Here is a 72,089-nt window from a genome sequence, read left to right as displayed (position 1 = left end):
GAAATACAAGCAGTTACTCCCACAAAGATGCCTAGCCCTGATGGGTATATGAAAATTTCCCAAACTTTCAAAGAACAACAACAAAATAAATCCCTATGTTACATAAACTTTAAATGTATGTGTTTATGTGTGTTGCATGTTACCCAATTTATTTTATGAAGTGAAAAATGATTGATTTCAAAATCTGAATAGGAATCAAATCAAATTATAGGCCAATCTCATTTATGAACATAAATGTTAAGATTTTGTGTTAGCAAAAGAAGAGAAAAACACTTTACATGTACTAGTCACTATGCTTAATTTTAGGAACACAAAACTGCTACAAAGAAATAAAAGTAATATAGGATATCACATTAACAGGAAAATAGAAATTAATATAATATATTATATAATCCAAAGAGACTTTAACAAGTTTTTGGCTATAATTCTCATCTCTTCCTGATGAAAACTTTTTTTTAAAGATTATTTATTATTTTATTTGTTTATTTTATTGGAGTATAGTTGCTTTACAATGTTGTGTTAGTTTCTGCTGTACAACAAAGTGAATCAGCTATTTGTATATATATATCCCCTCCCTCTTGACCTCCCTCCCATCCCCCGCATCCCGCTGATGTAGGTCATCACAGGGCACGGAGCTGAGCTCCCTGTGCTATACCACAGGTTGCCACTAGCTATCCATTGCTGATGAAAACTTTTAAAATCAGGTGTTGGTAATTTAGGGTTGCTTTTTTTTGTCGTATGGAATTTAGTTCAGTAATTCACCAGAAAGGCAGATTCCTGCTCTGCACTGTTTAAACTCATCTCTCTTATATGAGAATATATCCTTTACTTCTGGGGAAGGAATGTGGAAGAAGGGGTACTGGTAACAAGAAAAATATCAGCGTCTTAGGGCAGGGACCCTCATAACTACAGACTGTAGCACTGGGGATCTAGGGTCCAAGGAGAGACGAACTCAAGAGACTCATAGGTATGAAATACACCAGCAATGCCCAGAAAAAGGAGTAGGAACAATTGCTTCTGGATGTCCTGATAATATACCTTTTTTTTTTTTTGGCTTATTTTGATTTGAGCTGCTGCCAAATTATTTTTATCTTCAGCCCTTCCAAACAGGAAACTAAGGCAACATTAGCTAAACATAATGGGGTGTGTATTGAAAACAAAGAGTCGATTTTATTCTTAAAGAAGAAACACATATTGGTTTCTCAAATCAGATCTATTGTTCCAGAAATGTTGTCAATAGCTATTCAAGAAGAAAGAAAATACTATGTATATATATCAGAAAGGAAGAAACAAAAGTATCTATTTTACAGATAGCATGATTACAGACCTAGAAATCTAAGGAAATTAACTAAAAATTTATGGAAATAATGAGTTTAGTTGCAGGACTGACTCCAAAAGATTTGTAGGTATCTGTGTATATCATGTATATATGTGTGTATTGTATTATATATGTATCAGTATATGTACTAATATATAACAAGGAAATAAAATTAAAATGGATTCTATTGCTGGTATTACAACAAAAAAGGATTAAATACATGGGAATGGATTTAACTTGTGGCAAGGTTTATTCAGAGAAATTATAGAGAGGGCTGTTAATAAATTGAGTGCTATACTTGCTGATTAAGAAAGTAAATATAATAGTATTTCCAAGTTTAAAATGTAGATTTATCAATTAAAGCCTCAACAAGTTAAAGTCCCTAACAAATGAAGAGAACAATTCCTCTGGTATAATAACAAGAATAATGCCACAGAATTTTATTTTAAACGTAATGATTACTGACTCACCCTACTGTATATTTTGCTTTACTAAATTTTAAAACATATTATAAAGTGGTAATTATAAAAGCAATAGAGCACTAAGTTAAAAAACATAATAAAGTTGTTGAATCAGAAAAAATAGAAATGTTAACAGATTAACTCAAACTCTGAGTTAATACGCGACAAATCAGAACTAGGACAGTGAGGGAAGGAATCGCTAATAAATACCATTAAGATAATTAGATATTAGTATAAAAAAGCATTTACTTATGCATACAGTAATTAAAAACAAAAATGGAATCAGATCAACTTTGGTGGATTTCTAAAATTCCTAAGTCTCCTTTGCTTGCTTGGTAAAATGGAACTCATAATACCTAGCTTGAAGGTACTTTTGAGGAGTAATTTAGATAATGTATGTAGAGTACTTACCATAGTGCCAGAACATAGTAAATAGTGTTATCATGAGTCAGAGCATTAAGTACATACTAGAACAAACAAACTAGTTAAATGACCTAGAAATACAAACAGGAAAACATGTTTATCCAAGTGGTGGAGAAGGAATAAATTTCTGACCATAGAGGCATGAAGGACATTATCAGAGACAAGATGGATGTACCAAAATTTTAAAAAGAAACAACTTTCAAACAAAATATATTATTGAGAATAAACATATATTATTGAGCTCCTGAGTGAGGTAGCTTTGGAAAGAGTATTGCCAAGCCAGAGAGGGGAGGGACTGAATTTCAGGATGGCCTGAAGACTCACTCTGTATTTGTCAAAAAGCCCTTCCAGGTTGAGCCAAGAGCCTTCCCGTGAGTTCAAAGGAACTCAAACCCAGCAAAGGTGGTCCCCCTCCCTATTCTGTCACCCCCTTTGGCTAGTTTGTCCAGAGCCCTGTGGTCCCTCCTTCTCCAGCTTGGGGTCCAAAGGAGCTTCATGTGGTCATGCTGGCACTGAGCCATTTCCCTCTCTTCACAGGGGCTGCTCACCTGGCTCAGCTCTGGTCAGTCCAGCTGCCCTTGCTAGCCGCCCCCAGCCTGCCGAATGGTCCAGCGTCCTCTATACCTTCTCACCCACCTGTTTAATTCTCATTTTCTCACTTTTCCCCCCTCTAGTAATCCCAAATTGCACGTCATTCCCATACTCCCACCCCAACCAATATACATTCTGTATTAGTCAGGGTTCTCCAGAGAAACAGAACCAATATTTAAAAGGGACTTTTAAATAAGGAATTAGCTCACACGATTATGGAGGCTGAGAAGTCCAGACCCAGAAGAATCCATGGCATAGTTCCAGTCCAAGTTCAAGCCTGAAGGCAGGGGAAGACCCATATCCCAGTTCCAAGACAGTAAGGTAGAGAGAGAGGATCCTTTCTCACTCAGTCTTTTATTCTATTCAGGCCTTCAGTGGACTGGATGAGGCCCACTCACATTGGAGAAGGCGATCTGTTTTACTCGGTCTACCAATTCAGTGTTAATCCCATCGAGAAAACCCCTCACAGACATACCCAGAAATAATACTTAATCAAATATCTGGGTACCCCATGGCCCAGTCAAGTTCATACATGAAATTAACCATCGCACCTTTGAAATGTAGCTCATATTTCTAAGCCTTTGTGCAGGGACTGTTCCCCTTGTCTGGACCACTCTCCCCTTTTCCCTTCTTCATCTGTATAATTACTTTATCCTTTATGACTCAGGTAACTCCTCCAGGAAGTCTTCCTTGACACATCCTCGCCGAAACAAAAGCCTCTCTTCCAAGCATCGTAGCAGCCTGTGTGCTTCTCCCTGAGTAGGTTGCAAATTCTTTGTGGCCCAGAGACAGTCAAAGCTCTTAGCCGTCTCGGTTCCTAGCACAGTGCCTACCTCACAGCAGTCCTAAGAAAGTTCTGTACCATCTGCTGCTGTCTACCCCGCTGAAGACTACTAGTTATTGTTTTTTTTAATAAATTTATTTATTTATTTTTGGCTGCATTGGATCTTCGTTGTTACATGCAGGCTTTTCTCTAGTTGTGGCAAGCAGGGGCTACTCTTTGTTGTGGTGCATGGGCTTCTCATTGTGGTGGCGTCTCTTGTTGTGGAGCACAGGCTCTAGGCGCGTGGTCTTCAGTAGTTGTGGCACGGGGCTCCTCCTCGCGGGCTCTAGAGAGCAGGCTCAGTAGTCGTGGCACACGGGCTTAGTTGTTCCGTGGCATGTGGAATCTTCCCGGACCAGGGCCCGAACCCATGTCCCCTGCATTGGCAGGCGGATTCTTAACCACTGCACCACCACGGAAGTCCAAGACTACTAATTTTGACATCACTGTTTGTCTCACTGAAGCTGCTCATACTAATTTCAATATGGCTCTCAGCCCTGACTACATGCTGGGATGTCCTGGGGAACTTGTAAAAAGACCAGGGTCCAGGCCCCACCCAAGGCTGAATGAATGGGAATCTCTGGGCTGGGCCCAATTATCAGGATTTTTTCAAAGCTCCCCAGATTGATTTGCCTGTGCAACCAGGATTGAGAACCATCAACTTAGGACAGTGTTCAGACCCCAACTAAGGGATGATCTTAATTCTGTGTCTGACTAGGCAGATGGGGACGTGAAACCCTGCTGATATGGTGCTATCCAGAGCTTAGGGGAGACAGGAAGCATCTCTGCTGCCTCTCAGGGAATCCCCACCACATACACCCCTCCCCACTCTCCACACCCCCATCACCATGAGGCTGAGTACTCAGCGTTCTCACTTTCACATCTTCTTGGAGGGTAGCTGTTGAAGCCCTCTCTCTGGGAACTGCCTTAGCAATTCCCATGCACCCACATCACTCGTTTGCCTTAAGCCTAATTGGAGGGCTGGAGCTTCATTGGGCATTACAGCACTTTGATCCTCAGGTGCTCCCTTTAGAGTCGAAGGGTGGCAGGATATTAATGGGACAATCCAACGTAAGCCTGACTTATGTACAATTTTAGGGGCCCTCTTTAAGAAAAAGAATACAAAATTACAAATCACAAAATTGCGAGGGGTTTCCCAAAGTTTTGGAAAGGGCCAGTGCAAGTACCACACCCTGAATTTAAGCTTCAGAGGAGATCTGCTTCTGAGAAGCATAACTACCACTTACTGTGTCAATACGTACCAGAGACTTTCCTATGGAGCTCTCCTTACAACAAACAAGCAAGGATGTGTTATCCTTATTTTACAAGTGAGGAAACTCTGGTTCAAAAAGTTTTGTTACTCATCCCAGGTCACACACGTGGCACTAGAATTCCATCCGGTTCTGGCTGGTTCTGGAACCTAGAGTCTTTCCACTACACCTGCAGATCTCAACATCTACAAAAGCTGGGTGCCTTCTGGGGGGCCTGGGTTTATTATAAAAGGCAGGCAAATCTACCACAGGCAAATCTTTTAAAATGTCCATGCATGTCTATGTTTCATAAACTACATATGATCACAGTAGCATATGTGTGGGATTAAAATAAGTGTATATTGCATGGAATACTAGTTAAAGAGCATAGATTCCAGAGAAGACTGCCTGGGTTAAAATCTTAGGTTTGCCTCTGTGTGTCCTTGGGTAAGAATCCTTTTTGTGTATCAGTTTCCTCATCTGTAAAACAGAGATAATAATACCTACCGCACAGGGCTGTTGTGAGAACTAAATACATGAGGAATATTTATTTATTATTAAATTTATTTATTTGTTTATTTATTTTATTTTTGGCTGCATTGGGTCTTCACTGCAGCATGCAGGTTTCTCACTGCGGCGGCCTCCCCCACTGCGGAGCACGGGCTCCAGGAGCACAGGCCTCAGCAGCTGTGGCACGCGGGCTCAGCAGTTGTGGCTCGCGGGCTCCAGAGCGCAGGCTCAACAGCTGTGGCCCCCCGGGCTCAGCTGCTCCACAGAGCATGAGATCCTCCCGGACCAGGGATCAAACCCGTGTCCCCTGCATTGGCAGGCGGACCCCCAACCACTGCGCCATCAGGGAAGTCCCTATATGAGGAATATTTAGAACAGTGCCCTGCAAAAGTAAGGGCTGTGCAAGTTTTCTCTATGATAAACACAAAGGTAATTATCATGCATATATTAAGTGACACTAAGGGCACATTCTCTCCCTCACTCTCTTGCTCTCTCCTTACTCTTTTAACCAAAAGAGGTGTGATCTTAAAAGTTTGGCAACTACTGCTTTATTTTACTCTTTTGGAGGCAAAGAAACAAATGACTCTGGGCATCAGAGTAAAATCCCTCCCGAACTGTCTCCTCCGACTGAAGTCGGCCTCCAGCCTTGGGATCCGCCAAATTGCCTAACTCCTCAAGCGTTAAAAGAGGGCGCTAATATGCTAGGATTATTTCTCTTGTGCTGTCCTCTGGCCCAGCCCTGTCCAGGAGTTGGAGGCAAACTGCTACACAGTGGTTCACCCTCTGATAACTGGGGGATGGAGAGACCAAGAAACAAGGCTCCACTGACAGCGGCTTCCCACTCCCTCCAAGGAAGAAGAAAGGGGTCTGTGTGCTGAGGCAGCTCTCTTGCCAGGAGCCCGGCAGAACAGCTGCTGAGCCCTGGCCCTGAGCTCCCGCTTCCCCCATCTTCAGGCTGAGGTGCCAGGGAGCGGGAACATCAGCTGCAGTGAAAAGAAGAAAGAAGTGCATTGAGTTGTGCTCCTGCTGCCTGCTTTCCTTTCCTCTTTCACTCTTTCCAGTGACAATCGCATAGTCTGTATCCCCTCGCAGCCTCAATGCCCTCAAGCCCAGGGGTCGGCTCCTCTATCTCTCCTGTCTCCCTGGATGTTGCCATCCCAGATTCCTGTCTTCCTAAAGGGAAGTCCCAGAAGACCTTTCTGAAGTTCCAACCCCCACTCCAGGCTCCTCTCCCTTCCCCTCCCATCTGCCTCTCACGTGCTCAGATAGACTTATAATTTATGCAAATAAACGTAGATGATTATGTAAATGATGCCTTCCCTTTTCTCATCCCAATTCTGGTAACACTAGAAGAAAGTAACGATAATGATTAAATCCTGCCATTTGCAACAACATGGATAGAAATTGAGGGCATTATGCTAAGTGAAATAAATCAGGCGCAGAAATACTATATATATGATCTCACTTATATGTGGAGTCTAAACAAACCAAACTCGTAGATACAGTAGATTGGTGGTCACTGGAGGCTGCGGGGGAAGGAGGGTGATGAGTGAAGGTGGTCAAAGGGTACAAACTTAGAGTTGAATACATTCTGGGCATCTAATGTATAGCATGGTAACTAAAGTTAACAATACTATTTTGTTTTGCTGAGAGAGTACCTCTTATCTGTTCTCAACCCACACACACTCACACACACACACAAAGTAACTAGGTGAGGTGACGGTTGTGTGAATTAACCTTATGGTAGCCATTTCCCAGTATGTACTTATATCAAGTCATCCCGTACACCTCAAACTTACACACTGTTGTATGCCAATTATATCTCAATAAACCTGGGAAGACAACAGTAATTAAAAGATAGAAAATAGAATCAATGTGTAAAAGGTAAAGAGGCTGAAATTTAATCTAGAAAAGAAAATGCAATGGCTTTTTCACAGCAAGATTCAATTTCCACAGAGGATAAAATAAAAGAAGACTTTGACCCTCAAATTTCCATTAAAGCTTCAAATCTATAGCAGATTGTAGAGTCTGACTCCCTATATCCATTAGGTTTTCCCATTGAAATTAGGGGCTCTTAGGAAGTGGTCAAAAGGGCTAATTGCTATATTATACCAATAGCTCATGCTACTATATTGGAATACAGCTTATATTACACACTGGAAAAAAACACTGATTTTTCTGTCTTATAGACCAAATCTCTTCACAGAAAGAACCATAAATCCAACTGTTGAATTACTATTTTTAACACTCTTCTCATATGTGTAAGAATTAATAAAGCTGGCTTTTCATGAACCACATAAGAATAAGCAACTGGGTTTTTTAATTGAAAGGGTATTACAATACTCATTTTGGTAGACTGAACGAGATCTACAAGAAAATTATGTACATCTTATGTAATTTTTTTAAGTTTGAGAAAGGTAATTGGAAGCCAACTACATGACGATCGCTGGAAATCTAATAATATCAAATGCTGTTATGGCTGAAATTCTCTCTCCAATTTCCACCTACTCAGATTGCCTATTATTTATAAAACTGACCCACATCACATCTACACACAAGCTCTAGGAGCCCACAGAACATTTTGTTGAAAGTTTTAAAAACACATCTTATGACAGAACTATCGTTAAACATATGAATGATATTCTATTGCTTGGTTAAAATTGTATGTCTAAATTGGAATTTTTAAGAAAACTTCTTAGCAGCACCATCTAGTGGGGAGTATAGCAAAAATCCTACTCTGAATATATCCAGTTCATGGAATGATTTATTTAAAGTTTAACTCATTAATTTTGTTCCATTTTCTGACATAGAGTCTAAATTATGAGATATTACTGAGGACCAGTTGAATAACTGAAAATACAGAAGTAGATCAAAACTTAGATTTTCTGCAACAGTTCAGATTTCAAATTTTCATACATTCTAATAACAAATATTTTTGAATTTTATAATTATGTAATGTTATTATCTTAAATAAAAGTTTAAATTGTACAAAGTGTCATTTTATTTTTAGTTCTCTGTAAGTATTTTTTAATGCAAATCACAAATTTGGAAAAATTTTATTGGATCATGCATTCTGTAGTTACAGGTGGGTAGACAAGTCATAAGTCAGGTTACCAATGGAAATTTAGTTTTTATACCACCTTACATTAAACCGTGCTAGACAGTTTTAAACAGACAATCATTAGATGAGCAATCGTTCTACAACTTTCCTTTAGTGTTCCTAGGATAGCCTGGGCTAATCTCCAGCATGCAGAGCATGAGGTATAATATTTCAGAATGGCAAGCCTCAGACAAGGGGTAAATTAAGATTTTTACTTCTTCAATAATTACAGTTGACCCTTGAACAACACACTTTTCAACTGTGCGGGTCCAATAAACATATTGGAAAAATTTTTGGAGATTTGCGACAATTTGAAACCATTCACAAACGAACCACGTACCTAGAAATATTGAACAATTTAAGAAAAAGGTATATAAGAAATACATAAAATATATGTAGATACTAGTCTAGCCTAACATAGGCATAAGGTGAGTGATATTTAATATAAAATTAATAATGTGTTAGTTTTCTGTTATATAACTTTGCTTTCAAAGAATTACATTACTGTACAGTATGCATCTCTCTGGTAATTGGGTAAACTGTGTATCACCCTACCGTCACAGGTAAGTGGATTCTCTTAATGCAACAATGTTTCCAATACTGTATTATGAATATGACTGTAACACTCTATGCCATAAAAATTTCATAACAATTCATTCATTAACATATAGGCTAGGCTACCATAAAGCAATAATACTGCTGCTGCTTTGTTATTGATGCATGAATCGTTATACCTGTAAATAAATACAAATTTCTTTTTCACATTATCTTTTCATTTTTGACATCTAGTGTTAGTAATAAGGATAACAGCTACCATGTTCTGTATTGTATAAGACAATATTGATGTAGGTACTGACAGACAGATGATTCATCTTGTAAACAGACAACATAAACTAACTGTATTCATAAATACAGTACAGCCTGTAAATGTATTTTCTCCTCCTTATGATTTTCTTAATAACATTTTCTTTTCTCTAGCTCACTTTACTGTAAGAACACAGAATGTAATACATATAACATACAAAGCATGTGTTAATTGATGGTTTCTGTTTAGGGCTTCCTGTCAACAGTAGGCTATCAGTTGCTAAGTTTTGGAGGACACAAAAGTTATACATGGATTTCAGCTGCACAGGGGGTCAGCACCCCTAACCCCCACATTGTTCAAGGGTCAACTGGTATATTGAGCATCACCTATGTACCAGGCACTGGTCTAGGTTCCAATTAGAACAACGAACAAAACACCCCAAATGTCTACTTTCAAGAAACTTACATCAGGGGAAGGGCCATAGAAAATAAGCAAATAAACAAACATATAATATGTCAGACAGTAATTGTGCTATGGAGAAAATGCAGGATCAAGGAGATAGGGAGTAACAAGGAAGGGGATGGTTGCTCTTGTATGTGGGATAGTCAGAAGGACCTTCTAACAAGGTGACATTGAAACAGAAGGTAAAAAAGGGAGAAAGCAAGCTATGCAGATAGCTGAGGGCCATGAGTTTCAGGTAGACAGAACAGGACTTGCAAAGGCCCTGGGGTGAGAGATTACTTGGCATATTCAGAGAACACCAAGGAGGTTGGCTGGGGCAGAATGATCTAAACAGAGAAATAGGGGCTGAAGTCAGAGAGGTAGTGGGACTACATAATGTAGGGCCTCGTGGCATTGTAAAGAATCTCGTTTTTATTCTAGATGATGTGGGAAGCCATGGAGCTTTTGAATAGAAGAGCTGTTCTTGGTGTTGTGTGGATAAGGCCACAGTAAAACAAGGAGGGAAGCAGGGAGTCCCATTAGGATGCTTTTGCCTCGAGTGAGAGAGAACTTAGACCCAGTCGATAGCAGAGGAGGCAGTGATGAGTAGTAGGATTCTGGATTCATTTGCAGGTAGAACCACCAAGATTTGCTGATGGATTAGATGTGGAGAGTGAGATAAAGAGTCAAGGATGATGCTAAGATTTATGTCCTGAACAACTGGCAGGAAGGAATGGGGTAGGCTGCAGGAGAAGCCTGTATTTGTGGGGCTGGAAAATATTAAGAGCTTGATTTTGAACATGTTAAGATTCAGATCTCCATTAAACATCCAAATGTAGATGTCAAGTAGACAGTCAAACAGGGGAGAGGTGCAGGCTGAAGGTGTGACTTTAGGAGTTTTCAGTGTGTAGAGAATATTTAAAGCCTTGAAGCTAAATGAGGTCACCAAGAGAGTAGGTGTACATAGACAAAAGAAGAGGTTTAAAGACTATGTCCTGGGACTTTCCAACATTTATTGGTGAGGGAGAAAGAGAACCAGCAGTGGAAATTAAGAAGGAGGCTAGTGAGGCGGAGGAAATCAACAGAGGTGGTACCCTTGGATCAGATGAAGCAAGCTTTTTAAGGAAGAGGGAATGATTGATGAATCAAGTAGGATGAGAATCAGGAATTGACCATCAGATTCAGCAATAAAATAGCCACTGGTGACCTTGACAAAGGCATTATTGGTGGGGTGGTGGGGATACAAGTCCGATTGAAATAGGTTCAAGAGAGAATGAGAGGGAAGCAATGGGAAACAGTGAGAATAATCAGTATAGATGTTTGCTATGAAGGAAAGAAGTGAAAAGCGCTGGTAGCTGGAAGGGGAGACAGGATCAAGACTTTCTGAGAGAGAAGTTTTTTCTTTTTTTAATTTATTTTTGGCTACGTTGTGTCTTCGTTGCTGCCCTCGGGCTTTCTCTAGTTGTGGCGAGCAGGGGCTACTCTTCTTTGCAGTGCCTGGGCTTCTCATTGTGGTGGGTTCTCTTGTCGTGGAGCACGGGCTCTAGGCATGGGGCTTCAGTAGTTGCGGCATGTGGGCTCAGTAGTCATGGCTCGCGGGCTCTAGAGCGCAGGCTCAGTAGTTGTGGTGCATGGGCTTAGTTGCTCCGAGGCATGTGGGAGCTTCCCGGACCAGGGCTCGAACCCGTGTCCCCTGCATTGGCAGGCGGATTCTTAACCACTGCGCCACCAGGGAAGCCCAGAAATTTTTTCTAAACAAGAATTTTTTTAAGATGGAAGACATTACACAGTGTTTACATGCTGGTTGGAAAGAAGCCATACAAAGAGGGGAGTTGATGAAGCAGAAGGAAGAGGAGAGGCTCGCTGGGGTGGTGCATTTGAGTAGGTGAAAGGGGATGGTATAAGAGCATAGTGGGGGAGTTGGGGGTTGAAAGGCACACAGAGAGTTGGTTCACAGAAATAGGAGGGACAGCAGTATATATGAGCTCAGATGCAGGGGAGTGGATAGATGTGTTGGTGGGTACTTGTGGCAGGTCTCTTCTGATTGCTTCCATTTTTTTCTGTAAAGGAAGCAAGGGCATCAGCAGAGAAGGGGGACAGAGAAGGAGGCGATGGAATTCAGGAAAAGAGGGGGTATGAAACAGTCATGTAGAAGAGTGGGGAAACGAATGGCCGGGGGAAGTGTTTTGTATAATAATAATATAGCCTCCTTGAGGTTAGTGGGCTTTAATTGTTTAGTGACCATTTCCTTCACAGAATTCCAGTAGTAATATTATACATTATTCATTTGGCACATAACACATGTTACATCCTGTTTTCATTTATCTGTTTTTGAGAGTCCTACCTCTCTTTTTCTTCTAATTATACCTCACATGTTTCCAAAAAGGGGCTGAGACAATTTACATACAATAAAGAATTATTTTAAATGACATAAATAAACACATAAAGTGTGGGCCAGTGCTGCTGACTGTGTGGGGTGGTCTATTTCTCAGGTGCAAAGTTATCAAGTCCACAGGGTTAATATACTAAACCCACATCTTCCAATCTGGCCTCTACCAATAAGAAAGGTGGTATTTGGCCCCCACAATTACTTTTTATTTTATTTCTTGATTATTCAGAAGCTGGCTGGTGAAGCCACTCATTGGAGACTCCCTTTAAGACTTTAAGAATTTAGGCCACAAAGACGAAGGAATGTTCAGAGAACATTTAAGAATAGAGGATATTTTGCTGATGGAAACCGTGAATTCTAGAGGACTCAAGGGAAGAATTTAGAAAGCTGAGGAAGACAAGGCATCAGATTAGGAGATATACAGAGCTGCATAGGGATGAGAGTCCAGGTGATGAGGGGTGGCTGGGAGTTTGGGGCTTCTTGTAGTGAATGACCAAAGCAGGGACAAGGTGTGAGGAGAGTGATATGGAAGGTCTACAAGGCAGAAGCTGTGTACTGGATGCTGTGGTGCACGGTCCAGGTTCCCCCTTTCAGTACCAAGGCACTTATTCCCTCAGCTGTTGGGAGAAGCCAAGGACCGGAGTTCCCCCAAGGATATTCACCTTGGCTGAAGGTAGATGCCTTGTCCAAGGCCATGCCTCCCTCCCTGGGGGCAACCCACACCCAAAAAGGTGAAAGTACAAAGGCCAAACACCCCTGCCTCAATTCAGGACATCTCTGAAGGGCTGTCTGAGCCTCAGAGCTCCCCAAAGATCTGCTGAAGCTTCTGCTACATCTACCTCACAGTTCAACTCCTCCTTTTGCTCCTTCTTGCTTTCTCCACTCCCTTACAGGTGTTATACCCAGGAGCACTCACCAGTAGACTTCCTGCATGGAAATCTCTATTTCAGAATCTCTTTCCTGGGAAACTTGCTCTATGCCAATTGCTAACAGAAGTGGTCCTAGGAAGCAAAATCTGAAATGGGATTTTAGAGCTGGATTATAAACCAGCCAACTGGCAATGAAAATGTCATCTGGTGGTAAGTGGAGTATTGAAAGCGCCTAGCATGCTGTAACTGCACAAAAGTTAAAACTTTCATCAGTGGAGAAGTTGGGATGGGATATCCATAGAAGGTAATGAGGGCATTTTTCAGGCCTTTAAGAGATTACAGAAAGTTGTAATGGATTCAGAGGGCTGTTGCTGGGGACTATTCCTGTCCTGGAGAAATACAATAAAAGGTGTGAAGGTGATTAACTACCAATCTAAGACAAACTGTGATTTTCAGAGGGCTTCCCTGGAAGCATATAAGACAGATTTATCTCCTGTAGTCACAGGATAGAAAAAGCAGAGGTCAGGCCCAGGATTTAATTATGAGGGAAATGGAGTTTCAGAGAAGGGTGAATTCTCATGGCAATTCTGCTTTGCCAAAGTTAAGGCCTTGATTGAGAAGAAATGGGACCCTGCGACTGGCAATGGGGACATCTGGGTCAGTGAATTTGAAAATATCAAATTCTGAGTTCCCCTGAATACTTTGCGCCTGCAGAGGAGGCCGGCCCCTCCTTCCTAAAGACTTGTGTTTCACCCTTGCTCAAAGACAATTCAGGGGCTTCTGTTATGCAAGACACACACTCAGCTCGTGAAATAACTCCCCTCCTGGGCATCAGAACAATAACTAGAGTTAAGTCACAAAATAACCCATTTAGGGGAATGTTAAGACTAAGGGAAGAAAGGGTTTATATCCTCAAGGAGGTATAGAATCCAGCCAAAAGTTGTTGGCAGAAGCTGGGAGACTACGTTTGGGAGTGGATCCTGAGGGCGCTGGATCAAGAGGGGCAGAACATGAACTTTGGTAGAGTGAGTTTATTGATGTGGAAACCTTTTCCATGATACAGGATTTAATGCCCAGGCAGGCTCTAGGACACACATTGCTAACACAGTGCTATGTTGGCTCTTGGAGGCTTGGAGAAAGTGATGGCACACACGTAGTGAAGTAGATATACTGAACTGCCATGGCAGGTGGTAGAAGAAGGGAAAAAAAAGACTCAGAGAGGTGGCTTAAGTGGGCAGTGGCAATGGCTTGGGTGGTTGGTCAGGGACCAAAAGGAGAAATATTGGAAGATAGGAGACAGCAAAAACTGGGGAATTGAGGGATGCACTGATGGGAGTGGGCACAAAGTGTGAAGAGCTGTGCATGACATGTTAATTCCATCCAGGAAACATCTACCACAGAAGATGAATTAAACAACCAAGTAGACAGAGTGACCAGGCTAGCAGACATCAACCGGCCACTATCATTACCCACATTAGTGCTGCTGGTATAAGTGGCCCACGACAGAGAAGGCTTGGTTGTAGGGATGAAGCTATGCATGAGCCCAACAGAATGGACGCCCACTCATCAGGGCTGATCTAATTGCTGAATGTACAACTTGCCCCAGTTGCAAGTTGCCATGGCGAGACCAACCAACCACTTGGTGGTAAGCCAACTACATCAATATTCTTTAGTCAGCAGGTCAGTGATTCATCTTGACTGGAATTGACACATATTCCAGGGTTTTCCTTTCCTGACTGCAGGGCTTCCTTTTCCAAGGACTTCAAGAGGATCTGAGCCAGTAAAGTAAGAACTCACATAATATTGCATCAGACCAAAGGACATGCTTTAAAACAAATGTGGTACAGAGGTAGGCATATGACCATGGATTCCCTGTTCTGATCAGATACTACACCACCCAGAAGCTACTAGCCTTCCTTATAGAATAATGGAATATCTCTTAGAAGGTATTACTGAGGTTCCAGCTTGGAGATTATATCCTGTGAGGATGGAGTACCATCCTCCAGGATGCAGTTCACATCCTGAATCAATAACTGTTATATGGTGCTATGTCCCTAACACGTAAAATACAAGGTTATAGGAACCAAAGACTGAAAGTAGAAGTGGTCCCATTTATCATCACGGCCAGTGACCCACTTGGAGAGTTTTGTTTCCTGTACCAGAAATTAACACCCTGAGATCTAGAAGACATGGTTCCTAGAAGGGAAATGCTTCTGCCAGAAACACAGTGAGATCATTTTAAATCTATATGTGCCCATTCAGTCACTCCTGGCTTTTTGTGTCAAGGAAAGGAGTCCCCCCACTGGCTGGGTATTTGACCCCAATCACAGGAGGAGGCAGGACTATAGATAAAACGTGAGCAGGGCTACAGAGAAAACTTGACCAACATAATTAGCAAGCTCGACCTTAGAATAGCATCCTAGATTCATCAAACAGAGAATGCACATTCTTTTCTAGCACACACAGCTGTTCATAAAAACTGATAACATGTGAAATCAGAAGAAGTCTGTTACACATATACAAAAGAGTTGATAGCATATGGATCAATGGTTTCCAAACATCTTTGATCATGTACCTGCAGTGTTGCAGTTTCCCTGGGAAGCCCACTCTGAGACGGAGATGAGTGTGCAGATTGTTTAGGGAGGGCTCTTGGGACTAACACCTGTGAAGGAGAAGGGAGGAAGCAGGAATGAGCAGAGAAGTTCAGCTGCAATTGGATACCAACGAAGGCCCCAGCTCAATGTCCTTGGGAGCTCGAGAGCTATGTCAGCCCTTCAGAGTTGGGGCAAGAAGATCAGGTGCTTACACTCCTGAGTTGAGCAATCATTGAATACCAGCTGTAGGGCGCGGTCAGCTAACTGCTACGCGGCAGGAAGCTGAAATAAGCTGAGTCATCCTTCCTGTGGCCACTGCGCTTGCGCTAAGAATACTAATGAGGTTTTAAAGCAGCGACCTATCCGATGCTGGCTCACAAATCGCACCATCGGCGAAAGCCAATCACAGAGCGACACATGTTCTTAATCCCTATATAAGCAGACTGCTATAGGATTGCGGTGTCTTCCTTCCATCTTTCTTCAACCAAGCTGTGCTCCAATAAAGTGTGATACGAGAAGAATCTTGCGTGTGGCGGCTCGTTATTCTGCCGGTCAGAAACGGCTCGCCGCAACCAGCTATTTTTTAAAATTCATTTTTATTGGAGTATAGTTGCTTTACAATGTTGTGTGAGTTTCTACTGCACAGGAAAGTGAATCAGCTATATGGATACATATATTCCCCTCTTTTTTGGATTTCCTTCCCACTTAGGTCACCGCAGAGCACTGAGTAAAGTTTCCTGTGCTATACAGTAGGTTCTCATTAGTTATCTATTTTATACATAGTATCAATAGTGTATACATGTCAATCCCAGTCTCTCAATTCATCCCCCACAACAAGCTATTTTTGGAAAAAGTTGTGACCTTGAGCAAGGCAATCCCAAAAGAAGACCATTTTCTGGTAACACTCCTACCAACTCGGAGAATAAAATTTTCATTCCTAAAAGAGGATCTGGGTAGCACATCACATAAATTTTGAGTATACATCTCTAATACATAATAATAGGATGTTTATAAATTATATACTTTTACTATTATATTGACATATATGACATTTTAAACACAATAACATAGAAGTTTATAAAGAGTGAGATAGTGATGAACTAAACAGTGTATTAAAACATTTTGCATAAGTGATGGTTTCATACTGCTATTCACTAAGATAAGACACAATACACACTTAGGACAGGCAGACTTCATCATGAATGGTAGGTTGTAAGTCAATATTTCTAATAATCTTCTTGATAATTTCAATTTTTTGGCCAACTTCTTACCTGATCTGACTCTTTTGCTTGCATTATTTGTGTTATCTTCAACTGTTCTTTCTTTCAAAGATTATTTTTAAGGGTGCTTTCTTTGAAGGAATCTTTTGTGAGGGTTAATTTAGTTAAATTAAATAATTTAGTCTAAATATCCACTTAGCCCAGCATACATAATTTGCAATATTTCTCAATATGCTGAAAGCAAATGTAAGAGGGAGGATGCCACTGTCAACCTCTCTACATTTTGGAACTCGCCCTCTTCCCTCACGACACTCCATTCCTGACATGTGGCTGTCTGAGACACAACCTGGTGAGGACAGCAGTGTTCTTATCTACATGAAATATTTATAAAGATTAATCTCTCTCTCTTTTTTTTTTTTTTGGTGGTACGCGGGCCTCTCACTGCTGTGGCCTCTCCCGACACGGAGCACAGGCTCCGGATGCACAGGCCCAGCGGCCATGGCTCATGGGCCTAGTTGCTCCACGGCATGTGGGATCTTCCCGGACCGGGGCATGAACCCGTGTCCCCTGCATCGGCAGGCGGACTCTCAACCACTGCGCCACCAGGGAAGCCCAGGGGCACCCCATTTTAGAGATCTCTGATCTAGTGAGCAGGTTTGTGCACCCCAGATCCAGCACCTCCCTTTTGGTCAGTGCTGAGAGATATTGCTTCTTGAATTACTCCTCTTTCCATCTTTCCTTCTGATAGCACATACTTTGTTAGTGTTTTTATCTCTAATCAGGTAGGAGTCAATTTGAGGTTTAAGTAGGCCTGTGAGACTGTTTCCTACTAAGTCGATTTAATCCTTTCTGCTATCCCTTTGTCCTTGTGGTCTAGTTTTTAAATTATGTTCAGGTTCTTGGTGGTGTCTCCATGAATTGCCTACAACAATTATATGTGAAACATAACATACAAGTTTATTAGCAATTCAACATCAAGTTGAAAAAGACATCACACTGGCAAAAAAATGTTTTTCTTAAAACAAGAAATCCTGTTTAATGAGATTAGATTCTCAAAGCTGCCTGTGTGTCAGAATGACCTATGGCACTGAGGAAAACAGAAACAAAACAAAACAAAACCCACTCATTCTTGGACCCCACCTGCATTACTTAGGGTCAGCTGTGAGGAATTAAAGAACTACAAAAACAGGGTCTTACCCATAATGGGAGTTGATTTCTCTCTCACACAAATGACTGTTGGAAGGCAGAGTAGCAACTCTGCTCCATGAGGTCTTGGGGGACCAAGCTCTTTGCAGCCTTCCTTTCTGCTAATCCCTAGGGAATTTTGTCCTTGTGGTCCAGTATAGTGGGTTGACCTCCAGCCTTCACATCTATGTTCCAGGCAGCAAGATGGAGGAAGGGGAAAAAAAAGAAACTGGAAAAGGATGCATATCATCTGATCCTTAAGGTAGTTTCCCAAAATCTGCCATGTGACACTGCCACTTACATCCTATTGTCTGGATCTCAGTCACATGTTCACAACTGGATGCAAGAGAAGCTGACAATAATACTATTTATTCTGAACAACCAAATACTCAGCTAAAAATTGAGAAGTTTATTGCTAGAGAAGAGAAACTTTGGGAGACAGCCAACAGTCTCTGCCAAAACTTACAAATCAGCGATTCTTTAGGCCTTGGCGGTCTTCAGGAATCCAAGTGCACTTATGATTTGGTTGGAGAAGGTTTTGCTGTACCCCATCCTAAGGATTTCATATTATGTCCAGAATTAGCAACTGCTTCTGTGCTCTCTTAGAGAAGGTGGAAAGATGGACACAAGGTCGATTGCATCAGCTCTGTGCCTATCATTTTATCAGATGCTTTCAGGCATCACTCAGCTAGGCTATTTCAGGTTTGGTGAAAGAGAACAAATAAATATTACAATTAAAATACCCTGGAATTCTTTTGACAAGAATTAAAAGCCTTGTTCATCTCTCTCACGTTCCTCTTTCTCAGGGTGCTAGAAAAAAAAATACTAAGAAGAACAGACAAGACGTACAGTTGAACCTTGAACAAGGCTGGGGTTAGGGGTATTGACCCTTCTCCCAGTCTAAAAATCCATCTATAATTTATAGTGGGCCCTCCATATACATGGTTCCTCAGTATCTATGGTTCCCCTGTAACAGCAGATTCAATCAACTGTGAATGGTGTAGTACAAAAGTATTTACCATTGAAAAAATGGAATTTTTCAAACCTGAGCTGTTCAAGGGTCAAATGTAATCTTTTCTAAAAATTTGGTCCACTGGAGACACCAATCTAAATGGAGACTTTCCCTCTACTTTTGTCAACTTTGTTTAGAGAGATACTTACAGCAATAAAGAGAAGAAACTGTTTTGGGGCTTGAAACCTCTACACGGCGTGCCCTGGAAACAATACTGGGTGTTGCACAACTCTACAGGGTACTGTTCACATTATTTCTATGTGAACGGCAGTCCCTTGGAGCAGGGTATAAATGGTGTCCCTCAGAGTTGTGTAAGGTTGCTGTCCTGCAGGGAAGCAGTGTAACTTGTCTGTTAATATCGAAATACACGTAAACTGGCAAAATAACCATGTGGCATTGACAGTCCCAAGAAGAGTCAAAAACTATTCTGTTCTTGAAGAAAGCTGTTTCTAAACATAGTCCAGAGAACTTGATTTATATTAATTTCATCAATGACTACCAAGAGGGTTCAGCTAATCTAGTGAATCTGCAACATTTCTGAATTTCTAGGTGTCTATTCTAAAGACAAGTGTAAGACCCTAGAAATTTCAGGTTTCTACAGTGCTGTGGAATATGATTTGCGTGCACATTTCTGTCACATCATTAATCAGGGGAGTTTAGGATCCCTCACTTTCTTTCTTGCGAGCACACCTGTTCCTGCTGGAAATGAATAAGTAGATAGCAACCGCAGCTGCACGGTGGCTTTCCTGATTTAAGGAACATAATTAGTCTCATCTTTAAAGCTGGAGTATTATGTCAAAGCTTCAAGGGTGCCTCTAATATGTAGCTCTTGTCAGAGTCAATTACCATTAGAACATATTTTTAACATGTCATTTAGAATGTGTTTTTTTAAAAAAAGATAGTTTTAAAATTATTAACAAAAACAAAATAAATCTTTAAGCAAGTGCATTTTCAATAATGGGATGGGATATCCTGGAAAGGTTTCTTCATATTAGCCACTGCTGTTTATGGGACCCAACAGTTTGAATCAGTCTTGCCTCCTTTGACACAAAATAAGGATAATTGAACTCATGCTTCTTCTTCCCATTTTATATCAATATATAAAGTATTGGTCCTTAACATTTATTGGGTCATAGACATGTCAGAGAATACAATGTAAGATATGGCACGTTTTCTAAGCAATGCACTCAGATACATATACACAAATGTTAGCACAAAGTTTCAGGGATTATTGACTCAAAATCTATTCATAGACACTCTAGTTTCAAAACCCCAATCTAAAGGAGAATGTAGGATGAAAATAAGTTTTAAGAACTCAAAAAAAAAGAGAACTCAAAATTGAAATCTACTCAAGGTCTAAAGAAGAAAAAGTTGATGTGTGTATGAATTTGAAATAAGTTTACATTAATTTGAAACTAAGACACTTTGGAGACAGAGTTACTATTTTCAGGAATTTTTTTCTATTGATGTCTTTAATTTCAAGGACCAATTTATATAAAATCCAGCAATACACATCTCAAAAATTATTCTAAATTGAACTACAACTCAAAGCACACTCTAGAAGTTTTTTTGGTTTGTTTTGTACAATGGAAAACTTATGCTATATTCCTTCAAGATTTCTCTATCAGAACTTTTGGTAATTTTGTTTGGGTTCACTGGTGAAAATATTGTAAAAAAAAACCAGTTCATTTACATCATCCTGAAGGACAATAACCTAAGCCCATTTGTTTGTTTGTTTACTTATTTATTAACTGTATTAAGATATAATTCACATACCATACAGTTCACACATTTAAGGTATACAAGTCAATGGTTTTTAGCAGATTTACAGAGTTATACAACCATCACCACAATAATTTCAGAACATTTTCATCAACCCAGAAAGAAACCTTGTACCCATTAACAACCACTCCCTATTCCCCACCCCCAATCATTCCAGCCTTAGGCAAGCTGTAATCTGCTTTCTATCTCAATAGATTTGCCTATTTTTTCACTTAGCATAATATTTTCAAGGTTCATCATGTTGTAGCATGTATTAGCACTTCATTTCTTTTTATGACTAAATAATATCCTATTGTACGGCTATTCTACATTTTATTTATCCATTCATCAGTTGATGGACATTTGGGTTGTTTCCAATGTGGGGCTATTATGAATAATTCTGCTATAAACATTTGTGTACAAGTTTTTGTGTTGACTAGCCCCTCAACATTTAACCATACAAGGCAAAAAGTAAAAAGAGTTCTTATAACAAAATTAAACAAAATTTGTTTTACAATAATTTTAGACTTGCTAAGATTTCATACCCAACATCACAAAGGCATATCATGACCGGGAAATGCATCATGACTTTATCACAGAATTAGAGGAGGTTAGATCCCTGAGATCTCTTCTTACACTAAGTCAACAACTTAACTACTTTCCATTACTTCTGTCTGACTAGAAGAGTAAATAAAGACCAGGTTGTGGACATCCAGTGGTCTTGAGGAAATTATCATAAAATGTTACTGAGCCTCTTGCAAGCAGCAAGGACAACTGTGCACATGGGCCTTGGACAGAAGTGTTATATTGAGCATGACTTGCCAAGCTATCCTGACCTCCCTATTCTGGTCTGAAGTATGTGGTTTCCTCACCAACTCTCAATTGTGTTTTGCCTAAACTTCAACACTGTTCTGCCATTGATACTCTGCCTCTGACTACTGCCTCTGCCTCTCCCTTGGCAGCTTTCCAAGCTCACTCATAGAGACCCTCACTGCTGACTCTACCCTGCCAACCACCTTCACTCCACCTCTGAGACTGAAGTGAAATGTATCATAGGCTTCCTTGCTGGATTAATGCCCCTCTGGACTCTAGGTCTGTCAAGTGCTGTGCAAGATGCTCAGGGGTGCATGGTGAGTGTCTGTTGAATGAAGGGTCCATAAGATTTCCTATCAGTGCTACGTGTGTGAGGTTGAAAGGGCTCAAATGAATTTATACACGTATCAGTGAATAATTAATGACATATTTCTCCAATGATCAAAGAACTTGGGAACCTCAACTTATTCCTGAGGCTCTTTCCTTAGTGATTATGGTGTTAACATAAGTTTATTCACTGAGATTGAAATAATTTATCTGATAGGGACAGATTCCCAGGCATAGGAAGCACATTCCTAAAGATCTGACCCATTAGAATCTTCATCAGACAAAGACCCAAAGAAGAGTTTTAGCTGGCCAATTACTTCTTTTGCTTTGCATTTCAGAGCAATCTTACTTTGGATCTTTGGATTTAGTTTCACTGAAATTCAGTGAGCACTACCTGATGCCAGCATGTGAGGCAAAACCTGAAAGGCTGAATCACAATTTACTGCTGGGGGGTCCTGCCAAGCTTTGCCACTCTTTCAGAGGAGGGTTTCCCTGGGAAGCCAGTTTTTTCAGATAGTCACAAGGCTCCAGTTGGGGAATATCAAGATTCTGCCTGTGATATTTCTGCAACTTCTCTACCACTGTGGGCAACCCAACTGTGGAAGCATAGAACATGGGCCCACCCCTGTGCCTTGGCCATCCATACCCGTGTAAATAGACCACATCAATGTGCTCTGGGGTAGCCGCCATCCCTTCTCCCAAGATGCGGAATGCTTCATTGATGAGTGAATATAAGCAGCGCTCGAGGATCTCATCCCGGCTAATGATACGTGGTTCAATGTTATAGGTTTCTCTGTACTGTGTCAGAAATTTGGAAAGCCAGGGATTAGGTTTGTGAATCCTACCCAACGGCTTATCATAAAGGTACCAACCCTCACCTGTCTTCTGGCCAAATCGTCCTGATTCACAGAGCATATCAGGAATTGGGCAATATCTCCAGCTGCCTCGCTTTCGGGAGGGAGTTCCTGGAGGCAATGTAGGTCCAGTAAGACCTTGCCCTTTTCGGGATTTCCAACCTACATCCAATCCAGCAAGATCAGACACTCTAAAAGGTCCCATTTTGAAACCAAACTCTTCCAGCACCTGATCTATCTCCTCTGGTTTACTGCCTTCTTCCAATAAGAAATATGTCTGATTATAATAAGGCTTCAACATTCGATTCCCAACAAATCCAAAACAGTTGCCTACCACTACTCCAATTTTGTTAATCTTTTTTGATAAATTCATAATAGTGGCAATGGTAGTGGGGGAAGAGTATCGGCTGGGAATAACCTCTAACAACTTCATGACGTGAGCTGGTGAGAAGAAGTGGGTGCCAATGACCAAGTGAGGACGATCACTGGAAGAAGCAATCTCATCAATGTCCAGGGCTGAAGTGTTGGTGCACAGAAATGCTTCTGGCTTGCACACGGCTGACAGTTCAGCAAAGACCTGTTTCTTCAGGTTCCTTTCCTCAAATACTGCTTCAATAACTAAATCTACACCACTAAGCTCTTTTATAGATGTAGTTAACCTGGGTTTTGGTCCTGACCAAGAGTGGCCACTCTGCTGCATTTTGGACACTTCCTTTTCTAAGATGGAGGTTATTATCTTGTTTGCAGTCTCTAGCTGCTTCTTGTCTGATTCTACAGCAATCACAGGGATTTTGGCCATTGCAAAAGATATGGCAATGCCTCGGCCCATTGTTCCCAAGCCTGCAGATAAGAGTGAAGGAGAAAAAGAATGATTCAATGGTATTGGCAACTGAGAAATTACTCAGTGAATGGAAGGCTTCTGTGGAAACGTGGCATTCAAAGATACAAATTCAAGGACTACAAATGGATTGAATACTAGTTAAGGCTAGGCACTGTATTAAGTGATTCAGAAGGTATAACAGTAAGTAGGATTCACACACAAACACACACATGCTATTAGAAATAATAAACAAGTTCAGCAAGGTTGCAGGATACAAGATCAATATACAAAAATCAGTTTTATTTATATATACTAGCAATGAATAATCTGAATATGAAATTAAGAAAACAATTCCACTTATAATAGCATTAAAAAGAATACTTCAGAATAAATTTAAGGAAGAATTGTAAGACTTGTACACTAATAACAAAAGAACATTGTTGAAAGAAATTAAATAAAACCTAAATAAATGGAAAGACATCCCATGGTCGTGGATCAGAAGACTTAATATTGTTAAGATGGCAATATTTCCCAAATCAATCTGCAGATCCAGTGCAATCACTATGAAAAATCCAACTGTTTTTTTGGCAGAAATTAACAAGCTGATCCTACAAGTCATATAGAAATACAAGAAATCCAGAATAACCAAAACAATATAGAAAAAAAAAAAAGAACAAACTCTTTCCAATTTCAAAACTTTTGACAAATCTACACTATTCAAGACGGTGTGATACTGGAATAAGGATAGACATATAGATCAATGAGATAGAATTGAGAGTCCTGAAATAAACTCATACATTTATGGAAAATCAATTTTTGACAAGGGTGCCAATATGGGGGGAAAGAATAGTCTTTTTCAACAAAGGTGCTGGGACAACTGATATCCACATGCAAAAGAATTTTGTTGAACTTCTACCTCACACCATATACAAAAGTAGATCAAAGTGGATCACTCAAAGTGGATCAAAGGCCAAAGTAAGAGCTAAAACTGTAAAACTCTTATGAATAAATCTTCATGACCTTGGATTAGGCAACAGTTTCTTAGAAATGACACCAAGAGCATAAGCAATAAAAGAAAAAAATAGATAAATTGGACACTATCAAAATTAAAAACTTCTGTGCTTTGAAGGACACAATAAAGAAAGTGAAAAAACCCCCATAGAATAGGAGAAAATATTTGCAAATCATATATCTGATAAGGTACTTGTATCAGAATATATAAAGAACTCAAACTCGACAATAAAAAGACAGCTCAATTTAAAATTAGGCAAAGGAATCTGCAGCAACATCAATGGACCTAGATATTCTCATACTGAGTGAAGTAAGTCAGACAGAGAAAGACAAATATCATATGATATCGCTTACATGTGGAATCTAAAAAAAGGGTACAAATGAACTTATCTACAAAACAGAAATAGAGTTACAGATATAAAAAACAAACATGGTTACCAGGGGGTAAGTGGGGGGAGGGATAAATTGAAAGATTAGGATTGATATAAACACACTACTATATATAAAAGAGATAACTAATAAGGACCTACTGTATAGCACAGGGAGCTCTACTCAATACTCTATAATGGTCTATATGGGAAAAGAATCTAAAAAAGAGTGGATATATGTATATGTATAACACTCACTTTGCTGTACACCTGAAACTAACACAACATTGTAAATCAACTATACTCCAATAAAATTTTTTTTTTTTTTTTTTTTTGCGGTACGCGGGCCTCTCACTGCTGTGGCCTCACCCCTTGCAGAGCACAGGCTCCGGACGCTCAGGCTCAGCGGCCATGGCTCACGGGCCCAGCCGCTCCGCGGCATGTGGGATCTTCCCGGGCCGGGGCACAAACCCGTGTTCCCCGCACTGGCAGGCGGACTCTCAACCACTGTGCCACCAGGGAAGCCCTCCAATAAAAATTTTTAAAAAATAAAATAAAATTAGGCAAAGGATCAATTAAACATTTCTCCAAAGAAGATATACAAATGGCCAATAAGCATATGAAGAGATGCCTAACATCATTAGTCACTATGGAAATGCAGAACAAAACCACAATGAGCTACCACTTCATACCCACTAGGATAGCTATAATTTAAAAAGACAGACAATAACAATTCTGGTGAGGATGTGATACCCTGATTCACTGCTGGCAAATTGTAAAATGGTGCTGTTGCAGTAGGAAACAAGCTGGAAGTTCCTCAAAATGTTAAACGTGCAGTTACCATACGATCCAGCAATTCCATTCCTAGGTAGGTAGGTAGGTAGGTATATACATAACCCAAGAGAAATGAAGACATACATCCACACAAAACTTGTACATAGATGTTCATAGCAGCATTATTCAAAATAGCCAAAAAGAAGAAACAAGCCAAATGTCATCAACATGGATAAACAAAAGGTGGTATGTCTCTCCAGTGGAATATTACTCAGCCGTAAAACTAAATGGTACATCCTATAACATGGATGAGCCTTAAAAAACATTATGCTAAGTTAAAGTTGGATGCAAAAGTTTACTTGTTATATGATTCCATTTATATGACATGTCCAGAATAGGAACATCCACAGAGACAGAAAGTAGATTAGTAGTTGCCAGGAGCTGGGAGGATGGGCAATGAGGAATAACTGCAAATGGGTACAGGGTTTCTTTTTAAAGTGATGGAAATGTTCTAAAATTTTTTGTGGCAATGGCTACACAACTTTATGAATATCTAAAAACCACTTAAGTGTACTCTCTTTTTGGTGACATTGTTACTATGTCTTTTAAAAATGTTGTAATTGCAGTAAAATACATATAACATAAAACTTAACATCATAACCATTTCTAAGTGTACAGTTCAGGGGCATTAAGTACATTCACAGAGTTGTGCAACCAGCACCACCACCCATCTCATCTCCAGAACGCTTTTCATCTTGCAAAACTGAAACTCTGGGCTTCCCTGGTGGCGCAGTGGTTGAGAGTCCGCCTGCCGATGTGGGGAACACGGGTTCGTGCCCCAGTCCAGGAAGATCCCACATGCCGCGGAGCGGCTGGGCCCGTGAGCCGTGGCCACTGAGCCTGCGCATCCGGAGCCTGTGCTCCGCAACGGGAGAGGCCACAACAGTGAGAGGCCCGCGTACCACAAAAAAAAAAAAACAAAAAAACCCGAAACTCTGTACTCATTAAACAATAACTCCCCATTTTGCCCTCTCCCCAGCCCCTGGCAACCATCATTCTACTTTCTATCTTTATAATTTTGACTACTCTAGTCTTTTTCAACAAAGACTACTCTAGGTGCCTCATATAAGTGGAATCAAATAGTATTTGTCCTTTTGTGACTAGCTCATTTCTCTTAGTAGAATAGCCTCCAGGTTTATTCATGTTGTAGCGTGTATCAGAATTTCCCACCTTTTAGGACTGAATAATAGCCCTTTGAATATATATATGTACCACATTTTGTTTATTCATTCATCTGTTAATGGACATTTGGGTTTCTTCCACCATTAGTCCACTATTGTGAATAATTCTGCTATGGACATGATTATACAAATACCCGTTTGAGTCCCTGCCTTCAATTCTTTTTGATATACCCAGAAGTGGAATTGCTGAATCATATGGTAATTCTATTTTTAATTTTTGGAGGGATTGCCATACTTTTTTTCAGCAGCTGCAGCATTTTATGTTGAATTGTACTCTTTAAATGGGTGAATTTTATGACATATGTTTCACCTCAATAAAACTGTTATTAAAAATATGAGTAGTACCAACCCTCAAGGAACTTATAATCTAGTGGTGGGAAAGGAAAAAGTTCATAAATATCCACCCTTAAAGGTAAAGTAAGTGATGAGAGAAGTTCAAATTTCTTTGGTGATTCAAAGGAAAGAGATTATTTTTGGTTGGATGAGTCAAGAAAAACTTCAAGATAAAGATATTTGAAGAAATATTTAAAGAAAGATCAAACTAAAACAGTGAAATTGGAGAAGTTGAACCACCCAGCTGGGGAAGGGAAAAGAAAAGTGAGAAATATTTTTTAAAAAGGCAAGAAGGGGGCTTCCCTGGTGGGGCAGTGGTTGAGAATCTGCCTGCCAATGCAGGGGACACGGGTTCGAGCCCTGGTCTGGGAAGATCCCACATGCCGCAGAGCAACTAGGCCTGTGAGCCACAAGTACTGAGCCTGCACGTCTGGAGCTTGTGCTCCGCAACAAGAGAGGCCGCGACAGTGAGAGACCCGCGCACCGCGATGAAGAATGGCCCCCGCTCGCTGCAACTAGAGAAAGCCCTCACACAGAAACGAAGACCCAACACAGCCAAAAATAAATAAATAAATAAACTAATTATTTAAAAAAAAAAAGGCAAGAAGGATGGAAAATGTAGAAAAATTATTCGATGGCAAAGAGGTTGCTATTTCTTTCCCACACCATTTCATTTTCTTCCTGGGCACATAGAAGCCTGTACTTTCTAGACCTCTGGTATCCTGGTAGGGCCTGTAACTAATTCTGGTCAAGGGAATGGGGAAGAGGGTGGTGTGGGATCACGACTGGCCCCTAAAATCACCCACAAAATCCTTCATTACCACCTGGGTATAGAGGATGCAGAGAACAACTCTGAGGCTTTGGAGGAGACCCTAGAGCAGATGCTGGCCTGCAGGTTGCATCCAGCCCACTGCCTGTTTGTGTACTGCTGGTGAGCTAAGAATATTTTTACATTTTAAATAGCTGAAAATGAAAGAATAAGAATATTTTGTGACACAGGAAAATTATATCAAATTCAAATTTTAGTGTCCATAAATAAAGTTTTACTGGAATCAATCACACTGATTTGTTTTTGTATTGTCTATGGCCGTGTTTTTTCTTCAGCTACTTTAATTATAAAAATCTTTCATGTTCTCAAAAAAAAAAAAAAAAAGGAAAACCAGAAGGCAACAGTCTAGTACAGAAATATACAACCAGAAGATATTACCACCAACCAGGTCCGACAACTAAATCATGTTGGGGATTCTGAAAATAAAAGCACACTAATACAAAGTAGTAAACCAGTGGTTCTTATATAATCAGGGATGGAAAAATGAGTCAGTAGGCCTGGAAAACACCATTCCTGAAAAAGAAACACTGTAAGAATATAAACCATAACTCTACAGTAAAAAGCGACCAGGACTTTCCATTCAGACATGGGTGAATCTAAAAAGGTGGTGATGCCATCTACTGATCACATGACCTTTTAAGGAACTGTAAAAAAGCATAGAAACAGTAGGTAAAATGTATCTACATCTCATAAAATTAAAATTTCTCTGGCTAATTTATCTTTGTATTTACCTTTCTGCTTAAGACATGGAGGTCAGAAGTAACCCACAATGAACAGAGAACCATAGAATATTAACTATTCTTGAAAGCATAAAAACCAACTATAATCCTTACATATGTTCCTTAAATTATCACCAAGTATTATTAATAGTGACCTCTAGTGAACACCTGTAATCATTACACCACAAGTCAAAGTCTCTGTGACTGCTTTCAGTATCATACTCAACTGAGAATGCAAGACAAAACTGGCCAAAAGGACTTTGTTAATTTCAGAAATCAAAGTAACTAAACTTTTTAATAGCCACAATTTAAATGTAGAATGTAAGGTTTTAACGATTTCTATCTTCCATATTTTTAACAAGCCATAAAATTGTGCTAGGTTTTCTGGTTAAAGTGATTGCAAATTTGGACCCTAAGTTTAAATCCTGGAGGTTAATTTTATATCAGGTCTGTATTAGCCACATTATAGCTATAATCCACTATCCTTTTTACAGAAACCCTTCCAATTTAAGACTCTGCAAGTTGTATACTGCCAAAAATGCCCATGTAGATTTATAAGAGCAGTGTAATATTGATGTACCATATTACTTCCATGAATTCTTAGCTATCTTGCCTTGCTTGATCCTAACAAAGGTTGTAAGCTATGAAATGCCAAAAGACAAAAGGCCCAAAGCCCGAGCTCCCAGTAAATCAATAGGCCGTCTTAAAAGTGTCTTCTGTAACAAGGCTCATACTGAACTCCACTGACACCAGATCTCCCCCTGTGACACCCAGGACTCTCCTCCCTTGATATGTGCATGAAAGGTGAAGAAGGACCACTGGAAATAATTTGTTTAGGATCTGTATCTTATAAAACATCCTTATAGATTAATAAATGACATCTTTTATATTAAAGAAAGTCAGTACAGCATAATCCAAAACTATCTTTAAATAGTACATTTAAGGAAACTAAGGAAAAGACTGTTGCATTATGATTTAATCTAATCGCACAAAAATTTGAAATTACAACTCCTCTAGATTTCTAAGAAGAAGGTTATGCATGCCTCCATATTCAATTCTGCATTGTTACATTTAAACCAGGTAGTGAATTTCACAACATGATGGATCAATTTAGAATTTCCATGCAACACCTCAAATTATATAAAATGGAAGCAATTTTTAAAGCTTTGTGGAATGTTTAAAGTTCTACTTTGTGCTAAAGTTTTTTGGGTTTTTTTTGTTTGTTTTTTTACCAGCAACTTTGGATTATAATGTATCAGGTGGCTATACTTTAAAATGCTGGTCACTGAATATCATGGACTTTGAACTGGCTTCTACTCCTAAAAATGTATCATCACTTAAGTAGACAACCAAAAATTCCCTTCACTTCAAAAGCCTCAAATTGTGTTTCTTACAAAATAAGATTTGTGTAACAAACTGCCTTCTATGGGACCAGAACTATGGTAATAGTGGGTTCAACTATTACACAATTATGTTAATATTTTATTTTCAAAAGCACTTTACAAGAAAATGTAAGTATGGCTTCCAATAGGAATGTTATACCTGGACTTGATTGGTACCAAGCTCAGATTTTAGTTTTGCAAGGAAAAACAGGCTTTCAGGTTAAACAACAATTTGTAACCAAAACTTTAATCCCAAGGATTCTCACAAAACATATTACAAATGACAGCATGAAAAAAAAATCTTGCACAGTAACTCAAAGTTCAGCTCTACAATGTACCCTTAAACTAGCAGGACATTGGTATATTGAATAGTCTCAAATTTCCAAATAATATTACAAAGAGCTATGTATTCATATACAGCAATCACAGAAGGAACTTATGACCTAAAGCAAAGGTAAACTAACTTTCTTGAAACTTCTTAGATTCTAAACCCACCGGACAACCTCTTGTCCAGGGTGAAGACTAGTGGAATTTTTAAACCTCTAATCTAGTTTAAGGGTGCAGCTTTTATTTTTACCTGCTGGCTTGTGTTCACAGCAGCTTTTAAAGACTGCTTGCTTAACTACAGCTGCATAGCCCAGCTACAGAAAGTCTTTTCAATTTTTGCCAGTTTTGTTTCCATAATATTAAACATCACACTTTAGCTGGACAGGAGTTAGAGGTTTATTATCAGTCTATGCAAGACTAAAAATTCAAAGCAAATTCAATTTTGCATAAGGGAACATTGTAAAGTAACAATTCTTGATATTACATGCCTCATATAATCCATTTCAAACCATAGAGAATTACATCTTTATGTGTCACTGTTCCAAGAGACAAACAAATGTGAACAGCTAAAACATTTTTAAAATGCACCAAACTTACGAAGTCTCAAACAAAACTTGAATTTTCTGTACATACTCCTGTCAAATGAAGTTATTTCCTGTGCACCACTTCTCTTGCAAACTGGTCTTCTATTTCCTTTCATTTGACCTGGATCGGCTAGGAGACCCAGAGAAAGATCAGGACGGCTTGTGATTTCTCTCCTGGGAAAGTGATATCTCTCTTCTCCTATATCTAGAAAGGGACCTGCTCCGGCTGCGGGAGAAGCTTCTCCGTCTTGGAGATGTGTGGTGAGGTGGAGGACTCCTCCTCCGACAATCATCTCGAGGGCGACGACCCCAAGAACGAGGCGGCCCACGATTTCAACTTCTCTTTTCCCCATTCGACAGTTCTACTCTTACTCGGCGGCCACATAGTGTTCTCTCATCTAGCTCTTGGACAGCATCGGCTGCATCTCGGGATCTTCAAATTCAACAAAAGCGAAGCCGGGAGGGTTTCTAGCAACCCACACACTTCAGAGTGGTCCACAATAGCCAAAAGCTTGTTCCAATTCAGCCTGTTACCATTGTTTCCAAGATTACCTACATAAACTTTACAGTCCGACAGACAGGAATCACGATGCATTTCAAGATCTCGGGTTAGAAACGCGAAGGCTCAAATCCACACACCCTCAGCTGGGTCTTCCCGGTCCCCTCCCGCCTGGCACCCGCAGATGCTCTCGCACACCCGTCGTCCACGAAATTGCTCTATGGCTGTTTTTGTCCTCAATAGCAGAGTTGAGTAGTTGCAACAGAGACCATATGGGCCCAAAAGTCTAAAACATTTACTATCTGGAACTTTACAGAAAAAATTTGCTGACCCTTATTATCCAGGAGGATGGCAGAGCCACTACTTGGAAAGAACCTGGTTCTAGAATTACTGTGGAGTGAGGAGGAAAATGATCTTTATTGTGCTAAGCCACTGAGATGGTTATTTGTTACAGCAGCAGGTTACCTGTTACCTAACCAACCCACTGTGGATGTTTTGTGAAAGACATGTATATATAACTCTTCTACACTTTACAATGACTAGCTTTGGGATTGTTTTTTTTTTCAATTGAGGTTTAGTTGATTTACAATATTCTTTAGTTTTAGGTGTACAACATAGTGATTCAAAATTTTTATAGATTATACTGGATTTAAAGTTATTATAAAATATTGGCTATATTACCTGTGCTGTACAATATATCCTTGTAGCTTATTTATTTTATACATAGTAATTTGTGCCTCTTAATCCACTGTGGCAATTGGTTTTGAATAAAGAATGTTATCAATAATAAGAAATCACTGATTTAGTTTCTCTGGAATATATTTAATTTTTAAATTGTATTAAATTATTTAATATAATATATATATTAAATTATTTAAAACATTTAGGTTTCCAAATTTACTAAGCATCTGCATTTCACTCAGTAACAAGAGGGCTGGATAGCTCTCACTGTTGTAGCAGCTTGTATCCTAAACTTTGGCCTGGGTAAACAGGAGGTAGAGTTGGGGGTTCAAAACCCTGGCCTCCTAGCTTTCAGTCCCAAGCTGAAAATTCCTACCATGTAGAGATTATAAACTCACAGGGACAATAAGGACTAATGAGAAGTTTACGTGAAAGTGCTTTGTAAAGTATAATGTCATGCAGGTGATATCTCAGAACTGAACACAGCGGGGAAGGAAGGCCACCTGGTGAAGATGGAGCAGAGCTCCTCGGCGCTCACCTCTCAGAGCAGGTCTGCTGAAGGACCGCTGGGGCTCCAAACAGCTCATAATCCAAACCACAAAGTGGGCCAGACTAATGCTTTTTAGAAGTGTCTTAGCTATAACTTTAGATCTTCTTCAGTTCTATAAACTGATACTTTTCATTTAATCACTGAAACAAAATATACATGAAAACAATATCTATTTCTTTCAAAAAGTTCTTAGCTACTAACTTCTATTTTTCACAACCTTGTGGTCTCAAAGTTCTCAAGAACAAAGGGCTGAAAGACCAAACTTTTCACTGTTGGTAATTATGTTTTCATAGGTATATATTGCATTTACATTGAATTTAGTTTCTTAATTTTTCCTCATTAAACACACACAGACAGGGACCAGGAGTCCTGCTCCTGTACCAAATCACTGCCTTTAACTGCCATGGAATTAAATCTAGTCAAGAACCTCTTCTACTCAGAGAAGTAAATAAAGGATAAGGGATGCTTTGACTACTGGTTCTGCAGTGTTTGGTCAACTGCAGTCTTCTCCCCTTCTGACAGCCCTGAGAGTCCAGGTGAGGTGGGAGAATGTGAACTTGCAGTTTGTGCCGACCTGATCTGAGAACATAGGCTCGTGGAAGTGCAAAGTTGGGCTCATCAGGGCTGGGGTTTTGCCAGGGGGCATAATGAAAGGATGAGTCGTGGCATTTGAGGACATTGGTAAGAGAGTAGTTGAAGTGATGACTGGAAATGAAAACTGAATAGAGAAGAAAGTAAAGATAGGAGGAGCTGATCAAGTAACACATGTACTAGTTAGAATAACCGAGAAAGGGATGTGGGAAAATACAAGGTTGTGGTGAAAAAGTGAGATTTTCACATTTCAGAGGTGGAGAAATGTTCAGGGTAAAGACAAGACCTACGGTGAAGCCATAAGTATGGGTCACAGAAGTGAAGTGAGGTGAGCGTCGCTGGATCTGAGGAGGTGAAGGAACCCAGAAGCAACAGGGCTGGGTTATTCAGGGCTGAATTATTCACACAGAGGATGAAGACAACCAGATGGCAGCAGGATTTGGGCCACAGAGAATAACTGTGAGCCAGGTACTAAAATGAGGGCAAAGCAGGGGAGCACTGACAGTAATGAGGAGGGATAAAGTGATACGACTGGATGGCAGGACCACAGAGGAGAGTGTCCTGAAAGGGGTAATGGTCTGAGAGGGGAACTGGGAAGTGACAGTGAGGTCCATGGAGTGTGGGAGAAGCAACAGCATTCTCTTGACAGGGCTGCAGGAGAAGCAGGTGCCCAGGGTAAGCCAGGTTTCAGGCAGGAGACAGAGGGGGAGCCATTAGTAAACCAGATGAGGCTGTGGGCGTGTTCCAGAGGACACAGGGTGCAGAGGGAGGCTGTGTCACAAAGAAGAAGTGCAGAGTGGGATGTGGATAAACATGAAGAAGGGGGAAATGACAAACTCTCTCACTTTATTTTTATCCACGTTGTCTTCTATACAGTTTAAATGCTTTTTCAAATATTTTTCAGAACAATGTGGGGTATACTTAAAAAAAAACAACCTTAAACTTTTAAACATTCCATGCTAGACACAAACCTGAAGTATTTTTAAAAAGCTCACAATAAGGAAATAGGGAAATTCTCAAATGATGGTTGACAAACAAAATACTGATAAACTTAAAACTTTTACTATTATTTTGCATTAATTATTCTTGGCTTGAAGGAATACAAGGAAGAAGAAAGGGGTAAGTACATAACTGGGAACAAATATTGGTGTTGCTGAAAGAGTATAAAAAAGGGATACTCATAGTTCTTTGTCACACTATTTATGCATCTCCTTAAAAAGTCACAAGTGAACAGAGTCGCTAGAGGAGCACAATGTGTTTGCGTTAAAGACACACTATTTTATTCGCAAACTTGACTGAAACCACCACAGACTAAGAAGATGTAGAGAGGGCTCTTCCCCTCCAAGCTGGGTTGGTGTTAGAGAGCTGGGTGAGGGTTAAGAAAGTTGATGCTTTTAGTAAACTTTGGACCTCCTTCCCCAGAAGACTGTATATAAGCTAATACATATAACATTTCACTTACTATTTCAGGAGGTTTGGAATCTACCCAAGACCATTCTTGGGCCAAGACTAAGAGAAAGTGAAGTTTAGGAAAGTGGCCTGAAGAAGGCAATCAGAGAGCTAGCTTCTGAGGAAAGAAGACATTTTGTTTGAGAAATTTTCTAGGGGAAGAAGTAGGGAAGCCACTATTTCAGAGTTCAGATGAATTTGAGGATAGTGGTTTTGAACCAGGAGAAGCGAATGGATGCAAGGACCAGAAAGACATAGCCTTCATTCCAAATCCCTAGCTATAGGAGTGACAGCACACACTTTGAAATGTGCAAGATATTAATAATCATTGTTGGGAAATCCAGGAATGAGAGACATGGAAGAGGTAGAAATGAGTTAAAAAATGCCCAGAGTCTGGAATCAGACAGACCTACATTAGACGACTTGGGTTTCATTAGCTCACTGTTGAGAAGGTTAGTGTTTCTAGGCCTCACATATAAAGTAAAGATAGTTCATGGGCTGGAGTGAAAATTAAGTTAGCTAAAACAAGTGATACGTTTGGCAAACAGCCTGGCACCTGGTGGCCCTAAGCAAATGGTAATACTTTACGTGTGCAGATTTGGGGAGTGACATTACCCATGTCCTTACCGAGAATGCCAACAGAAGAGATGGGCCGTGCCAGTGCTGTTTTCCAGGATGCTCCAGAGGGAGTGGACCACTTATTTGTGGTCCTCTCCGCCAAGAAACAATATTGCAGGGCTCTAGCCTGCCCTGATCTCTGAAGGTACACATACAGCTCCTTTTCCTTCTTGATGCCCACCTCATAGGGATACTGGACAGCGGCCTGGACTGCACGGATGGAAGTCTCCTGAGAAAGGCACCCAGGGTGCTGCTTCCGCATCTTCCGAAGGGCTTCACTGAAAATGGTGTCCATGTTGGACAAGCTCTGGATCGGCTTGTTGTAGATTCTACGGGATTCTAGAGATTGATCTGAAAGAAATAAGAAAGAAAATTTGGAAATGTTACGTATACCAAGGGAATATGTGTATATAGCAATAGTAATAACTTGTTCAAATTCAAAATATGAAATTAAATACTATTCATCAAGATATTTAATGTAACACTAATACCAAAATCTCCGACATCTTTGCAACTTAGTCCCATTAGACAGAATTTAATAGATTCAAAGCAATTTCCAGTTACCTAATTGAGGCATAAAAGTTACACTTTCTTTTTACTTCAAGGCCAAGATAATATTATGATAGATTAATTATATCAATCTGCCAGTGAGCTTAAGGAAAATCGTTCTGAGTTAATGATATTTTAGGTTCAAAATAATTTTAACTCCATTCTTAACAGTAACAAAAACTTTAAAATACCTAGAAAAGGAGACAGTGTAATATCGGCACAAGGATAGAGATACAAATCAATGAAGAGAATTGAAAGTTCAAACATAAATCCTTATAATCACTGCCAATTGATTTTCAACACAGGTGCCAAAACAATTTAATGAGAGAAAGGAGATGCTGCAGACAACTGGATATCCACATGAAAAAAACAAACTTAGATCCTTACCTAGCACCATATATAAAAATTAATTCAAAATGGATCATAAATCTAAATTGAAGAGCTAAAACTATAAAATTTTCTTAAAAAAAAAGAAAAATCTTTATGACCTTTGGTTAGGCAAAGTATTCTTAGCACAATCCATGAAAGAAAAAAATCAATAAGTTGGACTTCATCAAAATTAAAGACTTTTGTACTTCAGAGAACACCATTAAGCAAATGAAATGAAATGAAATGATAAACCATAGACTGAGAGAAAATATTTGTGTGGTAGGCAAAATAACACCCTCCCCAAATGTCTACTTCCTAATCCCCAGAACCTATGAATATATTACCTTACATGGCAAAGAGACTCTACAGATGTGATTAAGGTTAAAGACCTTGAAATGTGAAGATTACCGTGTATTATCCAGGTGGGCCCAATCTAATTACATGAATGCTTAAAAGAGGAGAGCCTTTCCCAGCTGGAGTGAGAGAGGAAGAGTCAGAGAGATGCAACACAGGAAGGACTGGCTCCATGGATGACAACCTGGCTTTGAACACGGTGGAAGGGGGCCAAGAGCAAAGGACTGCAGTGACCTCTAGAAGCTAGGAATGGCCATCAGTTTACAACCAGCAAAAACATGGAGACCTTGGTCCTACAACACAAGTATGAATTCTGCCAACAACCCGAGTGAGCAGTAAACAGATTCTCCCTTAGAGCCTTCAGAAAGGAGTGCAGCTGCTGACACCTGGGTTTAGTCCAGTGAGACCCCTACCAGACTTCTGACCTATAGATCACTAAGTAATACATTTGTGTTGTTAAAACTGCTGAGCTGGTGGTAATTTGTTATCAAGAAGTAGAAAATGAATACAATTTGCATACAGAATATCTAATTAAGTATTTGTATCCAGAGTATATAAAGACCTCTTATGACTCAATAATAAGAAGGCAAACAACTCAATTTTAAAATGGGTAAAAACTTGAGTGGATATTTCACCAAAGAGCATATACAAACAGCTAATAAGCAGTGAAAAAACATTCAGCATCATTAGTCATTAGGGAAATGCAGATTAAAACCACAATGAATGTGGTAGGCAGCCTCTAAGTAATGGGATGTCGTTTCTGAGATTAAATGACAAAAAGATTCTTGCTCTCGCACTTGCTCGCTCTGAGGGAAACAAGCTACCATGGGTGAGCTGCCCTCCAGTGAAGCCCATGAGGCAAAGAACTGAAGGAGGCTTTCAGCCAACAGCCAGTGAGGAACCGAGGCCTTCAGTTCAACAGACCAAGAGGAACTGAATTCCACTAATAGCCACTTGAGTGAGCTTGGAAGTAGATCGCTCCCCAGTCAAGTCTCCAGGTAGATACAGTCCCCCCTGCAATACCTTGAATGTAGTCTTTTGTGAAACCCTAAACCAGAGGGCCTAGCTAACCACACCCAGATTCCACAGAAACTGTAAGATAGGAATAGTTTGATTTTAAGCAAATAAATTTGGGGATAATTTGTTATGCAACTATAGATAACCAACACAGACCCACTAGAAGGACTATCATCAAAAAGACATGACACAGAATGTTGGCGGTGATGTGGAGTACCTGGAACCCTCGTGCTTTGCTTGTGAGAATGTAAAACAGTACATTCACTTTGAAAACAGTTTGGCAGTTTCTTAAAAAGATAAACATAAACTTACTGTTCGACCCAGCAATTTCACTCCTAGGAATCTACCCAAGAGAAATGAAAACGTGTAAAACTTGTATGTGAATACTCACTGCAGCATTATTTATAGTAGCTCAAAACCAAAAACAATGTGAATATCTGACTGATGAATGGATAAAGAAAATGTAGTATAGCCATACAATGAAATACTATTCAGCAATAAAAAGGATCAAACTGGACTTCCCTGGTGGCGCAGTGGTTAAGAATCCACCTGCCAATGCAGGGGACACAGGTTCCAGCCCTGGTCCAGGAAGATCCCACATGCTGCGGAGCAACTAAGCCCGTGCACCACAACTAATGACCCTGCGCTCTAGAGCCCAAGAGCCACAACTACTGAGCCCACATGCCACAACTACTGAAGCCTGCGTGCCACAACTTCTGAAGCCGGCATGCCTAGAGCCCGTGCTCTGCGACAAGAGAAACCACTGCAGCGAGAAGCCCAAGCACCGCAACAAAGAGTAGTCCCCGCTCACTGCAACTAGTGAAAGACTGCGCACAGCAATGAAGACCCAATGCAGCCAAAACTAAATAAATAAATAAATTAATTAATTAATTAATTATTTTAAAAGGGACTTCCCTGGTGGCACAGTGGTTAAGAATCCACCTGCTGATGCAGGGGACACAGGTTCGAGCCCTCATCCAGGAAGATACCACATGCTGTGGAGCAACTAAGCCCATGTGTCATAACTACTGAGCCTGTGCTCTAGATCCTGCATGCCACAGCTACTGAAGCCCGGGTGCCTAGAGCCCGTGCTCTGCAACAAGAGAAGCCGCCGCAATGAGAAGCCCACACACCACAATGAAGAGCAGCCTGCACTCACCTCAACGAAGACCCAACACAGCCAGGAAAAAAGAAAAAAAGGATCAAACTAATGACACATGCTACAACACAAATGAACCTTAAAAACATTATGCAAGCTGAAAGAAGCCAGACGCAAAAGATTACATATTGATGTGATGTAATTTATTTTAAATGTCCAGAAGAGGCAAATCTATAGAGACAGAAAGATCAGCTGTTGCCTAGGGCTGGGGGTGGGAGTGGGGGTAAGCTGCAAAAGGGCAGAGGGAACTTTTGGGGATAGTGGAGAAGTCCTAAAACTGATTTATGGGGATGGTTGCGCAACTCTAACTCAAAGGCAAATTATGCCTCATCAAGGCTGTTAAAAAATATCTAGCAATGAATTTGTTAAGAAAGGTACAAGACCTTTATGAAGGCCTATATAACATTTTATTGAAGAACATAAAATAATACCTTAATAAAGAATGACCCCATGTCCCTGAATATAAATATTTAATAGCATAAAATAAATATTTTCCATATATTATATATGAATTTCTAATCAGAATCCTTGTGGTCCTATTTTTTTAAATAACTCAAAAGAATTATTTTAAAGTTTACATAAAAGTATAAATGTGTAACAAATTTATTTTTTCTAAAATAGTTTTCTAAAATAGTATTCCAGAAACTGTTTCCTAAAAAGTGCTACTATCTCTTAAAAAATAAAGCAATATATCAAAAATGTACACCTTAGTTAATTAGACCAGAAACCTACCAGAGCTTACAAAGCAGTTTCACTATAAAAAGACAGATGAATGTGAGCCAGTCTGGCATTAGTATGTTACTATGTGTCCAAGGGAGAGTAAGGTTTGGATATAATCATGTGCACAAGGAAGAACTGTATCTGTGAGGCATTGTATAATCTCAACCTTTTTTTTTTTTTTTAACCTAGTTGGCAAGAACATTTCCTTAATGCTTGATTACTATGTAGAATTGAAAAGAATGGATTTTCTTTTTTTTTTTTTTTTTTTTTTGCGGTACGCGGGCCTCTCACTGTTGTGGCCTCTCCCGATGCGGAGCACAGGCTCCGGACGCGCAGGCTCAGCGGCCATGGCTCACTGGCCCAGCCGCTCCGTGGCATGTGGGATCTTCCCAGACTGGAGCACGAACCCGTGTCCCCTGCACCGGCAGGCGGACTCTCAACCACTGCACCACCAGGGAAGCCCAAAAGAATGGATTTTTAAATTAATGCTTTCCCATATGATATAAGAATAAGATTCAGGAAAGGAGGCAAGATGATGAGTAGCAGCATGTGGTCCCTGTTATTGTTGGAAAAACATGAACTCTACCCAACAGGCTACCAATTACTTGCTCAGTTAACCAATGAGTTACCCAATCCTTTATGGGAAGGCAAGCTCAGTGCAGAAGGATGAAGACCTTTCCAGGGCCTACAGCTGATTTAATTCCCTGGTGGCTCAAAAGAGAGACAAGAACAGACAGTGGGGAGAGGACAGTGGGTAGAAGACAAGTGGAAGAGGAAAGGAGGCAGAGCTGTCAGTGTTGTGGCATCTGACAACAAGTGGCTGTTGCAGACTTTCCTGGGACAGAGCATAGTTGGGTTTGGGATATCTTAGAGCTGGATCTCTGTCCTTGTGACACTACCACCAGCCCCACCATGACAGGGGCTGATTCTCAACATCATAGCACACATCAGGGTTATTTGAGGAGTTTAAAAAGTTTGGATGCCCATTCCCCACTGTGAACTCAGTTAAGAATCTTTAAGGGGGCTTCCCTGGTGGCGCAGTGGTTGAGAGTCCACCTGCCGATGCAGGGGACACGGGTTCGTGCCCTGGTCCAGGAAGATCCCACATGCCGCAGAGCGGCTAGGCCCATAAGCCATGGCCGCTGAGCCAGCATGTCCGGAGCCTGTGCTCCGCAACGAGAGAGGCCACGACAGTGAGAGGCCCACATAACGCAAAAAAAAAAAAAAAAAAAAAAAGAATCTTTAAGGGTGGGGCCTGGGCATGAGTATTTTTTTTTAATTCAATAGTTGATTTTGAGGTATAGCCTCTGGGAGGTCCAAGAGCAGAGCATATGTCAGCCACTGTATCAAGGACAGATGCAGCTCCTGGCAACTCTAACCTGGGCCAGAGATTGAAAAGAGATGAGAAAGAAAAAAAGGAAGAAAGTGGTCCAGTGGTTAAGACTTCGCCTTCCAATGCAGGGGGTGTGGATTCAATCCCTGGTTGGGGAGCGAATATCCCACATGCCTTGAGGCCAAAAAACCAAAACATAAAACAGAAGCAATATTGTAACAAATTCAATAAAGACTTTTAAAAAAAATGGTCCATATCAAAAAAAAATCTTTAAAAAAAAATGAAGAAGAAAAAAACTGAATAGTGTGCAGTAATTTTAGCCAATTGGCATATTCCTAGTATTCTGGGGATACTCAGAACCTCTGAGACTACAGATGCACATGCACATAGTTGTGCACTACAGATGCACAACAAGAGCACTTGTTCCGACCAGCCTAGGGCCAAACTAAGCACATCCACTGGAGAGTGCTGGATCAGGGCACAAACATTAGAAGGTTTTTTCCTGTCAATTTCCTATTCCTTTTGTTCTGTGGCTGTAACTGAAGGATGCTATTATCTTAAAACTTCATTTTATTACTACAAAATATATTCAGAATTTCCACTTTGGGTCTACAGGTATGGTGTTTTCAAAGTGTATTTCTTATACAGCTGGTAGTTTTAGAGTCTTGGTAGTTTTAAAGTCACTCAGCTGTAACTACATAATAAGAGAGGCAAGTGTGAGCAGGTCAGCACCAGCATTAGCTGCCAGGAACATGGGAAAGTGAAGAACTAATTAATGATTCAAATATGCTTATAATTGAATTCTTTCCCTGACCCATTCACATTTTTTTCTTAATTCTTTGAAGTTTTCTAAGGCAGAAGTTTTAATTAAAAAAATAAAGGACTCACATGCCCAAAGGAAGAAAAGGAGGTGATTATTTTCCCTCTTTCCTTTCTAGTAAACTAACAGGAAGAGATTTTCTCTGCCTAGGATAAAGAGAAACATAATGTGCAGTTTACAGAAATGGTTTCCTAAGACATAATGGACTCTCTTTTCTCTAACTCTCATAAACAATAAGCTGTCTCTCTCATAGAAGGGCTGCAAAGGACAAACAGAACAACTGCATTTTTCCAGGCTTGAGGGGGGGGTCCCTAAAGAAGTGGGGTACATAAAAAAGAAGCCCAGTTTAGACATGTGCTCAGGCTTCCTAGGTATGGCAGTGTCACTCTGCTTTTGTGAAACATGTTTATATAAATATTCCCAGACAGTAAAAATAAATTACAAAGCGCAAAAGATAAAATGAAGAGAAAGACAGATGTAACCACTAAGATTTTTTTTTAAGCCACAAAATCTAAACAGATCAAGGTCTTTGGGCAGAATAAGAATCGCTAAAAATGGCTAACACAGCCCAGTGCAGTCATAGTAACAGGACCAGAGTTCATTACAGGGACAAAAACAGAGCACTGGGTTCCTGAGTTGAGGCTCCCACTTGGGTGTCCCCTGTGCCCATCTTTGACTAACAGTACACATTTTCAGCTTCATGCCAGAATCATGCACGTGGGAACAAGGAGTTCTTACTCAGTTTGGGAACAAGCAGGCTGCTGGCCAAATGCAAATAAATAGCATTTTACAGGACCCCCCCTCCCCAGTTTAGCCAAAGCAATCTGGTTTGGCCAAGTGATTTTGAATTGCTCTGCTAAATCCATTGCACTGCAGTAGTCTAAGAGGCTTCATGTAACAAAAGCATTAAGATACATGAAGCTAATTAACTTCCACAGTCAACTCTCCAGGATGCGTGTTAAGTTTGTAGAGAAATTTGCAGCTACTTCCCAAATCACATTTTTAGATATATAAGTTAACCTCCTACAATCCCCTCCCACCCATAACTGGCTCCAAAACTGCTGATTGCAACATTGACCATTGGAAATTTCCTTCCTTCTCAACTTCTTTATTGGATGTGGAAACTAAATAAGTGCTCTTAATCTTTTCCTTTTGTTATTTTTTTAAGTCAACATTTCAGCAGTGGGGGTGGGGGTAGTGATGCGGAGTGAGAATAGGCTGAATTAATGGAATATTTTTACAAATGGAAAAAGAGAATTCAAAAATTTTACAGTATTTTTAAAACTGAGATATAAATCACATCAGTAAAAGTCACCATTTTAAAGTTTGTTAATTCAGGAGTTTTTGGTATAATCACAAGGTGTGCAACCATACATGTTTGTTTTTTAACCATGCAGAACTGATTTACTAATATCTTTAAGACAGCAGGTAATGTTTGCATGTAAAAAGTCAAAGCTAGGAAAAGTTATCTCCATTCTCACTCTTGTTCTCTGTACATCAGTGGTTCTCAAAGTGTGGTCCCCAGAATACAGCATCAACATCGCCTAGGAACTTGTTAGAAATGCAAATTGGGCCCCATCCCAGATGTACTAATTCAGAAAGTAATGAGTGGGGTCCTATAATCTATGTTTTAACAGACCCTCCAAGTGATTCTTATGCACAGTAACGTTTGAGAACCGTTCCTCTAGATCAAGACAATTGCACTAGCTTCACTAGCTATAGATTTGTAAATGCACATATATTTAACATCTATATATATATATATGTTTTTGTTTTTGGGTTTTTTTGCGGTACACGGGCCTCTCACTGTTGTGGCCTCTCCCATTGCAGAGCACAGGCTCTGGACGCGCAGGCTCAGCGGCCATGGCTCATGGGCCTTGCCGCTCCACGGCATGTGGGATCTTCCCGGACCGGGGCACGAACCCATGTCCCCTGCATCGGCAGGCGGACTCTCAACCACTGCGCCACCAGGGAAGCCCTACATCAATATATTTTAATAAAAAATATTTTATATTTATACATTCATATTTATAATAAACATCAGTACTATTTATATCATATATTTATAATAAATATCTGTACTATTTATATCATATATTTATTAAAAATATCTATTATAAAACATAAATATACATTTTTATAATAGATTTTTGTGAAGCCTGTCCTTCAAATCAATCCATCAATTTTGTCTGCCAAATAACCACAGTCTAACAGCTATATTTAAAAGCAAACAAAGGAAAAAAAGAAAGGAAAAGCACAAGACCTCAAATGAAAATGAAATGCAAAATATGTAAGCCTAGCTAAGCTACACATTTTGTAAGATAATAAGTGTAAATGTAGATAAGATTCTCTGAGCTAGTCCTTCATTGATCTGCCCGATTTCTCTACCTTGTATCTCTAGCGTTTATCTATTACAGGGCAGCACCAAGAAATCATAGGATTCTAAACAGTGGAACTCATTTTTTTTTTTTTAAGTAAAAGTTCCAGAGTTTTCCTTGGGATTCTAAACCCTAAACCTCAAAAGAAACACAGTAGAGCTGCCCAGGTTGTAGCAAGACAAAAAAAACTGGAGCCCATAGGGTCTCAGAACACAGTTTGAAATCAGCTTATTTTGTTGAAACATTTCCTTTCATTGATGAAGAAAATAAAGCCCCCAAAGCTGATTTGTTAGGGTCCATATAGCTATGGGTTAAAATTAACCATATACCAGGATATACTACAAGCTATTTAATAAGTGCTTATTTAAATTCAATCTGAGCATATTATTTTTTCTATCTTTGCTAATTTGCTTGGAAAAAATTAGTGTCTTTCAAACCATGAATGGTTTTATATTAATCACCAAGTTTAAAAAGCATTTAAGAATTAAGCATATACTTACTATATGATCCAGCAATACTACTCTTAGGTATTTACTCAGGAGAAAGGGAAATATAATGTCTGCAAAGACTTGTGTACACCCATAGTGAAAACAACCTAAATGTTCATCAACTGATAAATGAATAAACATATTGTGGTATATCCATACTATGGATTATTATTCAGTAACAAAAAAAGAATAAAAAATTAATGCATGAAAGAACATCATGAACCTCAAAAACATGCTAAGTGAGAGAAGCCAGACACAAAAGACTACATGCTATATGAAATTCTAGAAAACAAAACTATAGTAACAGAAAACAGGCCAGTGGTTGTCTGCGGCCAAGGGCAGGGGAGAGAATCTACTGAAAGAGGCATGACAATACTATTTAGGGTGATAGAACTATATCTTGATTGTGGCAGTGGTTATACAACTGCAAATGATTACAGAAATTCATCGACCTCTTCATTTAAAATGGGTGAATTTTATTGTGTGTAAATTATACCTCAAGCTGGAAAAATCAAAACAAAAGCAAAAATCATTTAAGAAATTCTGGGGGGAAAACAACTTATTTTCATTTTTGTGTATTTTCTTTAAATTTTTATCTGTCACAGACCTACTAGAGAATGGACTTGAGGACACGGGGAGGGGGAAGGGTAAGGCTGGGACAAAGTGAGAGAGTGGCATGGACATATATACACTACCAAACGTAAAATAGATAGCTAGTGGGAAGCAGCCGCATAGCACAGGGAGATCAGCTCAGTGCTTTGTGACAACCTAGAGGGGTGGGATAGGGAAGGTGGCCGGGAGGGAGACACAAGAGGGAAGAGATATGGGGACATATGTATATGTATAACTGATTCACTTTGTTATAAAGCAGAAACTAACACACCATTGTAAAGCAATTATACTCCAATAAAGATGTTTAAAAAACAACAACAACAAAATTTTTGTCTGTATTCATAATACTCTATGTAACTATAAGTATAGACTATATGTAAGTTTGTATTTAGACATTTTTATATCACAATTTGACATTTCTACAAAGTTTTCATGATTATCATTTAAAATAGTTATACATAATTGTCCAAAACCCAGAACCATTCTCCTATCGCTAACAGGTAAATTACCAAATTTTAAAGCAAATGATTCCTCCTCAATATTTGGATGCCACCAAGTGGACAAACTGTAATATTACTTAGATTGAGTAGACCTTTTTAGAAATTTAAAAAAATAACAATTTAGTGTTTAAAATTTTAATGTAAAATTAATTTTTAAAACTAAATAAATTTTAGTAATTAAAACAGATGCTTTTATAAGTGTACCAGACCATGATGCTCATCTATCTCTTGTAGTAACTTAACTCTCAAATCTGAATCTCTGGAAATCAGTCAAAGAAAAGAACTTCTGTCAAAATCAGGGCCTTTACAAACTAAAACTACAGGTGTAAATGATAGACATGGGTCTCTCTTAAGCCCCAAACCAAAAACCATTTAGGGACCTACAAATGCAAATAGCCTTTGCTGTAGGCCAAATGACTTCCAACAAAACAATAAGTGCTTCCAGGAGGCACAATGAAACCAGTGATGAAACTGTGGTGAAGATTATCTGGAAAGCAGAGAAAGACAGCAAGAAACTCATTCCCCTTTGGGCAAAGCCTTGCTAACTCTCTTTAGAGTCACCAGTATTTTCTCCTTACAGTTCCTGGCCTTTCCAGTTCAAGCTTTTGCTATTGAAATGAAACAGTAACTGGTTAGAGCCACAAAAAGAAAGATTATTTCAGGGAAGTGTTTGGTCCCTGCCAGGGTGGACAAAAGAAGGACTTTTTCAAAAGAAGCCTTTGAATGACACCTAGCCATTACCTACCACCAACCGAGGGAGATGAACACTCTGCCTATAGCCCAATATTCCTCCCAATTATTTTTTCTGATGCACTTTAACCCTCTCCATCTTGCTGCCAACCTCCATAAATCAAAAAGAAACATTTTTTTAAAAAAAGAAATCTAGGAATGCCACTCCAAAGAACTCTTAAAGGAATGTCATGAGTCCATAAAGTGAGAAACCAGTGAGAGAGAGAAAACGTAGCTCACTGAGACAGAACCATGGCTTCATTGTGGTAAATTATAGAGCTTGTCTTCTAATGGCTGAAATGTTTGTTTGCTTGGTTTTTCTTAAATTTTAGTTATGTTTCTTAATAGAAGATACACTCATTCAATAAAAATTCAAAAGGTACAGAAGAATAAAAAGGGACGTCTACTTTTAACTGCTTCTGCTGGCTGGTCAGCCCCATTCCCAGAGGCAACCATCAATCCTCTCTTGTGAATAGTTACAGAAGTATCCTGTACAGAGACAGTTACATATATACACTCTCCCTATATAAACATTCAATCCCATCCCCCCTTTCTTGTTACACAAATGTTGCACCACTGTACACAATGATGCGTTTTTCATTTAACCATACAATACATCATGGCATTCATACCATGTCAATACATAGAGTTTCTCATTCATTTTAAAACTGTATTTGCAAATGAAGCAACGGACAAAGGACTAATCTCCAAAATAGGTCATAGAGCTCAATATCAAAAAAACGACCCGATTAAAAAATGCTCAGAAGACCTAAATAGAGATTTCACTAACGAAGACATGCAGGGCTTCCCTGGTGGTGCAGTGGTTGAGAGTCCGCCTGCTGATGCAGGGGACGCGGGTTCGTGCCCCGGTCTGGGAAGATCCCACATGCCACGGAGCGGCTGGGCCTGTGAGCCACGGCCGCTGAGCCTGCTCGTCCGGAGCCTGTGCTCCGCAACGGGAGAGGCCACAGCAGTGAGGGGCCCGTGTACCACAAAAAAAAAAAAGAAGAAGAAGACATGCAGATGGCCAAGAGGCACATGAAAAGATGCTCAACATCACTGATTATTAGAGAAATGCAAATCAAAACTACAATGAGGTATCACCTCACACCAGTCAGAATGGCCATCATCAAAAAATCTACAAACAATAAATGCTGGAGAGGGTGTAGAGAAAAGGGAACCCTTTTGCACTGTTGGTGGGAATGTAAATTGATACAGCCACTGTATCAACCTCCAGTATGGAAGTTCCTTAAACAACTGAAAATAGAACTACCATATGACCCAGCAATCCCACTCCTGGACATATACCCTGAGAAAACCATAATTCAAAAGGACACATGTTACCAAATGTTCATTGCAGCACTATTTACAATAGCCAGGATATGGAAACAACCTAAATGTCCAACGACAGATGAATGGATAAAGAAGATGTTGTACACATACACAATGGAATATTACTCAGCCATAAAAAGGAACGAAACTGGGTCATTTGTAGAGATGTGGAGTCTTGTCATACAGAGTGAAGTAAGCCAGAAAGAGAAAAACAAATATTGTATACTAACGCATGTATGTGGAATCTAGAAAAATGGTACAGATGAACCTATTTGCAGGGAAGGAATAGAGACGTAGATGTAGAGAATGGACATGTGGACACAGAGAGAGAAGGAGAGGGTGGGACGTATTGGGAGATTAGGGTTGATATATACACTACCATGCATAAAATAGATAGCTAGTGGGAACATGCTATAAAGCACAGGAAGCTCAGCTAGGTGCTCTGTGACGACCTAGATGGGTGGGGTGGTGGGGGGCAGGGAGGGAGGTTCAAGAGGGAGGAGATATAGGTATACATATAGCTGATTCACTTCATTGAACAGCAGAAACTAACACAACATTGTAAAGTAATTATACTCCAATTAAAAAAAACTGTATCATATTCTATTTGGATGTACCATAAAATATTTAAGGAGTTCCTTATTAAGATGGACATTTAACTTGTTTCCAATTTGTGCTAGTTTTATTATTATCTTCTTTACCTGAAACTCTCTGGGCAAATTTGATTGCTTCTTCAACCAGATCCGAGTTCACAATTTTATCTAGAATACCCAGCTTAAGAGCTTCATTTGCTGAAATATGTCTTCCTAAAAGAAAACAAAATAAAACAAATCAAAGAACAATGTGATAGTAAACCAAAAACATCACTCTCTCTAGTAGGAAAATTCACTTGTCCTGGGTATAAACATCTGTTACTAAATAAACAAGCACCACGCTGACTGTTACAGTGGAAAGATTACTGCAGAGGTAATCAGAAAATTTGGATTCAAGTTCCAGCTCTACCTTGCACTATTTGTGTGAACTGTACTAGGACCACAATTTCTTCGTTGGTAAATGGCAAAAATTATGCTTACCTTGGTAATTCTGAGTATTAAGTGAAAATAATACATTTTCCTTCTATTCTATAAATCTCTATTAGAAGCACTTTATGAACTATAAATCTATATAATAATGAGAATTTATTGTTTGATAATAATAGAGATAAAAAAATAACAGAGGTAGTAGCAGCACAGCAATAGCAATACTATCTGTTCTTATACTAGCATACACCATGGGCTGCCATTGATTACGAACTGAGCTCAAACACAAATATAGTTGGATAGACAGGGGAGAAGAATTATTAAGTTGATATCACATAAGTTATAATCAAAATTTCACAGGAAAAGTGGGGTGGACCTCTGCCATTTTTTGGCTACCCAGCATCTCGACCCTCCCTTAGCTTGTGGAATTGCTAATGTGTGAGCTTTGGAGCTAAAAAGGAAGCTAAAAAAGAAACAGAGATGATCAGACAATTGTTCCTTCAGACCTGGCACTACGGTGTGTCCCATGATCCCAAGCTTGGCAAACTGAGGGTTTTTAGCTGGAGTGAGTAACACTAAGGAACAGCAATAGCGTAAATCTCACTGCACAGGTGGTGACATCTAGCGTCTGGTGGCGGTGGTGCCAGGAGCATCTACCATCCACTAGTGACACTTGGCAGCCTCTGGTATAGACTGGAAGCTCTAGGAGGTTACAGAAGTTTGATGAGGGTTTGCATTACTCCCATGTTCTCCAGCAGGCATAGATACGTAATTTGATCTGCACACTCTGAAGCGGGAGGTTAAGGGATATAAGCTTCCCTCACCACAGGGTCAGGAGAGAGACAGCAACACATTGCTTGCTTGTTTACCAGCACCATCTGGGCTTCTGAAGAGCAATCACCAACTCAGTCTTGCTGGCAACAACTCCACGGTCTTTGCTGCTCTTCCAGAGTGTTGGTGGTTGCCATCTCTGAGACAAACCCTCCATTCCCAGTTCTTACTAGTGCTTTGGAGAGCTACCAATGGCTTTTCTTGATCAGATAGATAATTCAATGATTTTGGGCAGGGGTCACTCTGTAACAGCAATATTTGGGCAGTTTTCTGGAAATGCCTTTGAAAACAGGCTTCCAGATCTCCGCCTGGGGTGAGGAGGGCAGTGGGGGGTGGGCAAGTGGCTTCAAGGGTGAAGTCTCCTCTGTACAAAATCACTTGAGTGAGGGGTGAGTGAATCAGACTCTCTAGGTTAAGGGGCCCAAAGGGACACGGAATGGAATATGAAAACCTGGGTACTAAAAGGATCTTTGGGGCAACTGAGCAGGGGAAACATGAGATGTCCACAGGATGAACTGAAAATTCCATTAGCTGTAATGTTTTCTTCTGACCTGGATTTCACAAAAGTTGGAAGGACCACTACTGTTCTTACGGAGTCAATGAGATTTCAGGTACTTTTATTCTGTTTCAAGGACCTGAAGACACAGCTCTGTATATCCAACCCAAATCCTCATGCTGAGATTTAAACTTGTTCTTTCTTGTGCTTTCTTGTTCTTTCTTGTGAGTGTAGATAATAACCACTGTCCAATCTAATAAAAGCCCTCCCTAGATCTACTATAAAGAGACTGGGGCAACTGAAGTTGAGACTTCTGCAAGCCAGGTAATCTCAGTTCTTTCCAATTTTCTTTGTGGCTTTTTTTCCAAGCTTTAGAAAAAAATTTCTACATGGAACTCTTTCCAGATGCCAGTTTAAAGTCCCCTTAAAATTGTACAGACTACTTAAAAAGATAGGTGTCCAAAGTTAAAAAATAAAATAAAAAATAAAAAATAAAATAAAATAAAAAGATAGGTGTATGATTCCAATGTTAGTTTTCTTCTAATTCACTGTGACCTTCTCCATGCAAATCAAAATCTATCATATTCTTACTATTTTTACCTCTTTTCTTCATCATGTTAATAATAGTGATATTTCTATAAGCAGCAGTGCTTTGAAAAAGGTGAATCTTAGTTCACTTTATTTCTTTTTGTCAAAGAAGCCAGATTCCTTCCTGATTTCCTCCAAGATATTCTTGCCTTTCAGGCTTAATACTGAAAGCAGGAACACACAATTCCTCAATATTCCCCCACATGCTTTAATTTCTATAAACCTTAGAATTTACAGACTCATTTCACACTATTATGATTCCCCCCCCCCTCTATATATATATATATTTTTTTTTTTTTGCAGTACGCGGGCCTCTCACTGTTGTGGCCTCTCCCGTTGCAGAGCACAGGCTCCGGACGCGCAGGCTCAGCGGCCATGGCTCACAGGCCCAGCCTATCCGTGGCATGTGGGATCCTCCCGGATCGGGGCACGAACCCGCGTCCCCTGCATCGGCAGGCGGACTCTCAACCACTGCGCCACCAGGGAAGCCCTCCCCCTATATTTTATGCTGCTTTTCTTCCTTTCTATTTTGTCTTTTGCAGAATTAACCCTCTCACGTGCTTTGAATTTCTGTAGTATGTTGGGTTGATTGTAAGCATCCTCTTATGAATTCTGCATTAGGTACTTAAAATAGTTCACATTCTTAAAAGTGTACTTATCATACCACTGTAAATTAAAGCAATTTCTAATCTAATTTATTGAAGAGAAGAAATTTAGTTTTTAACTCCCTTTTCATGCTCTAAAGAATTTATAACAACTCCCCATTTAAAGGGGGAAAAAGCCATTTTAGACTTTAGTCTAATTATATATTAGTAACTGTATAAATTTTACACTAGTAATTATATATTAGTAATAATATAGACTCATTATTTTCTAATTTGGACCATGTGTGCACAGTTTTGTATTGTGGTTTCTGTGTCAAAACATAAGTGTATTGGGGCTTCCCTGGTGGTGCAGTGGATAAGAATCCACCTGCCAATGCAGGGGACAAGGGTTCGAGCCCTGGTCCGGGAAGATCCCACATGCCACAGAGGAACTAAGCCCCTGCGCCACAACTATTGAGCCTGTGCTCTAGAGCCCGAGAGCCACTACTACTGAGCCCGTGAGCCACAACTACTGAGCATGTGTGCCTAGAGCCTGTGCTCTGCAACAACAGAAGCCACCGCAATGAGAAACCCGCACACCACAACTAAGGGTAGCTCCCGCTCGCTGCAACTAGAGAAAATCCCACACATAGCAACGAAGACCCAATGCAGCCAAAAATAAATAAAATAAAATAAATAAATTTATTTTTTAAAAAGTGTATTGATTAGCAGTTCTCATATTTTTTAGTCTTGGGACCCCTTTGCACTCTTAAAAATTATGGAATACGCCAAAGAGCTTTTTTTTATATGGGTTATTTCTATTAATATTTACTATATTAGAAATTATAACTGAGAACTTTAAAAATGTATCTTTATTAAATCACTTTAAAATAACTATGATAAACCTATTACATATTAACATAAATAAATTTTTATGCAAAAAAACTCTATTTTCAAAATTTTAAAAATTTAGTGAGAAGAGTGTTGTTTTATATTTTTGCAAATATCTTTAATGTCTGGCTTAATAGAAGACAGTTGGATTCTCATTTCTGCTTCTGCATTCAATCTGTTTTGATACCACATGGCATACAATAACCTCTGGAAAATTCCACTGTATATTTGTGAGCGAATGAGAGTGGAAAAGGCAAACAATATCTTATTATTATGAAAATAGTTCTGACTCCATGGACCCCACCCCCACCCCCTGCCCCCCCATACACAATAGTCTTAGGTACATCTAGGAGTTCCTGGGCCGCACTTCAAGAACTCCTGATTTAGACCACATTTAAGACTGTATAGCATCTTAGTATACAAATGTTCCATACGTTGAGAATTTATTTGTGGCTGGAGTGATTTTAGCTGTTTCAAGAGTAACCTTTTGTTGTGTTTTGTTTTTATCCTTTGGAAGCTTGCAGGAGTCTATTTCGTGGAAATTTAAAATCTTTATCAAAATACAAGGCATTGACATCTCATCAGTTTTTCCAGGAAAATGAGGTGCTTACTAAAGTACAATCTCTGATTCCTTTATGTATCTGAAGAGATTCTTCTATTTTTTCCTATGGTTATTGCTTCTCCCCTTTTCGCTTTGTGCTCTGGGAGCTTTTATTATTCATAGCAGAGGCCTCTATTATAGACCTCTCATGTCTGCTGCCTTCATTTACATTTTCTGTATTTTTTTAGAAATTCTTCTGAATTCTATAAACGTGTCTCTATCCTCTATGTTGCTGATTCAGTAGTCTGTTCTAGTGCATCTTTTTTTTTTATTGCTTCAAAGTTATTTTGGCTAATGTTTTGATTTTAAACAGGGTGTTCTTGTTTAATAAATAAAATATTTTCTTTTCTAATTTAGAATATTGTGAGTTTTCTAAGATTTTTTGTTGCCTTTAATCTGTTTCAACAGACTCACATTTATGTTTCATTTTTCTAATGACACAGAATATTTTCATAGCTTGTTTTTTTTTTTGGTCTGTTTTATTTGTCTTAGTCATGAAATAATATTTGCTGATATTTATTATTGCTGACTGGGAGCCCCGGGTATTAAAACTCACCCTTAACATCTTGTTCGAGTATAGAGAAAACCCACATGGACCTAACTAAATCTGAAAGACTGGCAGGATAAAGATGCCATTCGCAGCTTCTTCCCCAGTACCCTGGGTGGCAAGAGGTACCTCATCAAAGACTAGAGTCTGAGGGCATCCCTGTCCTGGGAAAGATCATAAAGTAACTATGGGGCTGAGACAAAGCTCTATGAGAATAGAGAAGAGGCTTTCTATGCTGTTCAGTGAAAAAGAAAGATGGGACCTAGAAAATAACAGCAGAAGCAACATCAGGGCACTGTAGTTTTCATCATTTGATTGGACAGAGAACGTCAGGGAATGAACTGCATTGTGCCCAAGCATGTGTTTTGTGGTTCCTGCTAAAGATTCAGTTGTTTTCAGATGGCATTTTAAGGGAATTGTGGAGAAGCGTTGTTGTTGTAATTGTTCCACGTTCCAGAATTATCTCTCTTATGGTTTTCAGAAGAGCAGAAAAGGTTAGCTATTTATTAATTTAATCTAAATTTATTTACTTATTAATTTCCTATGGGGGCAGTGCCTATAGAGCTGGTATTTTTCTTCATTAACATCAGTAGGGAATCTTCAACTTTCAGTAACAATTTTTTAGCATCCCTTCTTAGGAAAAAAAATGTTTTCCAGAAGCAAGAGTCTTAATATCATCATTATTAATGGCTACTGTATTAGTTTCCTATACAGATTACCACAAACATTGCATCTTAAAACAGCACACATTTATTATCTTAGTTTAGGAGTCAGAAATCTAAAATAGGTCAGCAGAATTGTGCTCCTTCTGGAGGCTCTGAGAGAGAATCTGTTCCTGGGCTTTTCTAGCCTCTAGAGGCTGCCTACATTTCTTCTTCTCTTCCTCCACCTTCAAAGCCAGCTGTGTATCATCTTCTCTCCCTCCTGTCTTCCTCTTCTAAGGACGCTTGTGATAAATTGTGCCTACCTAGACAATCTAGAGTAATCTCCCATCTTGAGATCCTTAATTTAATCACACCTGCAAGGTCCCTTTCGAATGTGAGGTAATATATTCACAGGTTCTAGGTATTAGGACGTGGACATCTTGGAGAGAGGCATTATTATGCCTACCACAGTTACCATTTATAAAATGTCTCCTCTGTGACAGGTACTATACCAGAAGCAAGTCATGTAATTTCATTATTCCTTACACAACTATGTGGTTGTTTTACTGATGAGAAAATGAAGACTGAGAGAAGTTCAGACAATCTCCCTTCTAAATTTCAGGCCAGTCTATCCAACTGTCTACCTGACACCTCAAGTTGGATGTCAAACCTTAACATGTCCAAAACTAAGCTCTTGTGATTCCTCCCTACAACCTGCTCTACCAGCAGAATTCCCTTTTTCTCAGTAATGGTGCCATCCTTCCAGCTGCTGAGGCCATTAGAATCATCATTTTCTCTCCCCTTTCCCTCACCTCTCACATTTGGTCTGTCACAAAATCCTGTTGGCTCAAAATATATCCAGAATTTGACCATGTCTCACCATTTACATTGTTACCACTCAGGTCTAACCTCCCATCATGGCTCCCTTGGATTATTAAAGCAGGCTTCTAATCAGTCTTCCTATTTCTGGCCTTACCTCCAATTAATATATTTTCAGTAGCCAGGGTGATCTTTTAAAAAACATAAGTGACAGCATGTTTGTTAGTTTTCTGCTCAAAACACTCTAACGCCTTTCTACCTCTTCAGAAGAAAAGCCAAAGTTCTCTCTATAATCTTCAAGTCCCTACCTGATGTGACTTCACCCCCTACTACTCTTCCCCTTACTCACCTTACTCTAGCTTCATTGACCTTCTTGCTGTTCTTTGAAATTTCCAAGTATGCCCCTACCTCAGGGCTTGGTATTTGCTATTTTCTCTGTGTGGAATATCTTCCTCCAGATATTGGCATAACAAGCTTCCTCCATCCTTCAGGTATTCACTCACATTCATTTTGTAGGAAAGCCTTTCCCAACTATCCTACCTAAAATATTACCCAACCCCCAGCCCTATCATTTTACATTTCCCCTTTCTGCTTTATGTTTTCTCCTTAGCACTGATCTCCATCTAACCTACCATGTATACTACTTACATAATAGGTAGGCATGGAGTTTAAGAAGAGTATACAGTGTGGTAGCTGGTCTCCAAAGTGACCTGCCATGTGTTTGACCTCTAAGTATTCAAGTTCCCCTCCCGAGTTGGATAGGGAAGACTTGTATAATCAATAGAATAGTTCAGAAAAGATGGTACGTGACTCCAAAGCTAGGTCATAAAAGACATTGCAGTCTTTGCCTTGCTCTCTCTTGGATCACTCACTCTAGAGGAAGCCAGCTTCCATGCTGTGAGGATATGCAGGTAGCTCTAGAGAAAGGTCCATGTGGAGAGGAAATGAAGCCTCCTGCCAACAGTCAGCAGCAGCCATCCATGTGAGTGCGCCATCTTGGAAGTAGATCTTGGAAGTAGATCCTCCAGCCCCAGTCCAGTTTTCAGATGACTATGGTCCCAGTCAGTATCTTGACTGCAACTTCATGAGAAACCTTGAGCTAGAACCCAACTAAGCTGTTCCCAAATTCCTGACCCACAGAAACAAGGGAAGAAAAGCACTGCCAATCAAACCACAACTCACAATGAATGTAAGAGGCGTCCTGATTTCAAAGATGTGGAAAACACTGTGCATTTTTGAATTGATAATTATTGTTATTGTTGTTGTTTTCTGTATATAATATCCATAAGGGCAGGAGTTTTTGTAGGTTTGATTTACCTCTATAGTCCCACTGCCTACAACAGGGCCCAGCAAATGAGAAAAAATTAAACAGCTGCTGCATGAGTGAATAAAAATTAATTTGTACAAGGCATATTGTTTATATGTGGTACAGCTGGGATTCAAGCTCAGGTCTTTGATTCTAAAGATTGTGCTCTTTCTATTGCCCATTCTTTGGGATATAGTCTATTACCAAGATCCTCATCTTATTTTTACTCAATCCTCCTCTTTCACTAAAGTCAGATATGGGAATAATAACATATAGCTAACATTTTTTACCATGTCTAGGACTGTTCTAAGCACATTGTATGGATTAAGGTGTCTAATCTTCACCACACCACCATGTGGTAGGTGCTATTGTCATAAACATTTATGAGGAAACTAAGGCACAAAGAGGTAAAGTGTCTGGCCCAAGGCCTCATTAGTTCCACCTGTTTGGAGTAAATAGTTATGTATGTTCTTTCATCCAACCTCACTTCAACTGGCAATATCTTTCTATGTCTTATCATATTTGGTAAATTCAGGGTCTCTAGATGATTTCTAGTGTTACATTGTTCACATTCCCTATTGAAAGAGAAAACTTTTATTTGAAGCTAACACCTTATCACCTGGGAAATGAAAAATGCAGTCATTTCCAAACTAAAATTTGAAATCTTTCCTTGGAAATTCTGGTTTTAATTCTTGTTTATATTATAATTTCTAAATTAGATCTGAATATAATGCACCCTATGTGAAACCAGTGTCTATGAGTAGACATTTAAATGTGATTAGGGCTCTGTATATACTTTCATTTAGAAAGCACTCACATTTGCTCTTCATGGTAACTTTTGAGAAGCTCTCAGAAAAGGCATTCTTTACATTTAAAGATGAGAAAATTGACATCAAAGAAGTTAAAGTATCCTCTTAAAATTACATGGGTAGGGAATGGTCAAGCCAGAATGTTTCTAAATCCTAGTCCAGTTCCTCACATTGAACTAGACAGACATTGGCAGGGTTAGTACTGACCTGAGGTAATTAAGTCAAGTGCAGCAGGAACTCCAATAAGTCTGGGGAGAAGCTGGGTTCCTCTTGCACCAGGAAGGATTCCTAGTGTGACCTCTGGGAAGCCAACTTGAGCCTATCAAAGATTGAAGGCATAAAGGTCATTAGAATGAGATGATATATTCAAAGTCAAGGCAAGCATTCCCCTGGGTTTCTCACACCCTCAAAAACATTGCTGCATAGAATTCAGTGAGAGTTTCTACAGAGAAAATTAGTGCACACCCTCTCCTCTAATTAATAGCATAAATAGAGCTGTGCCATCCCTAAGTCTTCATGTTGAAACACATCCCCAGCTTCTTACACAATTCTTCTCTGACTCTATTATTCACAGAATGGGAAAAAATAGTTGCTAATAACATATGTGGAATATATAAAGAACTTTTATAACTCAATAATAAAAAGACAAATGATCCAATTCAAATGGGCAAAGCATCTGAATAGACATTACTCCAAAAAGATACAAATGGCCAATAAGCACATGAAAAGGTGATCAGTATCATTAGCCATCAGGGAAATGCAAATCAAAACTACAAGATACCACTTCATACCCACTATGATGGCTATAATAAAAAAGACATACAATAACAAGTTTTAGAGGGTATGTGGAGCACACAAAACCCTCATACATTGCTGGTGGGACCGTAAAATGATGCAGTCACTTTGGAAAACAATTTGGCAGTTTCTCAAAGGTTAACCATAGAGTTACCATACGACCCAGCAATTCCACTCCTCTATATATACTCAAAAGAAATGAAAACATGCCCACAAAAAACACTTGTGCAAAAATTTTCATAGCATCATTGTTCATAAATCCAAGAAAGAAGAAACAATCCAAATGTCCATCAAGTAATGAATGAATAAGGAAAATGTGGTATATCCATAAAAAGAAATATTCAGCCATGGAAAGGAATAAAATACTAATGACATGTTACAACACAGGTGAACCTTGAAAACAATGCTAAGTGGAAAAAAACATACACAAAAGACAACAAATTGTATGTTTTCATTTACATGAAGTGTCTAGAATAGGTAAATCCATACAGACAGAAAGTAGATTAGTAATTGCTAGGACTGGGGGAGAGGGAAATGATGGTTTACTCCTAAAAGGTGTGAAGTTTCTTTTGAGGGTGATGAAATATCCTAAAATCAACTGTGGTAATGATTGTATAACTCTGTGAATATACTAATATACTGCTGGACTGTACACTTTAAATGAGTGAATTATATGGTATATGAATTATATCTCAATGAAGCTATTATAAAAAGAGAAAGAAAGAAAGAAAGAAAGAAAGAAAGAAAGAAAGAAAGAAAGAAAGAAAGAAAAGAAAGAAAGAAAGAAAGAAGGAAGGAAGGAAAGGGAGGAACAAAGGAAGCAAGGAAGAAAGGAAGTGAGGAAGAAAGGAAGAAAGTCAGGCAGCAACCTCAGTCCAGATGAAAGGGTGAGATTGAGACCTTAATCACATGTCTCTCTTGGCCTTAAAAGTGGCCAAAGTTCTGTTAGTCATTTTCCAGGTATAAGGATGGGAGGAGGAGGGTACTTAAATACAGACTGCCATTTGCCCAAATTGTGATGCCAACAGCTCCAAAATACCTGGAATGTTTGAGCCTCTCTCACATGAGGCTTTCCTAGCAGTTGATCACCATTTTTCCCACCAGTGGTCATCCCTATCCCCTGACTTACTATTGCTTATAACTTAGATCTGCACTCAGTGTGCAGAAGGTCATGGTATTAGGAACACAGAAAAAGGAACACTTAGGATATGTGTCTTTATTTATAAGTTTTATAAAAAATTAAAACAACATAGGGAAACGGTTAAATAAATTATGATAAATCTATAAGATGAAAAATTATGCAACCATTTAAAATGATATTTTTAAGGAATATTTCCAATAAGATTGACAGCAAATTTCTCATCAGAAACCATGGAGAGGGCTTCCCTTGTGGCACAGTGGTTAAGAATCCACCTGTCAATGCAGGGGACTTGGGTTCGAGCCCTGGTCTGGGAAGATCCCACATGCCACGGAGCAACAAAGCCCATGTGCCATAACTACTGAGTCTGCACTCTAGATCCCGCTAGCCACGACTACTGAGCCCACATGCCACAGCTACTGAACCCCATGCACCTAGAGCCCCTGCTCTGCAACAAGAGAAGCCACCACAATAAGAAGCCTGCGCACCACAAGGAAGAGTAGACCCCACTCACCGCAACTAGATGAAGCCCACACGCAGCAACAAAGACCCAACACAGCCAAAAATAAATTAATTAAAAATAAAAAAAAAGATACCAGGGAGACCAGTGCCAGTGGGATGACACGTTCAAAGTACTGAAAGAAAAGTACTGTCAACCAAGAATTCTACATCCAGCAAAACTAGTCTTTAAAAATGAAGGCAAATTGGGACTTCCCTGGTGGTGCAGTTGTTAAGAATCTGCCTGCCAATGCAGGGGACACAGGTTCGAGCCCTGGTCCGGGAAGATTCCCACATGCCGTGGAGCAATTAAGCCCGTGCACCACAACTACTGAGCCTACACTCTAGAGCCCGTGAGCCACAACTACTGACACCCACGAGCCTAGAGTCCATGCTCCACAACAAGAGAAGCCACCACAATGAGAAGCCTGCGCACCACAGTGAAGAGTAGCCCCCGCTCACTGCAACTAGAGAAAGCCCACATTGCAGCAATGAAGACCCAACACAGCCCAAAATTAAAAAATAAATAAAAATTTATTTTAAAAAATGAAGGCAAATTAAGACATTTTCAGATAAATAAAAATTGAATTTGTTGCTAGCAGATCTGCCCTACAAGAAATCCTTCAGGATGAAATGAAAAGACACTAGACAGTAACTCAAATCCACATGAAGGAATAAAGAACACTGTTAAAGGGTAACTACACAGGTAAATATAAAAGACAGTATTAATGTAATTTTTTGTTTGCAATTCCTCTTTTTCCTTACCTGATTTAAAAGACCACTACATTAAGCAATAATTATATATTTATGTTGATGGGCATGCAATGTATAATGATATAATTTGTGACAATAACAGCATAAAGGTGGTGTGTAACAGAACTATATGGGAGCAAATTTTTTACATACTATTGAAATTAAGTTGGTATTAATCTGAACTAGCTTATCAGAAATTAAGATGTTAATCCCCAGGGCAACCACCACTAAGAAAATAACTCAAAAATATACAGTGAAAGAAACAATAAGAGAATTAAAAGCGTACTAGAACTTATCCATTTAATACAAACAAAAGCATTAATGGAGGAACTGAGGAATGAAAAAATATAAGACGTAGAAAACAAATAGCAAAATGGCAAAAGTCCTTCCTTATCAGTAATTATGTTAAATGTAAATGGTAGAGATTGGTAAAATGGATAAAGAATATTTAATAATAATTTAGATACAGCATTAGTATAAAAATAGACTACAAGTGAAATACAATAAAATTCCAAATGTTTTTTTTTTTTAAAAAAAAGATTGCGAAGAAAAAAAATTACACAGGAAAAAGACAAGGAAGAAAAAAAGTAAAATGTCAATAGTGGTTATTTCTGAACTGTGAGTTTATGGTGACTTCAGTTTTACATCTTTGTACTTTCCTGTATTTTATAGTCTATTACAATGATGAATATTATCTTTATTATTAGAAAAATGTATTACTTATAAAAATATTACTATTATAAGACTGGTATCACAAACCTCAATCTACATGTCTAATAACCCAAATTAAATCTATTTCCAGAAATACATGGATTTACTAGTTGTGCACAGTTTCCAATAGGAACTTGTCTTCTTAAGTACTAAAAATTATGAGACCACAAAACTGAAATGTTTGAGATAGGAAACAAAAATTTAAATAAGTATGTACACTCAGGGGTGATAGTCAAAATATTAATACCTCATACTGCATGAGCATGGCTCAGTGAAATCTGATGTGGGCCATAGTACTAGAGCAAGGTCCTGGGTGTCCTGTACAGGAGTTCCCCTTTAACTAGTGGGTCATGGGAAGGTCCAAAGGCTAGGGTTAGGGGAAGTGATGGGACAGTCACAGGCTCAGGGTAGTAACTCTTTATCAACTAGAATGGACATATTTCAACATTTCAACAAAGAGTAACACTGTACTTGTATGTAACAGCTGAACACCAGTGCTAGAAAAACCTAAGAGTTGTGAACCAGTAAGCTAACCATTCAAAATGATCACCTCTGATGCTTATGACTACATTTAGAGCTTGCTCTAAAGAAAAGCTCCCTACATCAAATCCCATATGGATCCCCTCTGTTACCTCTGCATGGGCAATCCTATAGTGACAGCCCAGGGCCAGCTCCAGTCCCCCTCCTAAAGCCACCCTTTGGATAGCTGCCACCACAGGCTTCTTGTTTCTCTGTACTTCATCTACTACACTTCCCAATGTCAAGTCAAAGGTCTTATCAGCACTGAAGCCACGGATATCAGCACCTAAGAACACAAAGACAAGGAAAAAAGAGAGTTGAAGAAGACTTGGGCTTTGCTATAGAACAATAAGTTACCAGATTACACTTAAGGAATCTCAGACCTCTTTGGACCCATGAAACTCTTTATCCTTTGGTTGCAGACACACTAAAGGAACAAGTAGCCTGGAAAATGTAGAAAGATATGAGAGAAAATCCTCAAATCTTTATCAGAAGTCCTGTAATCTAAAATCTGTCTTTCCATATGATAGTAGTAACTCTACCTTTAGAAAAATTTGAAAGCTCAGAAAAGGGAAGCAAAGATTCTAAGATTGAGTCAGCCATTCCCATTTTTTGCATGATACTCTTCACCAACTCTATTCACAGCAATTTAGACCCGTATCTTTGTTAAGGGCATCAGTCATTACAATATAAAACCTCAGGGTAAAATGAAGACATATTTGTGAGTTATATATTAATCAATCAGCTTAGAATTACATTTCTGTGATAGACTTTTTTGTGATCAATAAAAGTAACAACATTTACTGCTTTTCCTTATTATAAAAATAATATGTATTATAGAAATTTTGAAAAATACACAAAATTATACAGGACAAAAATATTACTCCAAATATCACCACACAGAGATAACAATGTAATATTTTGGTGAATTTTTAGTTTTTTCCCAACGCATTACGTAAATTGCTTTGTGACCTTGAGTAAGTTATTTAACCATTTTGTTTCAATACCTATCTTAAATAACTGATGTGACAATTAAATGAATGTTTACTATAATATATATTTTTAACAATATTGAGAACACTCTGTAAAGTCATTTTTTATATTTTCCTTTTTTCACATAACATTATACATAGTAGTGAGCTTTTCCCCTATAGCATTATATGTTCTTTGAAAATATTAAGCCTGGTACAAGTTAAAAAGTTAAATTAATTATTTCATGTTCAGCCTTTCTTTTTTTTTTTTTTTTTTTTTTGCTACCTGCTCCTCATCTAGCATCCATCCAGGGATTATGCTTTTTTTCTCACCAATCCATCATATTTCACACTCTACTGTTATTATTTATTTTTATTTTTTTAGATTCCTTTTGGTTCTAGAGAAACAAGGTGAACTTCAGTCCGAATGCCATGTCTATTATTCCTGTAACTTTAGGTTAAACTAATTTTTCAAGTAACAGAAGCAATTAACATTTGTTGGATAAATACTATACATAAGGCACTGGGCTAAGTAGTTTCATATATTGTCTCATTTAATTTTCTTAACACCTAAGTTAAATAGTCTATTAACATTTTACAGGTTTAAGTTTAAGGCTTTGAGATGTTAAGTGCCTAGTTCAGACATATGATTCTGTAACTGGTTGAATAAGGATTTCAGCTCATGCAGTTTGACTATACAGTTCACATTCTTAAATGTTATACTACATTCTTCTACTTGCAGCAAAAGGTTAGTATGATCATCCCAATTTTATAGAAACCAAGGCACAGACAAGAGTATAGTGATTTCACTTTTTAACTGTTTATCTCTGGCACATAGAAATGCAATTAATTTTTGGATCCTGATTTTACATCCAGCAAAATTCCTAAATTCTATTATTAATTCTAATAATTTTCTGATAGATTTAGTTTTTACAAACGCTCATTTCTTCTGAATAATGATGGTTCTGTTTCTTCCTTTCCAATCCTTATACCTTTTATTTCTTTTTCTAGGCTGGCCAGGGCCTAGAATATAATGTCAAATACAAATGGTGATAGCAGCCAGCCTTGTCTTATTTCTTTCTGAAAAGGAAAGCATTCAATTTACCATTTTGTTTGATGTTTGCTGTAGGTTTTTAAAAATAGATACATTTTGCCTGATGAAGACATTTTCTTTCTATATTTAGTTTACTAAGAATTTTATTCTTTAATGCATGCTAAACGTTACCAAGTGTTTTTTTCTGAATCTCTTGAAATAATCACATGATTTTCCTCCTTTAATCTTTTAATAGGATGAATTACATTGATTTCTCATGTTTAATGAAACTGGTATTTCTGGGATGAAAGTGATATATCATGCTTTTTATATATCGTTAGATTCAGTTTTATTATATACTGTTTCAGAGTTTTATATCTAGGTTTACAAATAAAATTGGCCTTTAATTTTGCTTTTTCATACTGTCTTGACATGTTTTGTTATCAAGGTTATGCTAGCCTTACAAAATGAGTTGGGAAGTGTGCTGGATAGAACGGTGTCCACCCAGAACCTGTGAATGTCATCTTATTTGGAAATAGGGTCTTTGCAGATAGAATCAGGTAAAGAAGAGGTCATACTGGATCAGTGTGGGTCTATATAAGATCAGGGAAATTTGGACACAGAGGATAAAGCCACAGGAAGACAGAGGCAGAGATAGGGATAATGCAGCAACAAGCCAAGGATTGCCAAGGATTGCCAGCAACCACAGAAGCTAGAAGAGGCAAGGAAGGCTTCTTCCCTAGAGGCTTTGGAGAAAGAATGGCCTTGCAGATATCTTGATTTTGAACTTTTAGCCTCTGGAACTCTGAGAGGATAAACTTCTATTGTTTTAAGCCACCCAGTTTGTGCTCACTTGTTATGGCAGCCCCAGGAAACTAATATAGAAAGTGTTCCCTCTTATTTTTATTCTCTGAAATGTTTGTGTAAAATTAGAATGATATTTTCCTTGACTTTTCAGTTAGAGGTTACCAATGAAGTCATCTGGGACTTGAATTTACTTTGTGAGATTTTTGATTACTGACTCAATTTCTTTAATGGTTTTCTGTTTCTTCTTGCATCAATTTTGTAAGCTCTGTTTTTCTACTGGTTCATATTATCATTTTTAATGGCTAGAGCATCTTCAGTGATATCCCTTTTGTCATTCTTTATATGTATTGTTTGTATTGTCTCTTTTTTTTCTTGATAAGCCTCTCTGAAGCTTTATCAATTTTATTAGTATTTTCAAAGGACTTTTGATATTATTGTTCTCTTGATTCACATTCGTATTCTATTTTAGTAATTTCCCCTCTATCATTTCCTTCCTTCTACTTCATTTGGATCTATTTTACTGTTTGTTTTGTCAGTTCCTTAATATAAATACCACAATATGTTTCAGTGTTTTTTCTTTTCTGATATATACCTTTAAGGCCATACATTTCCTGCTAAGCTTTGCTTTAACTGTATCCCTCAAGTTTTATATATTGTTTTTATTATCATTCAGTTAAAAATATTTTCTAAATTACATTATGATTTCTGCTTTGACTCAAAGGTTATTAAAAAATGAATTTATTTTCCAAACACATGAGAATCTCTAGTTATATTTTTGTTATTGATTTCTAGCTTGATTGCACTGTTGTCAGAGATATTCTAAATGAAATTTATTGAGATAAGCTTTCACAGTCCAGTAGCTGATCAACTTTTGTAAATGTTGCAGATTGGAGAATACATATTTTCCGATTGCTGGGCACATTGTTCTATCTAAGTCCATTAAGTCAAGTCTGACAATCCCTAATGCTTTTCCAGAACAATTATTTTTGCTGCCTCTGAACTCTAACTACGTTCTCTCCTACCTCCTTTTTTTTTTTTTTTTTTTTTTTTTGCAGTACGCGGGCCTCTCCCACTGTTGTGGCCTCTCCCGTTGCGGAGCACAGGCTCCGGACGCGCAGGCCCAGCGGCCATGGCCCACGGGCCCAGCCGCTCCGCGGCACACGGGATCCTCCCGGACCGCGGCACGAACCCGCATCCCCCTCATCGGCAGGCAGACTCTCAACCACTGCGCCACCAGGGAAGCCCTCCTACCTCCTTTTTTACAAAGAAATATCAGTTCTGATTTTTCATAATTCTGATCCCTCACTCCATGCCTCAAAGTCACCATCTTGGGCTCCCAACATTAAGTTTTCAAATAGTTGAGTAAGCTATTTAATAGCTGGTTAATGTTTGGCCCACTATTTAACTTCTCTTAGGCTTAGCCTTCTCATCTGTAAATGGAAACTGTAGGATTTACTGAGGATTAAAATATAAAGTATCTAAAAATATTACTATTTTCATTGTTAATAAGTAAATAAGCTACTCAGTACTGGCACATAGCAGGTAAGCTAAACGGTAATTATTATAATGATTAATGTGTTTATATTTATTCATTGTTATGATTTCAACATCTATTTCTTCTCAGGTTACCACGACATACATTAAATTCCTCTGGCAAAAAAAAAAAAAAAAAAGAAGAAGAAGAAGAAGAAAAATGAAAAAAATTCCTCTGGCTACAGTAAGAATACATGGGTCTTCATATCCATGGAACTTTTGTCAAAGGGTATAATTTGGGAAAAGAAGAAAAGGTGCCACAAATACCAGTGAATAAATCACCATTTCAGATGCTTTTGCCGTATTTTTTCACTATTTTGCATCTTCACAGGATAACCCAATAAAGAGTGCATGGTCACTGAGATGGGTGACTATCAGAAGAAAAATGAAGTCCATTGCAGGACTCTGTGTAAAATAAAAAATAACATTTATCGAACATGTTCTGCATGCAAGCACTGCTCTAGGGCTTTCAGATGTGTTATCTCATTTACTCTCACAAAAACCTGTTAAGATATAAATATTATGGTATCTATTTTATAAATAGAGAAATTGAGTTTCAGGAGATTTAAGGGACTTGCCCAAGCTCACATAGGATGGTGACACATGCAGAGCAGATATGTACCAGCAGATGTATACTAGCAGCTATAATAGCCATCAAGCCTGGAACTAAATGTCCTCCAAAGGCCCAATCCAATATAAAAGAGAGTAAGGTCAGCATCTTCTCTGGGTTCTCTCCTATGACTCTTGTCTCTTTCTCCACAATGTTTCTCATTCCCATTCAACTCCCATATTCATTACCCACACTATAGTATTACCCACAAGAACAGATAATGCAGCATTGATCTCAGTCTGTGGCAGGATTTCAGAGAGCATGGGAGAGGGTTAGACACTGGTTACCTGCAGAGAAGATGCCATCTGCTCCACAAATCACAATGGCTTTTACTGTATGGTCTGTTAGAGCTTTCTGCAGACCCTCTTTTATTCCACGGAGAACAGTCTCACTAAAAGGGAAAAAAATTACATGAAGCATAAGTCAGAATCAAATTTCTACCATCTCAGAGTTTTTTTTCCTTTCTTAACAATGAAAAATTAAACATATACACAATGTATAAAAATCCTAGATACTTATCATTAAACTTTCACTAATTTAACAAATAATATATGTATTTACTGTAAATTAAGCACTGAGTTGATTAAACACATAAACTTTAGGAAAAAAAGTGTTTTCCTACATTTTGCTGTAACTTTGACCACTTAGAATCAGCACTATCAATTTAAAAATATTATATACATATCCTATGTACAGTGAGGGCTTACAACATCCTAGGGAGAACAAAATGTACACAACACAATATCACACTAAAATAAGTGCTGTAATAAAGGTACAAAGAAAGTGACGTGGAACTCCCGAGAGGAAAGAAAGTCTTGTTTTTAAAAATAAATTTATTATTTATTTATTTTTGGCTGTGTCGGATCTTTGTTGCTGAGTGTGGGCTTTCTCTAGTTGTTGTGAGCGGGGGTTACTCTTTGTTGTGGTGCACGGGGTTCTCATTGCAGTGGCTTCTCTTGTTGTGGAGCACAGGCTCTAGGCACTTGGGCTCCAGTAGTTGTGGCGCATGGGCTCAGTGGTTGTGGCTCACAGGCTCTAGAGAGCAGGCTCAGTAGTTGTGGCGCACGGGCTTAATTGCTCCGCAGAATGTGGGATCTTCCCAGACCAGGGATTGAACCCGTGTCCCCTGCATTGGCAGGCGGATTCTTAACCACTGCGTCACCAGGGAAGTCCCAAGAAAGTTTTTTCAATTTGTCATATTGGCATAATATAAGAAACTGAAATTGTCTAAAAATAACAGTCTAAGTGATGTGGCAGGGGCTGCAAGTTACCCCCAAATATCCCTCCATCCCAACATTCTTCGAAGTATTAAACATCTGGTTTTTAGCTGGATACATGGCTGCCCAAAATAAAGACTACATTTCCCAGCAGTAAGGTCAGCCCGAGGCATTAATTTCTGGCCAATGGGATGGAAACGGATTTGGTACATGCAACTTTTGGGAATAGTCCTCAAAGGATTGGGTATGCTTTTTGCTTTTTCTTTCCTCCCTACTTCTGGCAGGAATGCAGATATGATGGCTAGATTTGGAGCAGCCATTATGGATCAAGAGGTGGAAGCTGTTTATTGAGGATGGCGGAGCAAAAGATAGACAGAATTGGGATCACTGATGATTGTGGAGCAGCCATACCAGTCATTCCAGGATGCTGCTGTGAGAGACATCAACTTTTTCTTATTTAATCCATCATGATTTTGAGTTTTCTGTCACTAGCAGCCAAGCCTAATCCTAACTAATTTAGGTGGTAAAGGCAAGGTCTGGGAAAGAAAGGGCATGTAGTAGACTTTGCCAAATTTCAGTAGATGAGGGAGTCATCCACAGAGGAGATAGTTAAAGCCAAGATTGAATGAGTCTGCCAAAGAAAAAGAACAGAGAGCTGAGGGTAGATCTAGATGATCTAAGAGGTGGGAGAGGCTCAGCAGAGTGATTCAGTACCAAGGGAGCCCAAAGTCACAGAGACCAAGAGAGGAGAATTTGCCATGAAGCAGAGGATCAACAAGTGCCAAGGGATGATAAAGGAGGAGAACTGGGAAGAGTGGTGAGGAATTGCTTAAAGGAAAAACGATAGAACCAGAGTCCAATCAGTTTTGCCTTAGAGTTCTAAGTATTGGGGGAAAATTTTATACAGAGTGAAAAAAAAAATCTTAAAACAAACAACAACAAATGTCCATAAAGCCAGATTGTTCAGACCAGCAACTGAGTTAAAACCTCAGGGAATAAAGGAGATACTTGCCCTTGTTTATGGCAATTCCCTTTTTTCCACCATTTAACCCCGCTGAAATCAAACAAAACCTCTTGCCTTCAACTAGTTAATTAGAAACCAAATCTGCTAATGGAAACTGATTCTGAACCATCCATACTACTGAGAAGTCCAAAAGGCACATATTTCCTTCTGGGTAAATGATGGCTGGAAAATGAGCCCAATCTGCGCCACTGAGGAGACAAGGCTGGCTTTTCCCATTTCAACCAACCCCTACTCTTTTATTTCTTATGTTCTTGCTAATTTTGCAAATATAAAACACAGGAAAAAAAGAAAAATGAAAATGGCTGTAGTAGATATAGCTTTACTAGATTCTAGTTGAGTGAAAAGGACAACAACTTCGCAGCAATGTCAAGGTCACAGGGGTTAAGAAATTATTTTCTCCCCTTAATATTGTCAGGCATGGAGAAATGGAGTCTAAAGGTAACATTTCATGAGTGATGACCAAAGATCTTTAGCTTCTGTCACTATAGGAAGCCTTTCTTGTGACAATTTTTTAAAGCCAGGGGTCAGCAAATCAAGCCGTGGCTTGTGACCAACATTCTTCAAACAAAGAAATAGAAAAGAAAATATAATATATCGAACAAAACAAATAAGTTTCACGAAACTTTGTTTTCAGTTATGTATTTGTATGTGTGTGTGTCTTAGGTTGCTATGTAAAACATGGATTCCTGTGTGGATTATAATTTTAAAAAGTGTGAAAGCCATTGTTCTGGGAGATGGGCCTAGTAATCAGACATGTCCTACACTTGTAAAGAGGGTTGGCATTCACCTGAATAGAAGGAAACCTGGCTGGCTAAAGGAAGCAAGGAAAGATTTGAACTATTTGTTTGGGCCCAAAAATATTCAAATAAGAATCTCTCACTTAGCTAGGAAGAAATAATTTCCCACATAAAATTAGAAATAGGAAGGGAGAAAGGAAGGAAGGGAAGAAGAAAAGTGTAAAGCAAAAAAAAAAAAAATTGGGAACCTGTTAAACTTGATGAATGTGCTGGGACACACACCTCTACCTAAATATAAGTTCAGAAGAAGGTAGATGGGAAAGGGCAAGAAAGCATTTATTCCCAAGTGGAGAAAATCTTGATGCAGCTGCAATGAATCCTGAGCAGCGGGGCCTGCTGGTAGGGGCTTGTAACAGGCCTTCTGACTAATAGTACTAATGATAGCTAACATCTGCTAAGTGCCAGTTTATAATCTCTAACACATTTAAACCTCACAACAACTTAATGAGGTAGATACTAACATTTCTCCTGCAAGGGGGGCTAGGGGGCAGGTTAAATAACAGAAACATTTTAAGTAGTTATGGTAAAATATTCCTAGTTATAGGTAGTAGACTGTGGAACCTTTTTCCCCAAGTTCTAGATGGGCACAGTTTCCCATTATGAGCAGAGGTTAAGGCAGAGTCCTAATATTTAGTAATTCTAATAGGAATACAGCCAAGTTCAAAACTGATATGTAATCATATTACTCATGTTTTTCTTCATCAAAGCCAAAATAATAAATATTTTGCTTTTTTCTGAGAGTGGCAAGTAAGTGGACATTATCATCCTTGAATGATTTTATTTCTGATTTTTTATATTTTTAAATGCAAAATTTTATATTAAAATAATTATATTAGTGCTAATGATAAAATCAAATCTGATGATAGTAGGATGAAAATTCAGTTAAAATTAGTATGTCTTCTCATTACAGTCTCTTTTTGCTCCAGCATCATGTGATAAGGATTTTGACCAAAAGTCTTTCTCTTTATGCTTTATATGTTCTCCGTAAATTATCATTTCTTCTAATCCTACTCCCTGTGGATAGGTGACTCTTTCCTAGGCTGATGTATCACTATACTTTTTTCAGAGATATAAAAGAACCAAACCTATATAACGTCATTAACTTTCAAAAGAGCAGCGTTAATCTCACTTTTAAAAAGTAATGCTTTTACAAGTTTAACAAGGAAGGTACTCCACAGTAGTTTTTCAGAAAACGCTATTTAATAGGCTTATTCTGATATGGGCTTAACCCAACATGGATCTTCCACGGAAGCACTAAGACCTTAAGGTTTAGAACAGACCAAGAGATATACCTTTGCATATCTGGGCCAGGACACAATCCTCTTTTACTCACTGTGTTGGCATTAAAGAGGATCTATATTTTTAACAGTGCGAAGCCACTTTATTGTTGGATTCCTAAAACTTTTAGTCACACATTATAAGGGTGGCCTGGACTCGAGGTTGGGAAGTGAAGGATCAAGGTCCAGCCAGCATTGCACTAAGACCTTTGGAATAGAAAGTACGGCTGAGAAGTCAAAGTTGCAAGCAAGCAGAAGAGTCCAGCGCGAAGGGAGCACGGACAGACCCGATCCATCGCAGCTCCCCCGCTTCGTAGCCATCTGTCTGCCTCTCAGCCTCGGTTTCCTTACCAGTGAGAGAGTTCTCTGCAAACAGGAACTGAGCTAACCAATGTAAAAGGCCCTGGCATATGCCCAGGTTTAATCCGTTTCAGTGTCTCTCTCCGTTTAAACCAGCAGGGGAGAGTCAAAGCTTCCACTGCAGGCAGGCGGCTAAGACCCTGCTCGCTGTCCCCGGGCTGAAGGCGGCCGAGCCCGTTACCTGAGCGCGTTGACAGGCGGGTTTCGTAGGCGGATCAGCGCCAGGCAGTTCTGCAGCCGCGTAAACTCAGCCATGTTTCCTCAGTCGCCGAGGTCGCCTCAGCTCATGGCCCCAGGGCGATATCACTTTCACTGGGCGCTGGGCCGGCCCCGCGAGGAGGGGCACCTGCTGGGCCAATGTGAGCTCGGCATCGCCTCCCGCCCCCCGGGCCGCTCCAGGGCGCCGATGCCCATCATCCATCCCAGACCTCCTCCTTCCCCGGACCACAGCCCCGCGCTCTGCAGATCCTTGTCGTCTCCTCTTTGTTGGCTCTTGTCCTGCTCCCTGAACAAAGTAGATCAGGGAGGACGATGGAAAATGAGTGGAATTGCCAGCAAGTCGAGATTTGCAAACCGCTGGCCCAGAGGGGCTGGCTACTCTGGACAAGTCCTAGGTTCCCTAAGTTGGTGGAGCTGTGTCCTCATCACAGTTTTCATCTACACGATCCTTCTTAACAGGGACAGATATCTGGGATCCTCACAATTATGTGATATGACACACACCTGGAACACATAAAATACACAAATCATTCATTTCACCTAAATGGGTATGGTACTAATATCAAATATTTACAGAACCGTCATACAGCGACCTAGTGAAACCTTCAACTTTCCTGTCTGCCCAATCCTTCCATTTCTTTCTTCTTCTGCCATTCCTAAAGATTGTGATTTCCAATACTTCAACCACCAATTGAGCACCTATTATGTGCTAGGCTGTAGGCAGGAGACTAAAGATAAATAAAGCCTCGTTCAGGCTGGGACAAAGTTTTTAAAGATGCAGTTGGCCTCAGGCGGTCTCCACAGTCCATC

At 39.3% G+C, this 72,089-nt stretch overlaps 1 protein-coding gene and 1 pseudogene across 1 annotated transcript; both read right to left on the bottom strand.

Moving 5' to 3' along the window:
* Positions 1-17,122: 17,122 nt before the first annotated feature.
* EHHADH (enoyl-CoA hydratase and 3-hydroxyacyl CoA dehydrogenase) lies at positions 17,123-71,376 on the bottom strand. The gene is made up of 7 exons (XM_060010997.1): positions 71,242-71,376; positions 66,673-66,776; positions 61,545-61,717; positions 57,225-57,336; positions 48,584-48,688; positions 35,532-35,873; positions 17,123-23,586 (listed from the first exon to the last, which is right to left on the bottom strand). The coding sequence occupies exons 1-7, from the start codon at positions 71,313-71,315 to the stop codon at positions 22,325-22,327; spliced, it is 2,172 nt and encodes a 723-aa protein (XP_059866980.1). The 5' UTR covers positions 71,316-71,376; the 3' UTR covers positions 17,123-22,324.
* On the bottom strand, positions 25,422-32,997 carry LOC132424864 (serine/arginine-rich splicing factor 3 pseudogene; annotated as a pseudogene).
* Positions 71,377-72,089: the final 713 nt, after the last annotated feature.

The sequence above is a fragment of the Delphinus delphis genome, chromosome 4 (genome assembly GCF_949987515.2).
Source record: "Delphinus delphis chromosome 4, mDelDel1.2, whole genome shotgun sequence".
Classification (NCBI taxonomy): Eukaryota; Metazoa; Chordata; class Mammalia; order Artiodactyla; family Delphinidae; genus Delphinus; species Delphinus delphis.
The sequence above is the reverse complement of the archived record's forward strand: the minus strand, read 5'-3'. Positions and strand labels throughout refer to the sequence as shown.

Coding starts and splice junctions, on each gene's coding strand:
- EHHADH (XM_060010997.1), bottom strand. CDS start 71,315: ATGGCTGAGTTTACGCGGCTGCAGAACTGCCTGGCGCTGATCCGCCTA. Junction 66,777..71,241: donor CCGCCTGTCAACGCGCTCAG/GTAACGGGCTCG, acceptor TTTCCCTTTTAG/TGAGACTGTTCTCCGTGGAA. Junction 48,689..57,224: donor ACTTGACTTAATTACCTCAG/GTCAGTACTAAC, acceptor GTTTTCTTTTAG/GAAGACATATTTCAGCAAAT.